Consider the following 56,974-nt stretch of genomic DNA (forward strand, 5'->3'; position numbering starts at 1 on the left):
TTCTCAAGCGGCGTCGGTGCGTGTGCCCTGCTCCCGGTGTATGATGGGATGATATATTGGTGCCAGATGGCAAGATTGATATATAGAGACCCAAGGGGAACCCCAATATGAAGTAATGAATATGAAATTATAAATTACATTCCTACCTACTTGTTCGAAAAGAGTGGTTTACGTTACAAGTTCACATCAGCCTTCCTCAACGTCCGCCATCCCAGTCATGTATTGAGAATATTATTTCTTATATTAGGGTTGGGAGATGTTTTCAATACTCAGTTAGGATGTATTGTGAAACGTTGTGGGGTGGGGGCGCCTCCTTGTGGGGGGCTGATGTGAACTCTCACGTTACAACTAACCCATCCTTCATCTCAGTTTATTTATCATTGATGTTTAAATTTTGTGAACCGATTCAAGCCGTATTAGCTATTAAATGTAATTATTTAAATAAGTTTTAGTAATCAATTTTCAAAGTATTTTATAGAAAATTTTGTTTGACAAAATCATCTACACAACAGTTAATGATGCAAATGGTCTTCACGGTGTGGTGTGGTGTGGTTCCAACCACTCCATGGCGAAACTCAAACTCCATTAGGAAGAAGTATAAATACAAATATGTATAATATAAAATCTTATATTATATATATGTATACATTTATATTTGTACTCTTCTAAACTGACCTAACATTTTTGGGTGTCACGCAAATACAATGGTGATTTTGTCTTTAGACTCCCAGGTAAAAGAAAACCATGTCCCGATTCTGTGTTGCTTCAAAAAAAAAAGTTTATATTTACTTGCCACAATAAGAAACATTTCGACCAAGAATTTGTTGTGCCCACACCAGTCTCAATACACGTGCATATTTTGGCTCGTTTCAAAATTAATATTATTTTATCTTCTTTGTGGTAGGTGAGATCTATTTACTATTTATAGTTTATACCGTTCTTTATATATTATATAGTTTATATACTTTTATTTGGTATTTTTATGAATAAAATAACTCTTTATATTATGGGACTAAAGAAATGGAATCGCTCGACAAATGTTCCTCTAATTTTATTTATTTTTTTACGAGACCACCCGCAGTGGTAAGATTAACAGCTGGGTTAGATTTGGCTACAACACCATATGAATCAATGACAATTAATTTTAATAATGTCTCCACTAGGAGGGGACCATTTCTAAACCCTATTACACAAATCACTCCATTTAAAGAGCTTTTGCGTAAGTTGTCCGTCAAAAATTTATTTCAGTCACAATCTTGTTGATAAATTTAGATCAGATTTTCTACTTTGCTGAAGTTTATATTCATTCTGAATTTTCAAATATGATACAAAGAAAACTGATAACCATGCCAAGAAGGGAAGTTATAATTTGTAAATCATATCTGGTTTGCTTTAGCCATTAAGGCTCAGTTTGGAAATAATATAAATAGAAATATGTACGGTGCAAATATATATAAAATATAAAGTTTTGTACCCTATAAATTTGTATTTGTACTTCTTCCGAGCTGAGCCTAAAGGGGTGAAGTGTTGTGCACATTGCATCAGATGAATTGGGGATGGGGCAAAGAGCAGGGTGCATGTGAAGCTCACTAGCTATATCACAGAGAATCTGTGTTTCTCTGTATTTGACGACATAGGTTAGTGTTAATGTGTTATTAATGCATTTGTGAGATTTATATGGATTTTATTTTTTTAATATATTTATATTAATCCTAATTATTCCATTATATCTAGATATTATAAACAACATATAATATGTATTTCTGAAATTGTCTTCCTGATACTTTTTGTTGATTTTTCATGAAAACACAGAGAACATATGGAATTGATCCTGCAGATCTACAAGCTCTTAGGGATATGGCTAGTCAGCTCCATGTACACCTAAAGTCTACCATTAAAACGCTAATTACAGGTTTTCAATTTTATTATATTATTTTGTTTTATTATTGCATATATAAATAATTGTATACATCAAAATTCATATAAAATGAAAATTTAAGATTTTTTTTTTTTATTTTTTGTCTATTTTTTAATTTATGTTAAATTTTTAAAAAACATGGCTTGACCCGTTTGTGGCCTGGTCTGACCCAAAATTTGGCCCACGGCATGGCACAAACTGACCCCTCGAAATATCTTAGGGAGGGAAGCACAACCCGCACTTTGCCCAGGCCGTGCCATGCCGATCCAACACGACCCGATGCACTTTGTTACTTTTAGGATTTAATGTTTAAGGTTTAGATATGAAAAGACTTTTTTGGCTCACGGGAATGAAGGTTTGGAATTAGAATCTGAATAACCCTTTGGTTGGGTGAAATGGCATTTCCCCATTTAAGTGTAGCGATTCTAGTCTCTCCCGTCAGGAATGAGAATCTCATTCCAACTGCCCCTCCCCCCTAAAAAATGCAAATTACTTAAAAGCTTATTTTCCTATATCTAATGCGAACCATCTTTGGGAATTGTGTATATCTTATGGATTATTTCCATCTGAATTAACAGAATAAACGAATTGGTGATTCTAATTCCGTTTCCATTTCAAATTCTAACTGCGAACGAAACTGACCCGAATAAATAACATTTTCATTTGTAAAACTGAAAGTGATGGGATGCAACCACTTTTTGGTAAATAGGTAATTCCAATAAATCATTCACAAAAAAAAAAAATCCAACAAATTAAATGTCACGATACTTTGCAAAAGGAAGCATTCATAAATCATAATTTCTGATATCTGATTGGGAGAGATGGGGCGAATGGAGTCTATGGCATCTCATTTGAAGGAGTTGTTTTCTGGGTTATTTTCTACTATATGGCAAAAAAAATTTTTCAAGAATTGGAAATTCCTACCAAACCAAACGCATATAAAATAAAAAAATGTTTTCTATTTTCTCTTATAAAAGAAAAGAAAACCAGGCGGTGTTTGGTTTGTTAGAAAATGTGATCTCAAACTTTCTATTTTCTTGTTACCTTCTATCAAACCAAATGCGATATTTATTTCTAATTGGCCTTAGTAGAATTGTTTGTTACTAACAAATGGGTGGGCGTGCTGTACTCCCTGCACCCTAATGCTTCCTATTTTTTTATTTTATATAGCTGGATTACACAAAATGAGAGGTAGCATGTCCCCACAAATCACCAAGAAAAATAGATCTGCCACTAAGGGAGCTCCCTACACCTGCAATTTAATTTGTCACTTGATTAGCCTCTTTGATAATATGTCTGTATTGAACGCTTCTCTCCAATTAGTCCTTCGGCTCAGTTTGGAAGGAGTATATATATAAATTTGTAGAGTGCAAAATTTTTTATTTTATATATATTTATATTTGTACTTCTTCCAAACTGAGCTTTCATCTCCAAACAATCTTTGATGATGTTCCTTAGACGCAAAGAGGAAAGAGGGGAGGGGGAACTGGATCATTAAGAAATAAGATAATTAATTTTGAACCACCCTCAATAATATTTGAATATTCTAAAAAATTAACTACCAAATTATAGGCCTCCTAAGCTGTCAACACCTTGCAAGTCAATGAACATGATGCATCAAAATTAATTTTAGTGGTGCTCAGGTCGGGGTGCAGGGTGCCATACAATAAACTTCCAGGCTTTATCATCCCTTGAGCAATTAGGGATTTCTTTTAGTTTGCCATACTCCAACTAAGAATTTACAGCTCTATCCAAAAATGGAGACCTTTTTTGGTTTCTAATTTTTTTTATTGTATTGTACACAGATATTAGCAAATTATCTTGGTTCCCTAAAATTTCTAAGCACAAGACACAGACATTAATTCTGGTTTGCATCAAGACGACGAGAGTAGTATCTATCCTCCTCTGTCGTCGTGCATTAAACTAGAAATATACGAACCTGAACTGAAACACCCCTAGCCACGACCCACGAGGTGAAGGGTGGTGAATCCCGCCCGGCCTTTGGTGATTGGATCAGCTTCAATCGTGGGCAATGGGGCACTTTTGTCCTTTCAACGTCTACTACCAAGGAATATACGGTACCTTCTTCAACTCGCTTTTCACCAACTCAACTCGGTAACTCGGTTTTTGGTAGGCCCCGTTTTCCAAACCCTGCCGACTGCTTCTAAATTCTAGTAATAAATTTTCCAAGATTCCCACTTTGCATGCAACAACATTCAAATCAAAACTTATTCACCTTCTTTTTTGCTTTGGCAGGTAAAGTTGCAACTTTCTTTAATTTAATTAATTAATTATTAAACAAATTAGAATAATTCATAGTTTTGTGGGTCCCTCGGGTTCGCAGCATCACAGAGGCGGAAGTGGAAGGATCACTTAATTTCGAACCTGCTTCTCCCGTCCCGTTTCCCTGATATTTTAGTTGGAGCAACTGAAACCCAAGTGCCCGACACCGGCACAAACACGATGACCTGCCAACGAGAAAAATTCTGAACACAGAAACCTCGATCTTTTTTGCTTTGAAGCATCTGTGAATTCTGAACACAGAAAAAAAAAAAAAAAAAAAAACAAGTAGATTAATTTGTGAGGTAGGAGAAAACGATAAGTAGGAAGTGAAAGAGAGACCTGCCAACGAGGAATCTCAGATTCTTCTCAAGCCAAAACTAGAAAAGAAAAGAACGGATTTTTCTTGTATATATTTATTTCAACCCAATAGAACAAAAATCAAAGAAATGGGAGCGATAGTAAATAGTAGATAGAGATGAAAGCAAATTTGGGCCACTGAAACTCAATCCTCAGCGAGGCTACGCCTTCCATTCGTTTTGGGTTCCAAGAATTTGAAGCTCAGATTTATCTTCAGAGGCAGAGGTTGAACACAGGACATCTTCCCACACTTGCCACGTTGGTCATGATATCTTCTCTCCTGTCTCTCTTGGTGCATTTCTAGTGCGCATTCCCTTAACCTACGCACCCTTCAACCACCACCGTCACCAAATCTTGGATTGGTGAACTGTAATTTTCTTCATTTTCTTATTTATATATATTTATATATTCGTATATTTACACACTCTCCCCTGCTCTCTCTCTACATACACACACAATAGTCCTCAACCACCTCCCGGGGGATCCCTCAGCCTTGCGAATCATGGAGCGCGCTCGCCGACTCGCCAACCGGGCGATTCTCCGACGCCTGGTTCATGAGTCCAGGCAGCAGCAGCGCCATGCAACTTCTTCCTATTCTTCGCCGGCGTCATTCATTCCTGCAAGGTATTTCTCCTCTCTATCTCCTTCCGTATTCCCAAGCACGGCTTCTCGATCTGCCGATATTGGGTTCGGTCTTGGGTACCAGACTCGATCGATTTCTGTCGAAGCCTTGAAGCCCAGTGATACTTTCCCTCGTCGACACAACTCTGCCACCCCGGATGAACAAAGTCGAATGGCTGAGTCGTGTGGCTACTCCACCCTGGATTCCCTTATCGATGCCACCGTCCCCAAATCTATCCGGATTCAACCCATGAAGCTCCCCAAGTTCGACGAGGGCTTGACGGAGAGCCAAATGATCGAACACATGAAGAAATTGGCTTCCAAGAACAAAATTCTCAAATCCTTCATTGGGATGGGCTATTATAACACCTACGTCCCCAGTGTCATTCTGAGAAACATCATGGAGAATCCCGGTTGGTATACCCAGTACACTCCTTACCAGGCCGAGATATCCCAGGGGCGTCTTGAATCCTTGCTCAACTTCCAGACCATGATCACGGATCTTACCGGCCTACCCATGTCCAATGCTTCTCTTCTCGACGAAGGAACTGCTGCTGCAGAGGCAATGGCCATGTGTAACAACATCCAGAAGGGAAATAAGAAGACTTTCGTTATTGCCAGCAACTGTCACCCGCAAACTATTGACGTTTGCAAGACTAGAGCCGGTGGATTCGATCTCAACGTTGTCACTGCCGATCTGAAGGATTTTGATTACAAATCCGGTGATGTCTGTGGTGTTTTAGTTCAGTATCCCGGCACCGAGGGCGAGGTTTTGGATTATGGAGAGTTTGTAAAGAATGCTCACGCACATGGTGTCAAAGTTGTTGTGGCGACGGATCTGTTGTCACTGACAATGTTGAAGCCCCCTGGTGAATTCGGGGCTGATATTGTCGTTGGGTCGGCTCAGAGATTTGGTGTTCCAATGGGGTATGGAGGTCCTCATGCTGCATTCCTTGCTACATCCCAGGAATACAAGAGGATGATGCCGGGAAGAATTATTGGTGTCAGTGTCGATTCATCAGGGAAGCCTGCTTTGCGTATGGCAATGCAGACCAGGGAGCAGCATATCCGGAGAGACAAGGCCACCAGCAACATCTGCACTGCACAGGTTTGAGATTAATTCCTCCCAGTTAACATTTTGGATATGTATTATGAGTTCAGTTGTTTTCTGTGCTTGGATTGAAATAGTACTACATATTTACTTGTAGGCGTTGCTTGCAAATATGGCTGCTATGTATGCGGTCTATCATGGACCAGAAGGACTTAAAACAATTGCACAGCGAGTCCATGGACTTGCTGGGACTTTCGCACTTGGGCTGAAGAAACTTGGAACAGTGGATGTCCAAGGTCTTCCTTTCTTTGACACAGTGAAGATCAAATGTGCTGATTCAAAGGCAACCGCTGATGCTGCTTACAAGAGTGAGATAAATCTTCGGATTGTGGATGCAAACACTGTAAGCATGATTTTTTTGTGCCACTTGTTGATAAATCATGAATCTATACTATGAATCTGATTTGGATTCTGTTCTTTTGTCAGATAACTGTGTCATTTGATGAAACAACCACCTTAGAAGATGTGGATAAACTCTTCCAAGTGTTTGCTTGTGGCAAACCTGTGAGTTTCAGTATCTTAATTTTTTGGTGATGCTGATGATTCTCAATATTAATCAGTTTATTTTGTGGTGTAACTGTAACCTTCTTTTGGTATAACTTCCAGGTGACATTCACTGCAGCATCTCTTACACCAGAGGTTCAGTCTGTCATCCCACCAGGGCTCGTAAGACAGAGCCCATATCTTACCCACCCAATTTTTAACACGTACATCCCTACCCACCGGAATTCCTATTGATATTATGTTTTGTATTTTATAAACCAATCTGACTTCAATTTCCTTGAAACAGGTATCATACAGAGCACGAGCTCCTCAGGTACCTTCATCGACTGCAATCAAAGGATCTCTCGCTATGCCACAGCATGATTCCCCTGGGATCCTGTACAATGAAATTGAATGCAACGGTGGAGATGATGCCTGTGACATGGCCTAGCTTTGCAGACATTCATCCCTTTGCCCCTACTGAGCAAGCTCAGGGGTATCAGGTACTCAGAGGGCATCATCTGCCATGAATTTCTAATTTTAATATTGCATTTCTAAGTGTGAGACAATAAGCAATGGTCAACCACAACTGCTTAGATTTTATGGGTTTCTTTCTCTCTTAGGAAATGTTCAAAGATTTAGGTGAACTTTTGTGCACCATCACTGGATTTGATTCTTTTTCACTGCAACCAAATGCTGGTGCTTCTGGGGAGTATGCTGGGTTGATGGTTATTCGTGCATACCATATGGTAATGTGATGCCTTTCTGCATCTTTTTCCACTGGCGTGAGATAAAGGGTTTCTACAATTTGTACACATCAGGATAATATGCCCATTTGATAACAACTGTAGGCAAGAGGAGATCATCACCGTAATGTTTGCATTATACCTGTCTCGGCACACGGAACCAATCCTGCAAGTGCAGCTATGTGTGGAATGAAAATTGTTTCTGTTGGAACTGATGCCAAGGGAAACATCAATATTGAAGAGTTGAGGAAGGCTGCTGAGGCTAATAAAAACAACCTAGCTGCTCTTATGGTATGCATAATTTGTTCTGAAATTGGTTTTGGAATTTACCTTTAACACAAAACTTCTAAGAATATTACATGTGTAACACAAGTACCTTTTCTTTATTGAGATGCTTGATTGAATGTTACAGGTTACATATCCTTCAACTCATGGAGTGTATGAAGAAGGCATTGATGAGATATGCAAGATAATTCATGACAATGGGGGTCAAGTTTATATGGATGGGGCTAACATGAATGCACAGGTTTACTTCTCTCCATCCTATTCTCTCATGCTATATGTGAAAGTTGTAGACTTCATACATAGCAGGTTCATGTTTTTTCCCATGCGATGAATTTGATCTTTTTATCTCACTGTATCCTGACTGAATGTAGTTTCATTTGAAGAGGTTGCATGTTGGGTAAATACTATTCAGGTCATCATGCTTTTAGTCAAGTAGAATTTCGACCTGTTACAATTGTACTTGCTTAGGTCTGGATGGTAACTACCATTATTTTGGGCATCAATTGGTGCCTACTGACAATGATGAAGTATCATCCTTTCCAGTACAGTCTGTCACTTTCATTCTGTTTTGACAAAGTTCGTTCTTTCATTCCAGGTAGGACTCACAAGCCCAGGTTGGATTGGAGCAGATGTTTGCCATCTCAATCTCCACAAAACATTTTGCATTCCACATGGTGGAGGCGGTCCTGGCATGGGTCCAATTGGTGTGAAGAAACACTTGGCACCATTTTTGCCATCTCATCCTGTGGTAAGACAATTGGTTAATATCAAATGTTGTCGTGCAAGGGAGTAACCTCTAAACTTGGAACTGATTTTGGAAGGAATTTAATGTCCTGAAAAACATACTTGCTTTGGTATCCTCATGTTGTTTATCAATCATGCAATAGTTATTGAACTGATACAGAAAAAGGAAAATACAAATTATATTTCTGTTATGCGAAAGAGTAATTTCTAAACTATGAACAGATTTTTGTTGGAATTGAATGTCCTTGAAACATATTTTCCAGGGTATGCTCTTGTTATTTATCAATAATGCAATAGGTATTGTGTGTTTCTATTTTATAAGGTTGTACTTGACTACAAAGTACGCCTGAACTGTGTTCTGCTTGCCAGAACAGCAAGAATTTGAAAGAAATTTTTATTTCTAACATTCCATGCTTCCTGGATCCCTGATGTTTAAATCATTGTCAAGTGTTAGTTTTTGAAGTCAGGAAAAACTGGATCTTTTTGTCATGGTATAATGTCAGTGTGACTCCTTTCATGAGAATCTGATAATGAAGATCGGCATTGTTTATGAAAATAGGGGTAAAGAAAGAAACAATAATATCATGACATAGTTATGCACTAATTTTTCTGTTTGCAGAGCCATGTTAGAGACTGGCCTTCTGCTTTCTTAAGAACACTAATTCTTGCAGCATGAAAGCATTCCCTCAAATTTGATATGGAATCATCTAGAGAGGACTGGCTTTATAATCAGTGGATTTCCACTTTTACTGTGCAACAATACTGAAGGGGCTATTAGTATTTCTTGGCTTCTATTTTCTTTAGTGATTCCATGGTCCATCTTAATCCAATAACTGGAAGCTTTTAATTAGGATTTGGAAAGATAATTGTTGTTTGTATGAGTCTTCAATATTCTTATTTGAATAGAGGGTACTTCTTTGGATTTTGTTTTTCTTCTGTTGCCTTTTATTACATCATGATACAATGGGGGATGTTTGCTTTTACTGTCAATCAGCATGCATTTTGTAGAGATGCATTAGCATTTATCACATAGAGAGGGCATATAAATGCTGGTTAGTTCTAGGTTTGACACCAATTAATCAATTTGTACTGTTAGATATGAAGACTGATTTATAAGAGAAAAGTTAGAGAAACACAGTAGAATTTATTATCATTATTGATTAAAGTCACATATTAATTTATTAGTTACATGTCACGGAAGATATGTTTTAGAAATTATATATTCACCATGATATGTCTGTGTACCTCATCTTTAGTTAACTTTGATGAGAGAATGGAACTGAAAAGAACTATATCAAGTCTAATAATGACCTTATATGTAATTGTGTATGATCTGCTTCTTTTTCTTTTTTTTATTCATACATTTTCATTCAAGATGTCAATATGAAGGTGGAGATTTGCTTCACAAACTGTCCCTTGCATGAACTTACGAGCTGATAAAATGGAAACATTTGGTTATCAAGGGTTTGAAGTTCCTGGATTTTTTTTTTTTTAATTTCTGTAGCTAAAATGCAGAAGAGCCAATTCCAGATTCTTATTCATTTGTTAAAATGTTTTGAAGGTATCTACGGGTGGTATACCAGCTCCTGATAAATCCCAGCCACTTGGTACCATTTCTGCTGCACCTTGGGGTTCTGCACTTATTTTACCAATTTCCTATACCTACATAGCTATGATGGGGTCCGGGGGACTCACAGAAGCATCAAAGATAGCGATATTGAATGCAAACTACATGGCAAAGCGTTTGGAGGTCTGTAAATAATCCTTAAGCATTCAATTATAAAAAAAAAAAAATCCTTAAACATTCTTTCTTTTTTCTATCTCCAGTATACAATTTAAGATTTCAAAAGAGAATATGTGCTAAGAAGTGGTCTGGTTAACTGGTAATTGCTTTCTAAATAAAAAATGAGGCCAGTTTTGATTCATCTCCTTTTAGTGAAAGGCTACTTTCAAAGAAGGCCATAATAGGATTTAGGATTTTGCAATTAATTTCAAACTAGAGGTCTCAATTGTGCTTGTCACCCATCTTTACAAAATGCATGGGTGTGTATATCTTGTTGGATTAAATACTTGCAGATTTTTGCCTCCTTTGTGGAAAAAAAGTTGTAGATAACACTATTTTTATTGCAATTTCCATTCTTATGCTTTGGCATTTGCAGAACCATTACCCCATTCTTTTCCGTGGTGTAAATGGGACAGTTGCTCATGAATTCATCATTGATTTAAGAGGTTTCAAGGTACTTCATTCACCTCAAGTATTTTTCTTTTGGTGTGTGTGTTTGAGTGTGTGCCACTCATTCCTTTTCTGGTCTTTGTGTTTTCTTTTGGTTCCTGGAGTTAAAAACAAAATGATTGTGTTGTAGAATACTGCTGGAATAGAGCCTGAAGATGTTGCAAAGAGACTTATGGATTATGGATTTCATGGACCAACAATGTCATGGCCAGTGCCTGGTACTCTTATGATTGAACCAACAGAGAGTGAAAGCAAGGTACATCTATCTCGTTGTCCTTTTTCTTTCTTCTTTGTCTGCTTGAAGTAACTTTATTTTCTTTTTCAGGCTGAGTTAGACAGGTTTTGTGATGCTCTTATATCTATTAGACAAGAAATTGCTCTGATTGAGAATGGGAAGGCTGATATTAACAACAATGTCCTCAAGGTAAATAGAGTTTACGTTTGGTTACTAGTAACTAATGATTTCTATCTGAAAAGCTGTAGCATCATAATTGCATATTTGGAGACATTACTTGGACATAATATTCAGAGAGATTAACTGAGAACCACATGCAGGGAGCTCCTCATCCCCCATCCTTGCTCATGGCTGATGCATGGACAAAACCATATTCACGGGAATATGCAGCCTTTCCTGCTTCATGGCTTCGCACTGCCAAGTTCTGGCCTACAACAGGTACCAACCAATTGTTGGATCTTCATAACATATAAACCATTTTATATCAGTAATGTCAAGAGTAAAATAGTATGACCGTTGTTTTCCCATGTCTCCGTTATTTGTTGCTTGGCTTCATTATATATGAATTTGTCCAGTTTGGGTAGATTCTTAGCTCATTTTCTTGGTTTTTTTTATTTTATTTTTTCTGAACAACCTTTTAGCCTTCTACCCAGTCTATGACCAGATTTTCTTAATCTTTTGAACCTCTCTGAGGAGAAATTTTCATAACATAAAGTTAAGTTGTGTATGCTGTTTTCTCTTTTGAGAGTTTTCATGGATGCTCCTACATTGCTAAAGGTAAAGGGAGCAACATTACGGCGATGCCCATGTGGAAAATTGGTCTTGTAAGGATACAACTTGGGTAGGTTTGGCTGGCTAGATATCATCCTACAAAATGAAGCTCAATTGAAACTCCACTGGCATTTAATCTAGGGATGGTGATCCCTGATTCAAATTGCCAATCCATCCTTTGTTTTCCTACTCTTTATTCCAGGGCTGTGGAGTGAATGTATTCTGTCTATGTTTGTCTCTGTGGTTTAGTTAGTTTTTCAGTGCTTCTAATAATAGTGGGATTTGTTGGATGTGGCTTATCAGGACGTGTTGATAATGTCTATGGTGATCGCAATCTCATCTGCACGCTTCTCCCAGCATCACAAGTTGTTGAAGAACAAGCTGCAGCCACTGCATAGTCTTTGGCTTGCTACATCTGGTTGGAAGTGTTTCGACTAAATTGGAATCAACTTCATATTTCTTCCTCTTAAATGTATATAAACAGTCCATATTTGTGCCATTCATGTGCAGCTGCAGCTGCCAACTTTCCAGCTTAATATATCAGCTGCTTCAAAATTCATATACATTTGTTGCTGGTTGCAACTCAGGTGTTGTAATTACTTATCAGTGGCTCACTCTTTAGGATCTTGCATCATATCAAATTATCACTTCTAGTTTGGAAAGGGGTTTTTAAGATAATATACAACTGAAGTGTGGTCTTGTTTTAAATACGACAAAAGAAAAGAAAAATCATTTTCATCTTTGGAAGTAAAAGTTGCTTCTGTATTTACGTTGTCCATCCAAGTGTATAACATTTTCGAAGGTTTATCTTGGGCCTGGAGTTACATTCCACATACATGGTCTGGAACACCATTACTTTTGCCTTGCACATTGTTTTCTGGGTTCTATTTTAGTTGTAGATTCTTTTTTAAACTCAATATGAGTAAGGGATGGTGCTGCAAAGTGAATGAAGCTTTTATTTATTTGCCCAAAAAAAACGAGTGAGGGATGGTGCTGCAAAATGAATGGTGGGTGTTCTCCGTTCCCAATTGATTTTTGCCTGAATATTAGGTGGTCGTGGCCCTCTCTCTTAGGTAGCGGTACCACCTGTTGTTCTGTCAAATCTACTGTGTGGGATCACGACCAATTGTAGGCCCCGACGACCTCACGGTTCTGTAGCCCATAACTGTTTCTGTTTTCAAACCCGTCATTGATCTGGTGGTGGAAACGGTAACCGGGACAACCTACCAAAAGATGTTGCAGTGGGCGAACTACCTACCTTGAACTGGAAGTATCCAACTTGTAACCTAGCCAACATTGCAGTTTGATGTTGAGGTCGGATTTCAAAACACTGGGCTCCAGACTGTTGGCTACTTGGATTTGGATCTGAGATTATTGTCCGAGTTATGAGTCTATATCATCTATGAGCTATAGTGTCGCAGGGCTTGTTGAATGCTCACATTTTAAATTTTAAGAATTACTTATGAGTTGGCTCCATGTAAGAGGTTAAACCATGTCAATGTTCAATTTGAAGGATGATCTAAAAAATGATCTATTGTTAAGCTTAACTGGATAGGAAAGGGAAGCAAGTGCTAAACCGGGTCAGTGGGTCACCGACTAAGGTTCGAGGGTAAAATGAAATTGGTTGCCTGATTAGTTTCTTGGTCAAATGATTCGATCGTGATTCGAAAAACTATGATTCATACATTGAAGACTAACTAGAGAAGAAAACATATATAAAATCTTTCAGATCTGTTTCAATGATCTTAATCTATGTTTGGTTTTGACACAAAGTAAGAGAGAATAGAAAGTTGAGGGAAGTTCTCAAGGAATTTTGAACCAAACACAGCTTAAGTGTTGTCCATCCGTATTTGACATTCCTGAATGATCATGGGGTATGGGGTATGCCATCTCTCTAGATCTCACAGGTTATATAAGCTCAATAAAAGTCGTTGATCAACAAGAAAGGTTCAGTTTCAGAAGGCTTGAAGATGAATACATCCCTCTTCAGTCAAATAAGTTCTGAATATTGTTCCTAGATGTATACCTTCATGGATTTAGTGGCTTTGCAAGATGTCAAGAATAAATTCCAAACAGGGATGCCAATGGTCTGGGTCAACCCAATAGACCTCACCTCAACCTTTCCAAATTCCAACCCCATTAAATAATATTATATATATAGGATCGGTTCTGGGTTTGTGTTTGGGTTCCATTTGTAATTGGGTCAAGACTGAATTTACCTGCTCCGAATCGGTCAGGACACCAGCTGATTATGTAATCCATATATGTACACGACATAGATACCCCCAAGCAAAGTTCTAAATATTGATATGCCAGATATACTGGTAGGGGCGTATCGGTACTTTTTTTATTTTTTTCAAAACTGGTTCAGATGGTCGGTTTAAGGCTCCTCCACCTCCTGAACCGATCAGAACCCCAATACATCCTCTGTAGGGGCGTATCAAAGTGCTCCCAGTGCGATACGTGTCGATACTTTGAATCTTACTCCCTAAGTTTTATACATGTTTCTTGTGGCCTATTTGCACTAAATTCTTGGTTCTATTGGTGTAAAATTGGTTTGTCCATGTTGAAGCATTCAATTACATTAAGCTCAAGTTATTGCTCAGGTCCATTCAAATTTTAACAAATAAACAACCCAATCAAGCCAAGTTGCACCCGTAGTAGGTGGGATTTTAGATCCATTTGTTTTCTTGTTGGGTTTGGTTTATCTGACCCAGTCCATTGACAGCTCTAATAATTTCATCTAGTCTCTTCTATTGTCCTCCCAATTTTTTTTTCGTGGGGCGTTTTTGTGCTCATGGATGTTAGTTCCTTGCTTCAAAGGGATCTTAGACATTGGCGTAACACTGCAAACAAAGTTCTGTCGGGAACCATACCATAGAAATTTTCTTTTCCTAACTTAGAACCTTTGTGCAACATTGGCATTACAAGGTTGCCACTATCAAATGGACCCTAAGAAGATTATGTTTGGTTTGATATAAATAGAAGAGAAATAGAAAGTTGAGAGAAACTTCTCTATGGAATTTCAATAAAAATGTTTAGTACACCCATCCTCCCCATTCAATTGGCCCCATCTTTGTGAAAAGTAAAGCAAAAATGATAAGTAACTTGGAAGGGAACAATGGAATAAGGATATATAGACAGGAATATTCGTATGCCTTTCCCATACAGTACTACGAGTTTGGAAGTCTGGCTTTTAAATCCAAACAGGATTTCCTGCCCACTATTCTACTCACATTCTACCTGTCTTGAATTGCAGTCATACATCGCCATTTTGTACTGTGAGATATGCAGTTTTAGTGCACTGGGCACAGGGTATAGGTAGAGAAAGTAAGTAGGAAATCTAGGATTCTTTAGGCTCCATTTGGTTTGTGGGATGGAGATGAGAAAAATGAAATATTTCAAAAATATTCTTTTTTCTTTCATTTGTTTTGAGGGAAATAGAAGGATGGGATGAGAAAAATGTGGGATGTCAAATCCAAAAATTGTGGATTTGGGGTTGCACCAAAACCATGCGACCCCGGTGGAAAATTTTGAGAAACACTGTTACCATCGATGATGAATAGAGGAGGCAACCGGCGATGGCGAACAGAGGGAGAGAGCCAATGCCTTCCCCATTACCATTGGCAATCTCTTACCTCCCCTTCCCCGTTCGAACCCAAAAGTAGGAGCTGGTTCAGTGAGATTTCACCAACGACTCTGGTACTCTGGTGTACTTCTTCCCTCGCCGCTAATAGAGACGTTTGACAGAGGACTAACTAACAAAAAAGAGAATGGAGGGAGGAGAGGAATATGCGAGTAAGATTTAGAAGTGGAGAGAGATGGGGGTTCAGTCTGCTGGTACCTGTTAGTTTGAAGGTAGGAGATGATGAATAGTCATTCCTCTTCCTCCTTTTTCTTTTTCTTCCAAATAGGAAAATTAGGTTTTATTTTAGTCCGAATGGTCTGCTGCTACCTGTTAGTCTGAATTACTGTCTCTGGCGGCACTGTCTGAAGGTAAGAGATGATGAACAATGCTTTTCCCATTATTTTCCCATATATAAAACCAAACAATGAAAGTGTAAATTTGTACACTTTCCCATCCCATCCCACCCAAATCTTTCCACAAACCAAATGGAGCCTTAAATCATCTACTCCTGAGTTGGCAACAAAATCAATGGCTTTATTTGCTTCCCCAAAGACATGGATTGTTTTGGCTGGTTTCTGTCAATCTATGTATGTTTTGTATAATCTAGCTTGTGTTTTGGTACTATTGTCGTTTCTACCTTAATTTGAATTGATCAACACAAATTGGTGATAAATCTATATTGTCACATCACATATGAGAGTCATTTCAGCTCGAAGGATTAGACTTCACTTTTCTTGGCCAATTATATGAAAAAAAAAGAAATATCAAAAAAGGAAATATCAAATAGTATGCATATATCGAAATGGGATTCAATCACTGCAAGGCCCATTCGAACAACCATCACAGCCTTACATTGGGAATATCTCCCATGAAATACGGCATAGAAGTACGGAAGGCTGTTCGAACGGGCCTTGCAGTGATTGAAGCCGATTTTGCATATATCAGCTATAAACAGCCTTAAGCAAGGGTTGTTTGTCAAGTTGTTTGATCAACCCAAAATATTTCATTTCAGCTAAAAACAGCAAATGGTACAAAAGCACAACCATAATGAGGAGGAAAGGTTGGCTGTTTGGATAGAAAACGGTGTGGGCTGTTTGGAAGTTTCTGCACATGACATGTTACCCCACTCAGTTGCTTACTTGACTTTTTGGTTAAAAGAATTATAGATTGCAGATAAATCTTTTACCCCTCACCCATCAAAGCTCCCAAACAGTTCAGTCTGCTTTTTCCAAACAGCCAAGCCTTTCTTCACGGTGAATAGACCTATTCATGAACCGGGCTCAGGCATAACTTTTGCTAAAATTTTAGTGGACTCAACCCAAAGCTTTAATCCGACACAATATAAAGTCAGGCCCGAAACCTGGCCCGTGCCCAGGTCTAATGGTGAGTGGTTTGTTCACGATGGGATTCTCTATTTTATCGCTCAATTTTACTTGGTACTCTTCCTACATGCTACCATGGAATGTTACTTGTCCCCAAACATTTATTTTGAATGGAGACAGATGAGTAGAAGTGGACCCTTAATCAGCCACATTTTATCTCCTACCCATATACTACAGCCGTACATTGGAAATATATCTCCATGAATGATAATAAACAAATATGGGAGATACACAGCAGACGTGGGTAGATGTGGGTAGGAGACCCGAACTGCCATTGACAATGGACTACACAACAGAGTAGCCCTCCTAAGGCTCCCAACTAGAGACTTTACCAATAGGATAGCTGGCACATTGGAGTTTTATGTAATTGAAAATTTGAAATTTAACTCGGGTAACCTGGCTTCAACTTGCAGTCTTCTCTTCCCCTTGTGGCTGCTAATGCAATCCAGCAATCCTCTCTCTGCTTCTTACTTAACCTTCAAATCATTATGGACGGGCCTCTTAGATGCAATATTTTAAAAACCAACTTGGAACTGGAACGGCCACCGGGTTTGGGTTTTGTGTCAATGGTTTGATGGTTCGGTTTTAATAGACCGCCTATTCCAATATAGAATAAAAAATGGTCAAAACCATTGTTTAAGTCAAGCAAGTCAACGTTCTATCGCTTAGGTCAGTGGGTCGTTGATCAAGTCAATGGTTTTTGGCCAAGGAATGGGTTAAGGGTAAAATGGAACTGGTTGTTTGGACAGTTTTCAAGTTGAACGGTCTAATCATCCAAGTCAATGACTGCTCGAAAACCATGCTTAGATGCAACTACCTAATTGAAGGGGGCAAATCCACTATTGAAGTTAAAATCTGAACCGGATGCAAGGTTTGCACTCTATGTAGGGATGCCAATTTTCCCATCCCTAACGGGTAACCTCCCCAACTTGATGGGGATTGCTTTGACGGGGCAGGGACAGTGACGGGAATTAATAGGGATCCTCAACTGGGGTTTAGGGGTCGGGGATGGGCAATGAGGTCCCCACCCCGCCCCAACCTTGATTATATATATTATTTATATTATTTTTATATATCAAAATATATTTTAAAATATTTATTTATTTTAAATAAATTTATTTTTCAAAAAATACTATTAATTAAAAAATTTGAAAATCTGGGCCCTCAAGAGAAACCTGTCCCTATCAGGGATTGAAGATGGAGGACAACTTTTATCCCCGATGGGGATCAAGGTTGGGGACAGAGAATATGATCCCTGCCCCGAACCCACCCCATTGCCATTCCTAACACTGTCACATATGCACTCGTTAACGGTAAAAAAAAAGAAAAAGAATTGCATCCCAGGATTTTAATTCCTATTTTACTCTTCCCTAAAAGTCAAGGTCACATGCACTCTCTTTTACATGAATTGAGGACCACATCATTTTACTTCCTACTTTACTCACAATCTAACTCTGACATGCAATTTTCATGTTTTTCTTCAGATTCTCCTACAAAAACTGTTGTTTCTTTTCTAGCAGTTGAATCATGAAGGGAAGTTAGATTATTTAGATCAAAGTCGAAATGGTTTTCCTTTCTTTTGATCTTAATAGTCCTTGGAGGTGTTCGACAATATGGTTGATTTTGTTTTTGAAAACAAAAACAATTTTCACAACAACAAAATTATATTGTTTTTGTTAATTTTACCGATGTGGTAGTTTTTGTTAAAAAAAAAACACAAAACCAACCAACCGTATTGCTGAGCAAACCCTTAGTTTAGAGATTCATTCAAAAACCTATCTCAAATTTCAACAACCAAATGAAATGGATGACAAAACAATATAGATTTCTGTTGGTGAGCCTAAAGTTGTCTTATTTTATGCCAAAATTCATTACGGGGGTGTTTGGTATTGTAGATATTTTATAGATAAATTAGTTTTAGAAGACATGAAACTCATTAAACATTCTTTTAAAGCACAACCAAACTACCAAACGCCCATTACATGCATACTTCTTCTCGAATTAGTTAGTTACAGCACAAATGCGTAGGTAGGTAAAGTTGAACGTGAAAACAAAGTCCTTTTTGCGACTTCAAAGCCTAGAAAGTGTGTGTGGCACTAAAACTAAAAAGGCGTTTAGTGACTCTGTATGAGGTGGACATGAATGAATTTACAATCTAGACTATAATTAATTCAAAAAAGGCTACAAGCGTTGGGCTGATCGATCTAATGGGTCTTAATAGACCCAGCCAGCCTGCCTGCGTCTGGGTTCGTCATTGTCGATTTACTTCCACTAAATGAGTTTGGATCAAACTTTGCCAACCATTTCTTGTGGTTGTGGGCCTTGTGGCCGTACCCCATTTCCCCTACCTAAATATTAAACTCTCGGTCTGGGTTCAACCGTGGGCCTTAATGGATTTATGCTATAATGGGCATGCCTGGACCAAAAAGCTTAGAAGAGATTTATCCATTTACTTAATGATGAGTGATGATTCACCCAGAAATGCACAGGAATGAGGCAGCAATCCACTTAAAAAAAGAGAGAGAGAGAGAAATAAAACAGGATAGGAGGAATCATGGGGTTATAACAAACATGTTGCTAGTTTTGGTTGGTTGACAAGCCTTAATCATAGAAAGAAAGATGGAAGGAAAGAAGTGAAGTCAATTCACCTCACCATTCACAGGCTGTCTTGTTGCCATTTACCCATCACCTTCACATTCATCCTCTTCTTTCTTTATATATAGAAATACCAAATACCAAAGATGTGGATTCCACACCAATCTCATTATGGGTGGGAATGGGTAGGTCCATTTCATTCAGTAATACAAGAACCCTAGCTCATTTACTGCAACCCATTTTTACTGGGCCACCCTGAATGCTTATAATTGATGAATTTGCAAATAAACCCAACAATCAAACAAACAAGTTGGATGTGGCCCACCAAATTATCAATCCAATGCTGGTTCCATTCCCGACTCCATGGGTGAAGAAGGTCCAGTGGAAAATGGTGGAGGGTAAGCCCATGTTGCAATTTCTTTCTACAAATAAGAAGAGTTAAATTTATAAATTATTATTCTCTCTCTCTCCACTGGTAATACTTGGAGGGAAGGGGGAGCAGTTAATTAAATTCCACTGGGTGGAAGCCTGACGATGAAGGTGTGCGCATATTAAGAGAATCTGCTTTCAGGGAGTGGCAGTGGAAGTGGGTGTAGGTTAAGACTTAAGAGAGAGAGAGAGTTGGCAATTGATTTGATGCGACGTGATCAATGTCCAGGATGAAGCATCTACTGCGCAAACTCCACATCGGAGGGAGCGTCAACGAGCATCACAGGTTAGGCGGAAGCCGTGCTAACAATAGTCCTTCTCCGCCATCGTTGCCGTCTTCTGCTTCTGCATCTCATTCGTCGTCGACGGGTTCGACATTTGCGAGGAATAGAGTTGGCGATGCAGCCGACAGGACGACCGGTGCTGTTTCTGCTGCTGCGTCTGCGGAGAGTTCTGTTGATTTCAATTTCTTCGAAGAGGAGTTTCAGGTGCAGCTCGCTTTGGCAATTAGTGCATCGGATCCCGATGCGCGCGAGGACCCAGAATCGGCTCAGATCAAGGCCGCCAAGAGGATTAGTCTGGGCTGTTCTTCTGTGGCTGCTGATGAAACCCTTGTTGAGCTTCTCTCGCTCCAGTATTGGGTACGTATCTCTCTCTCGGTTTGTGGTTTTAGTGATGTGAAGTGATTATGCAGAGGAATTAGGGGTCAATTAACTGGAGTTATGACTTCTGGATCTCATTGATTCGCTTATTGGAGCTTCTTCTGTCTTGCATATTGAGTTGGCTTTAGTGTGTGTCTATGTTCGAATTGAAATTGCAGCTTGAGCATTTCTTTCCCATTGTATAAGTGGTTGATTTGGGTACAAACCAGAAGAGTTGAAATTCGGAAACTGTGTAAAAAGAATGTTTATTTGGAGTGATTTTGGTATGTTCTGGCAGATAATTTCTTTGTGTTTTCCGATCGTATGCATTGCCTATGTTTCATTATTGGGGAAAAGCAGCCTGAATTTGAAGCTTGATTATTTAAGGTTCACCTTTTCTGTTATGAAATCATCTCTTCATTATGCACTTGGGCGATTTGGTCCTTTAGTCAAATATGGTAATGGGGCAAGTGTTGTATTATACATTGACCTTTCTATAATCAAGTAATGACCAAATGAACAGGAGCAATTTTGCACAAGACTTACGTCACTTCCCCATTGTCTAGTATTAGCTTTTGTACAAAAATCATTTATTCCATCTTTCCATTCTATTCTATCTATTCCACATTCTTTGCTAATGCAATAAATACCAAATTCACATTGTTATAGGCATTTCTCTTTTCTCTTTAGGGTTTTCTGTTCTTTCAGACCAATACCCTCTATCTCTATGGCCTTTTGTTGCATATGAACAAGTTTGTCACTTCTTGGATCTCCTCTTCTTGTTCTAAAATGTTCCTCGCAAAACTTAAAAGGGAAAACACAATTTATTTACATAAGATTATAAAAAAAAATGTTTTATATAAATGATGGATATGCACATGAAATAAGCTGACCTATCCATCTCATCCAAACCTAGAACCTTTTTTTCTCTCTCCATCTTCCTTACCTGTCTCCTACTGTGTTTTCTCTCTTTCTTTATTGCCCACTTTCTCTTTTGAAGGGTGAAGATATTGTCAACTTCTATATGGGTAAACAATGTGGAAATTGCATTTTTTTTCTTCGCAGAACTACAATGTTGTAAATTATGATGATAAAGTGATGGATGGGTTTTATGATGTCTATGGCATCTCCACAAATTCAAATTTACAAGGGAAAATGCCATTGCTGGTTGATCTTCAAGCAACAGCCGTTTCAGATAGCACTGATTATGAAGTGATTCTGGTAAACCGTTCTGTTGATCCCATACTGCAACAGCTCGAGAGAAGAGCAGATTCTATAGCTTTGGAATGCCAAGCTGCAAAGCTTGGTCAAATTTTAAGCGGTCTGGTCCAGAAGATTGCTGATCTTGTTGCTAATACCATGGGTGGTCCAGTTGGTGATGCTGATGTAATGTTAAGAAGGTGGACAGCTAGAAGTAATGAGCTACGCAATTCGCTAAAAACAATCGTTCTTCCCCTTGGCTGCCTTGATGTTGGACTTTCACGTCACAGGGCTTTGCTTTTTAAGGTTGGACTCAACTTGCTTTTCTCACACACACATATGCACACCAAAATATTTTGGGTGTAATGCTGTAATCATGTTATTTACCTTCATTGAATTATTTTTTCTTGCATTGACTGCTTAGTAAATGGTAAGAGGCAATGAGTGTATTAAACCGATACCTTTTATCTCAAAGCTTGTACGAGTCATGTTCATCTATTCTAGCATTGTTGATGTAGTCATGCTGTAGATCATATCATACTTATGCTATTATCTTGGATGATTTTGGTAGAAACATTATAATGAGCTTTCTATACATTCTATAATTTGTGAAACAAATGGCCTTTTAAAGTTAATATTCAAAAGAAGCAAAATGTGAGCTGGACCGTTTTTCCATTTCTCTTGATCGCATGAATGCCCAATCTGTTTCCTTGTGTATAGGCAAAGCTGTTTAGGATATTTCTGTTAAATGTGGTTCCTTTTGTGTCTGGTTGGTGAGTTGCCATTATGTGACAATGCAAATAAGCTGGCAGAAGAAGCTTGAGTTGAAAAAATGTTGTTCAGAAGTAGTCAATGTGTCCAAGGAATCCCCATATTTCACATTAAATACACAACCTGGTCCAGCCATTTATCCACCCAGTTGCTAGACCAAATTTTATCAGTGATTTAGTCTAATTTACCTAGTCCTAACCTAAATTGGGTTGGGCCAGTTTGACTGATGTGATGCTGCATCATGCCTTTTGGGGGTCAGATTTTTATTTTCTTTTTCAATCAAGGAAGCCAAGAAAAAGAAAAATACAGCAAACCTGATACATGCCACCCACCCCAGAACTCTATTATTCAATTTTTTATAAGTAAAAATAAAAATTTTATTAAAGGGAAAAAGAAGTTACAGCAGGAGGTGACAAGTCATCACCCGAATACAAAGACCAAAATTCAGATTAAGAACATACTCCACAATGCTAGAGGAAGCTTGCAGGACAACCAGAAGTTAAGATAGATATTGTAAGACTGAGACTTCCAGTTTTCACTCAATGCTATTTCTACCCACTTGGAAGTTAAAATAATGCCCACCTTTTCTTAGTTAGAAGGGAATTTTATTGAAAACGATAAAGTGTGATACCTAAAGAACACTCCATGACAGGCCATACTTTCCCAGAACTGGAAATTGGATTGTGACTGGTGGATTTCAAAGTTGGAGAGGCTCCGGAATGCTTAAGTTCAAAAGATATGAATATATGAATATGGGTATGTTTATGCAAATGAGAAATCATGCATGTAATATTATATATGTTACTTGTATATCTTTTGGTGAACCAACTTTAGTAGGAAGGAATTTATGGTTTCCAGATTTTATCAGTTGTAATTCATTCATTTGGTTCAAAGTTGTCTAAGGCAGTTTTGACCAGAATAAGCCCCCAACTTAGACAGTTTGGGCACCAAGGGCAGGATACTAGGCCAGAGAAACCAGCGGCTATGAAAAAGACAAAAAAGCAGCCACAACCAAACTAGTTACATAGAGAAAAGGATCAAAGCTTTTTAGATCTTATTTCTCTGCTCTTTGCATGGGAATCAAATGAGGAATGGGTTATCTTAGTCATCTGTTGCAAGTAGATGTTCAACCTAGATGCCAATACCTAGTTTCTTTGATGAACTAAAAGTACTTCCATATTTCCATAAACCACGCAACAAATTTTTTATACTAAAGTAAAACTTTGTATTAAAAAGAAAAAAAATAAGAACAAAAACTGTGCAAGCTTTGTGGCCCAAGCAGAATCTACCAGAAACTGCAAGATGTAACTACAAGCGAACACCAAGAGACTACCTGCTTATTACAGTCAAAGCTAATCCCAAATTCCCACATACAATCCCACAACTGACCTGTAGACCCTGAACAAATCTATTTCTTACCTCTGCCATTTTTGCTCTGCCTCTAGTGCTTCTATTAGATCCTCTTAGGGATTTAGGTGGAAATTCCATTTCCTTTCAACATATCAACCTCTCTCTCTCTCTGCTTCTCCCTCTACTGATGCCCAGTTCCTTCCAGGTTTTCTTGTCAGTCTTGTGAATTGCATGACCAGTGCTGTCTACTTTTTTTTTTTTTTGATAAATAACAACCAGTGCTGTCTACTCCTTCACTTGCTAACCTTTTTAGCCATACAATGCCAATAGGAAAGTCAACCTCTGCTTAAATAGCCTATCCAAGTTTAGGGGGTTACAGAGACATGACCTTAAAGAAGGGCAAGGACCTGATGGAACACCAAAATATACTAGTAAGAAAGGTGGATTATTTTGTAGGTTCCATATGATTCATTGGTCCCACTTCATCAGATGCATGAAAAAGTTTCTATGTGATGCAACTGTATTAGATCCATCCAGCCCCTTTAGCTGTCAACATTTGTAAAATATTCTCTTTTGGAAATTTGGGAGAAAAAAAAAACTCTGCCTTGAAGCTGTCCATAGAATAATCTTAATTGGTTGCCAAGTTTAACTATCCTCCCTAATTATCAAAAAATAAAAGTTTAGCTGTCCTCCCTAATTATCAAAAAAAAAAAAAAGTTTAGCTATTCTCCCCCTTTGTACATTTTACAAATTTTCACCTTGGGGAATCAATCCCCAATACAATGATTTCTCTTTGCTCCCTGTTTGATTAAACTCTCAGCCACGGTGTTGGCCGATGTTGAAGTCTATCTGTAAGTTGTTTCCTGCTCCATAGTCAGCCCAAGTTTCACTCTCATTGAACAAGGAAAGAAAGAAGTGGACAATTTCCATCTAGTGAACTCTTCATTCCTTTTTGTTCCAAGATCAGCCAGCTCCATAGCAGTTAGCATAGCAAAGTGGTTGTGACAAGAATTGAGCTTTGTCAGGGAAATTCATCAGTTTAATAAGGATATTTATGTTTTCTAGAGGGGATCCAGTAGGTTTTAGAAGATGTTGTTATGATGGTTTCTCTAATTTTTCTTATTTACCTTGCATCAATGCAATATACTTATTATTTCTTATAAAACAATGCAATCAGGCAGAGCACAAATTTGCATGGTTGGAATGACGAACTTCTTTTAGTTTTCTTTATTGTCTTTTGGTTTAAATCCAGTCAAATAAACGGATTTATTCATTTATCCATCAGTAAAGAAGCATGTTGTTGTCATCTGAGAATAACTAAATTGTGGAAAAAAAGAACAATAAATGATGAATTTAATTGAACTGCCTCTTCTTTTCTTAGTGCTCATACATGAGAGATCATTCAAATTAATAGATGATGAAATGAAAGAAAGCTCTTAAGAAGAAGTAGATAATTGTTTCCTCTGGAATTCCTTGTGGTTTTTGTTATGTTTTTGGTTGGTCACGTTTGGTGCTCTGTTTTATTTTTTTTAGTTGGTAAAAGGGTCTATTTATTATTGTCTGTTTTTTTTTTTGATCTTGCATAAGTAGAAGTTTGTATGGGGAATTTATAGGTGTTTTTCTTCTCTCTCGGATGACTTCTGGTAACCTTTCCTGTAGTCTTCTTTTTTAATAAATTTTGTTTTATTGCCAAAAAAATCACTCAAATTAATAAGATTTCTGATTATTTTACATATTTATGATCCTTTTGGTGACTTTTTCAACAAAAGCATTGAATGGCTCCATACTTCTCGTGATAGGTACTAGCTGATCGGATCAATCTTCCATGTAGGCTAGTGAAAGGGAGCTACTATACGGGTACTGATGAGGGAGCTGTGAACTTGATTAAAATTGATTATGAAAGGTGATGTCTCTTTCTGTTACTAACTGGCACTTCAAACCATTCATGATAATTATCTGCCTTATCTTACCAATGTGGGATTAGTGGTGATGTCTCATCATCAACTAATGGTACCAACTAGTCATAATTATTTCTACCTTACCCCACCAATGTTGGGCCAGAAGCATGAATCCTGTCCTTCATTGTTGCATCAATATAATGTTTCTTAGTACTAATTTTTAGGAACTATTTTTGTGGTGGTAGTATAAGTGGGTTAGAAGCTGTAATGTATTCTGTTTGTTGTTTCAACTTCCTCTACTAGGGGTTGACTTCTGTACTTTAAAAGTTCTTTAATGAAGTTGGCATTTCCAATAAAAAATGGTAGTATAAGTGGGGAGATAAAAAGTTCAACAACTGTTACAACCACCTGTTATGGTGATAAAAAGTTCCTCTAGCCTATTATCAATACAAGATTACAAACTTGCCCGAAAAGATTGCTGTCTCCCCACCCCCTGTTTTGCTAGTGTATTGGCCATACTATTTGCATCTCTTTGAACCCATTGGACTCTCACTTCCATATTTCTAGTTAACCATCTGAGCTTCTTCATTTCATTTCTATAAGCCCAAAGAGCTGCACCTACCTTTTTGCAACTATCTAATCACTGTCCTTGAATCACCTTCAGTAGTTGACCTGTTTCAGCACATCACCCTTGCCCTCTGTACTCCTTCCAAGACCACTATTACTTCAGTCCTTGAGAATCGCCTAAACTAATCAGTGCTGAAAACAGTGGTAGAAATGTAGAATATTGCCTTCCTTATTTCTGAAAATCCCTCCAATGCCTAAAGGCCCTGAATTTCCCAAACTATTCCCATAAAAAATTGAGCTTTATAAACCCTCTCTTTGATGTTGTCCATTCTCTGCATGTCAAAGCCTTTCTCATTGAGTTCCTTGCCACTTCTTTCCATTTTCTTATGATATCATCTGTTGAGTAGGATGAAAAGCTCTCCAAAGTTATTTTGGTGAGGGTGGTCAAGCAGAATATGCTTTGTGCTCTTAATTGCCATCCTATTACAGTGCCTTTATCCAACCTTTTCTAGTGCTTCACTAAATAGAAGACCTTTAATGTCAAAATTCATGAGTAAAATGAATTATAATGCTAATCCTTTGTATGAATAATGCAGTGAGTACATAATTGATCTAATGGGGGCTCCAGGCACTCTAATTCCTGCTGAGGTACCTAGTGGCCATATTCAAAACTCTGGGTTGAATGTAGTGAGCTCTGTAAGCACTTCAGACAGTATAAATGATTCATATTTCACGCGTGACAAGATCAACTGTCAGTCTGAAAATGGCAACCAGGTGTCAGGAGGAATTCCATTTGATCCTGGTTGTAGTTCACAAACTGGTATTTTAGGTTCTAATGAAGCATCTAGTGTCATTCAAGTGAAGGGGGACAATGACAGTTCTATTGAAGAAAGTCAAACTGAGAGATTTGAATATGAATTTGGGAAGCTCCTTCCTTCTTTATATGGATCACACAAAAGCCCATCAGGAACAGGTGAAAAAGCTTCATCTGCCCAAAGGATGAAAGTCAAATATGTTTCTAAATATGTAACCACTGCAGCACAAAACCCGGAGTTTGCACAGAAATTGCATGCTGTTTTGTTAGAGAGTGGTGCATCACCACCTCCAGATTTGTTTTCTGATATTTCAACCCAGGATCCAGAAGGATGTAGAGCACTTGTCAGAAGCCATTTTGTTAAGGGGGAAAAAATTCATGATGAAACTCAATGTTATCTTAATAAGCTTCCCTCAAGCACCGAGCATGCAATTGTACCCTTTGTTGAAGTGGAATCCTTAAATCATGTTGTTTATGAAAATAAGCAAAAAAGTTCTGTTTGGAATATGACAGAAGAACAAAAACAAGATGCAAATATTTCTTCAGATGTTCAACTTTGGATGCCAACTGCTAGTTCATCTACAAGTAAACCAGGTTGTGATTGCTCAGATCATCAGTCTACAAGTGAGGGTTTTATTTTGATTGACAATGAAGTTAAAGAAATGATTCACACTGATTGTATGGCTGTTAAGTCATGTGCAGTTACAAGAACTCCGTATGGAGAACAAATTCAAGAATCTTCACTGTCACACCCAGATAATTCCCACGAAAAGAAACTTCAAAATATATTAACCAGTGCCGCTCCTGAAGGCAATAAGGGAAATGTGGGAAGAATTGCAAATAATGCGGAAACTACAGGCAGTATTTCTTTGCAAGAGCATCCACAAAATGCCCAAGGATCTCTTGTGAAATTAATGGAAACGGCCATTAATGACCAATATATTGTTGACCGTGAGAGAGTTAACCTACAGCTTGATGAGGTTGCTGAATGGGAGATTCCATGGGAGGATCTTCAGATTGGTGAACGGATCGGTCTTGGTAAGGATCTAGTAACTAATTCTGTGAAGTTGTTCTAATGTAGTTGAATCATGAAGTATCATGCATACACTTTCTTCCTTATCACTTCATTGGTTTTTGAAAATTAACTAGACTGCATTTCATTTCTCAGTTAAATGCTTAATCCTAAAGAGTTTGACTACAAAAAAAAATCCTCAAAGAGTTAAGCAAGTTAACTACCCAACTAAAATAAAATTATTCTCATGTTACTAAACAATGAGTAGTGTTTTACCAAACCCCACCCTCCATCTATGAAGTTGTTCTGATGAAGTTTAATCATGTATATGCTTTCTTCCTTACCAATTTATTGGTTTTCCAAAATTACCTAATCTGCATTTCGTTTACTGGTTAAATGCTTAATCCTAAAGAGTTGAGCAAGTTACCCTACTAAAACAAGATTCTTCTTGTGTTACTGAACAATGCATAGTATTTTACTTACCCCCCACCCCACCCAAACAGAAAAGTGAATGTTATCAATTTTTGGTGGTGAAAATTACTTGATATTGAAAATGTATCATGATTTGGAGCAGTCATCAAGGTTTAATCAGCTGCTTGTTTAAATTATTTGGGTTCTGATCTCTCTGTTTCTCTCTCCCCCTCGCTCCCCTCCCCGGTGTGTACTATACAAACAATGAAGTAAAAGGGAAAAGATGGAAAAGGAAAAGCACAAAATTTAGGACAAAGTAAGAAATTCAAATGGCAAACTACAATGTCTGCATATTTGTCCATCTTCTATTTTTTTTTTTTTTTTTTTTTTTTTTTGAAAACGGTAAAGTTAAGCACTCATCAGGTATTATGCATTGATGTATCATGTATTCCCTAAAAGTAATTTGATTTATGAAATTATAACTTGTGTTGGTATGATTGTAGACCATGTGGGTGCACACAACACATATTAGGCTAGCTTAGCTGTTCTTAATTCTCATAGTAAGGTAAGAGACCTTGGGAGGTAGCCTCTACTTTTCCATTTGTTAGAGAGTTATTTTTATGTCATTTGGGTTAGAAGGAAAGGCAATCGCTCATTGGGTTATTTGGTTTTACCCTTGATTGTTAGAATTTCTGTCTTATATTTTGTAAGGTTGCAAGAAAGTGTTGTCACTATGTTAACTCATGAACCAAATCAACCAGGCATGTGCATGCACTCATGGGGTGATTTGATTTTTCACTTGAACCAATTGCTTAACATGTCAGGCTAGCTCGATATTACTAACTTGTCTTGGTAAGATAGTAGTCCATGTGAACACGCACAACACACATTAGGCCACCTTAGCGGATTTTGATTGTCATAGTAAGGTAGTAGACCTTGGAGGTAGCCTCTATTTTTCCATATGTTAGTGGGTTGTTTTATAGGGTTGCAATCACTCTATTTTTAAGCCAGCTTGCAGTTGTCCGTGAGTCCGTTCCACTATTGATGTCCCCAAGATCAAATGTTTTAGCTAATTTTAATCCTTGTGATGATGCTCCCTCAGTTATTTCTGAATACATTTTCTTGAGAAAAGTTACTGAATTCATTAAGAAAAGAGAGGGGTAATACTTCTGAATACTCTACCTATATGGTCTAAGGCTACCCAAACAGCACTCATCTAAGTTTAATTTAATGTGGTTAGGTGAGGGAACAATAAAAAACTCTTAGAGATGTAGCCCAGTGAGCCACCATATTTTCTATCAGCACCTCTTTAGATTGGTCTGTACTTTTGAAAAATCTGGTGTTCTTTACTTCCCAAATTATCTATAAGATGGTAACCCTTGTACACCTCCACAGGATTTTTCCTCTTTTATTTGGTGGAGGGGGGGGGGGGGAGGATGATTCTTAAAAATGACTTACTACATTTCTTGGGGGTTCCGCCTATACCCAAAAGTGAGAAGAAGAACTTCCAAATGGCAACTACAAATGGACAGGAGATTAGTAAGTGGAAGGTAGTATAGAAGAAATGAGAAGAAGAAGAGAGTAGGAAATCAACCAGGATTGTGAAATTAACCCTAGCCGCCCCCCTCTATATTTATACTTAACTTAAAAAGATGAGATATTACAAGGATGCCCTTAGTAGGGTGGCTACTAAAAGCTGAACAATCACAACTTAAAAATACATAAACTAATGGGCCTAAAGCCCAACAACTTCCTAACTAAATAAAAACAAACCAGACCAACTCAACACTCCCCCTCAAGTTGGGAGTAAATGTCACACATTCCCAACTTGCGTAGATCATGCTCCAGCTTGTTCTTTGCAATGCCTTTTGTGAGAACATCAGCGAGCTGCAGATCAGAAGTAATGTATGGAAGACAAACTTCTCCAGAAGTTACCCTTTCTTTGATAAAATGTCTATCCACTTCAATGTGCTTAGTTCGGTCATGCTGGACTAAGTTATGGGCAATGTTAATTGCTGCCTGGTTATCATAGTATAACATCATAGGTTCTTCTGCTTGTATACCAATTTCTTCTAACAGGGAACAAATCCAGAGAAGTTCTGAAACTCCATGTGCCATGACCCTGTATTCGGCTTCAGCACTTGATCTTGCCACCACTGTTTGTTTCTTACTCTTCCATGAGACAAGGTTACCCCCAACTAGGGTGCACACTCCTGAAGTTGATCTCTTGTCATCAAGACATCCTGCCCAATCTACATCTGTATAAGCCTCTAGCTTCAACTAGCCATGATTAGTAAACAATATGCCTCTGCCTGGGTGTCCCTTCAGATAAGCAAGAATCCTGTCAACTGCCTCCCAATGCTGGACTCGTGGAGCATGCATGTATTGACTTACTACACTTACTACATAGGAGATGTCTGGTCTTGTCATACACAATTATAGCAGTCGACCCATAAGTCTCTGATATCTCCCAATGTCCTTTACTGGTTCACCTTCTGATGCATTGATTTTATGGTTTTGATCAATAGGGGTGTTGATTGCCTTTGTTCCAAGCTTCCCTGTCTCTTGAAGAAGATCCAAGACATACTTTCTTTGTGAGATAAAAATTCCATGTTTTGATCTTGCAACTTCAATGCCTAAGAAGTATCTCAATTCTCCAAGATCCTTAATTTCAAATTCTTTATGTAGGTTCCTTTTCAGACCATCAATCTCACTCAGATCATTCCCGGTGACAACAATATCATCCACATAAACAATTAGGACTCACACCAAAGATCCCCTTCGCTTCACAAACAAGGTGTGATCGGATTGAGTCTGAGTGTAGCCAAAAGCAATCAAGGCCTGTCTGAATTTGTCAAACCATGCTCTAGGAGATTATTTCAAGCCATAAAGTAACTTCTTAAGCCTGCATACCTTTCCCTTTTCAGTATCATTGTAAAAACCAGTAAGAAGATCCATATACACTTCTTCTTGCAGATCCCCATTTAGGAAAACATTCTTCACATCAAGTTGAAACAAGGGCCAAGAGTATGAGGCAACAAGAGAAAGAAGTATCCGAACAGAGGTCATCTTTGCAACTGACGCAAAGGTCTCTAAGTAATCAATGCCATAGGTCTGTGTGTACCCTTTTGCAACAAGTCTTGCCTTGTACCTTTCTATACTTCCATCTGCCTTATATTTTACTGTGTAAACCCATTTGCATCCAACTGTCTCCTTGCCTTCTGGTAAATCCACAATTTTCCATGTCTGATTCTTAATTAAAGCTGCCATCTCTTCCTGCATAGCTATCTTCCACCTAGGTTTGGAGATAGCCTCACTAACACCCTTGGGTATAGACATTGAATCAAGAGAGGAGAGAAAAGCATGGTAGGAAGGGGAAAGTCCACTGTAGGATAAGTACTGTGGAATACAATGAGCAGTGCACTTTCTTTTCCCTTTTTTGAGAGCAATAGGGAGATCAAGGTTATCTGTAACAGAGTTAGTAGGATCAATGGGAACTGAAACAGTAGCGGGACCAAGAGGAATACCTGAATCCATGGCAGCCGAATCTGGAGTCTCCAAGGAATCGACAGGAAGTGATGTGAGTTCTGCTGTGGTGGAATCAACCTCCTTGTGAAGTCTCTGTCGTAAGTAATGCTGAGAAGTAGAACGCAAAGGAGGTGGCAAGGTAGGTGCCACAGGGTGGTGGTCAAGCACAGGAGTAGACACAGGGACTGGAACTGGGAGAGGAATAGATTGCTGACTCACTTCCCCAAAACACTCCCCCTGAAAAGGATTCTTTGAGAAGAAGTACATGGATTCAAAAAACGTGACATCTATGGTAACATATCGGCTCCCAGAGACTGGATCATAGCAGCAGTACCCTTTCTGATTCTCTGCATATCCAAGGAAGACACACTTCTTTGCCTTGGGATCAAGCTTCGAGCGGTGAGCACCAAGGATATGTGCAAAGCAAACACACCTAAACACCCTGAGAGGAATATGAAACATCTCCCCCTGAGGAAAAAGAAGACTGAATGGGGTGCTGAATCCAAGTATACGAGAGGGCACCCTGTTAATCAGATATACTGCTGTGGGAACTGCATCACCCCAAAACCGAACTGGAATTGTAGATGTGATCATCATGCTTCTTGCAGTCTCAACAATGTGTCTGTTCTTCCTTTTTGCAACACCATTCTGCTGTGGACTGTAGGGGCAACTGCTCTGATGGACAACACCATATTCTAACAGATATGAGGCAAGATGTCTTTCAAAATACTCCCTGGCATTGTCAGATCTGAACACCTGTATTCTTGTTCCAAACTGTGTTAGTACCATCTGATGAAATTGCCTCATCAAGGATGGTACCTCATCGTGGGATCTCATCAGGTAAATCCAAGAGTATCGTGAGAAATCATCCACAAATAAGAGAAAATAGCGATAGCCTCCTATAGAAGGAACATGGTAAGGGCCCCACACATCTGATTGAATAACATCAAAAGAAGAAGAACATCTTTTATTACTAGGTTTAAACGAATGTCTACAATGCTTTCCAAGTTGACAACCTTCACACTCCAAACTTGACAAACTAACAGACTCAAAAAGTTTTGGAAACACAAAACTCAAAGAAGAAAACGGTAAATGACCCAAACGATTATGCCAAAGCATAATTTGACTCACAAACCCTGACTCACTATCCCTACTGACATGATGACTCTGATGAGAAGGAAGTACATCCAGGAGATAGATTCCATTCACTTCACAACCACTCCCAATCGTCCTCTTTGAATACAGATCCTGCAAAATACAACGACCAGGAGAAAAAATTACTGAGCAGTTCAGGTTTTTAGTCAAACTACTAGCATATAACAAATTCGTGCTCAATCTGGGAACATGAAGGACAAAGGGTAGAGAAATAGAATCACTAATCTTGACAGATCCCTTCCCAGCAATAGGAACATGGGATCCATCAGCTATGGAGACCCTACCTCTGCCAGAACAGAGCTGGTAAGTTGAAAAAAAATAGAGCTCTGGGTCATGTGCTCTGAGGCTCCATAATCTATAATCCAAGGAGGTTTCTCCTTACCTGAATTGGAAACATAATTTGCAGTGACGTGTGAACTACCTGTGTGATCAAAGGAAGTAGAGTGGACTCCACCAGTGCCACCTGTACCTTGTTGTCCGCTTGCGGCTGAACTGGAATTGGCTGTATCCCGCTAGTTTAGAAGTAACCCATACCTCTCAAGTTCGGCCCTTATTGCAACAGCTGCAATAGACTCCAGAGCAGCTATAGTAGGAGGGGTCGAAATGTCACCAGTAACTACCATGTGCGCATTTCCCTTCTTATTTTTCAATCTAGTCGGCACAAGATGTGGGTGAAGCTTCCAGCAAGTATCTCTTGTATGTTTAGGCTTCTTACAGTAGTCACAGATCAGATCTCTTTTATCTTCATTCTTGATGTCACTGCCACTTTGTTTAGGTCTCACAACACTTACCATGGCAGACTGATCAGAAATAAGGTTTTTCATCATCACATCTCTCCTGCACTCCTCCCCTGACACAAAGGCATATGCTTGGGAAAGAGTAACACTATCCCTGGAAAGAAGGTGTTGTCGTGCAATATCATACCCAGGATTAAGGCCAGCAAGGAGTTCAAACACCCTATACTTCTCTAAGTGTTTTTGATAGGTAGTTGCATCCTTAGTGGTTTCCCAAGCAAATGCCTCTAAATGGTCAATCTCCTGCCACAGGGTTTTAAGGACTGAAAAATAGGCTGCAACAGATCTATCTCCCTGCCTTGTAGCAATAATCTGATTTCTCAATTGATAAGCCCTAGCAACATTTTCCCTCTGTGAATAGGTTTCTGCAATCCCATCTCATATTTCCTTAGCTGTATTTGCCCATAAAAAATTTTTACTTATATGTGGCAACATGGAATTACACAACCAAGTCATCACCATATAATTCTCCTGTACCCACCGGGAGTTACTAGTTTCGGGTTTCACCTCTTCACCAGTGATATACCCTAATTTCCCACGAGCACCAATGGCCATCTTTGCAGATTGTGACCATTCTAAGTAATTTGCACCATCCAACCTAACTGTAGTAATGGTCGCAGCCCCGAAAGGGTCTCCAACACCTTCTCTCACTGGTCCCATTTCACTCCCGGGCTTATTTTCAACTCCGTGGCCCTCCATGCTTCTCAAAAAATGTAAAGAAAATAACTGAAATTTGCAACAAGATCAAACAAAACACCTTTTGGAACCAACAACACCTTTCTGGTGTCCTAGACTTTCTTCCTACAAAAGATTCATTTTCTGTAGGACGGGAGAAGAGAGAAAAGAGGCAGCCGCCCTCTCTAGAAGCCTCCAAATCAGGCAGGACTTGAATCGCCCCTTACAAAAACTCCAAGGAACCCTAAAAAATTAAGGCGCCACTTCCTAGGTCAAAATTGAAGAGTCCAACAGAAACATGACTCTTCCCCTTTCTCCAGTTTTTCCTAATTTTGATGAGAAACCCTAGACCAGCTACAGGGCACACATCCACCAAAAAAATCCAAAAACTGGGCTTACCTGAGAGCTTCGATCAGCCTCTTAAATCCCCATGCAATCGGCCGATCTAGGGCTGCATGAGAGAACAACTTCAAGGAACCTTCAGCCTACTCTGATACCAAGTAGAGATCACTAATTGCAGATTTAGTTGAGTTTCTTGTGAAGGAAAGAGGGGGAAGATGAAGATTTCAGCAGTAGAGAAGAAAGGAGAAGAAGAAGAGAGTAGGAAATCAACCAGGATTGTGAAGTTAACCCTAGCTGCCCCCCTCTCATTATATTTATACTTAACTTAAAAAGATGAGATATTACAAGGATGCCCTTAGTAGGGTGGCTACTAAAAGCTGAACAGTCACAACTTAAAAAAACATAAACTAATGGGCCTAAAGCCCAACAACTTCCTAACTAAATAAAAACAAACCAGACCAACTCAACAATATATACGAGGAGACAAATGCCATTAAGGTATTCTTTTGTGCAAAAATATCACAATTATTGATTTCCATATATGCCATTTTTTTATTTTTAATTTAGGGCTTGCAAATAGATGGTGTTTCTACCCCTCCCAGAGGCTTTCATTTGCCCCATGCTGTCAACAGAGTTAATGCACAACATTTGTGTTGAGGGCCCGGGAATAGGATCTCGTCACGGGTCGGTCCACGGGGAAAACCTCCTGTTTTCCCTTGTTCCTTCCTGCTCTTGATGAACCTATCTTGGCGCCTCTGGTGATTTGTTCAAGAGATCACCAACTCTCCTAACTCACTTCTTCAACTGAATATTCGATATCTCATTCAATAATGGGGTCTCCTTAAATAGGAGATTACAAGAATCCTAATCAAAGGGAGTCTCCTTGCTGAGTAGGGAGACTTCCAGTTCTATCTTGCTAAGGATAAGATAAGCTAATCCTAATCTGATAAGCTACTAACAAGATAAGATAAGAGATAAGAACAATAAGATAAGAACAAGCAAAATGAGCTAATCTAATCTAGATAAGGCTGTTGTTGCCGAACTGGGTAGGATGAGCATCACTGAATCACTGCTGCTGCTGGCGGTGGGTCAGGTGCCTGTTGCTGCCGGCGGCGATGGTACGTCTTCCCGAGGAAGGCGTCCATAACAATTTGTTTGATGCTAATGGAATTGTGATGTTTATATTTTTTTATTGGAAGTTTGCAAATAATTATAGCATCTTCCCCTTTATTGTAGGCAAGGGAATAGCTATGTGTTTTCTTGACTAATTTATGTAGCTCCTTTTGTGGACTTATTTGGTGCAATGCATGCACAAAGAACTCTTTAGTTTTTTTAGCAAGTTGAAGCAGAAAAAGATAGCTGTCTTCTTGATGATGTTGCATGGTCAATCATTTATATTTGTTTGTGATTTCTTATATTCCAGGTTCATATGGAGAAGTTTACCGTGCTGATTGGAATGGAACTGTAAGTTGTACTGTACTTTCTTATACACTTGGGAATTTTGATGGTGATATGCTATTTTCTACTTCATTTTGTTGGGCCATTAATTTTGGTCAGTAGGACTACTTTTGACAGAATGTAAAGCAAACATATATTTTAATCAAATGGAAAGATACAAGAGGTGTACAAAAAAAGGACACTGCCCCCTATTCAGTGAGAGACTATAGTGAAAGCTACTAACTTGTGTGCAGAACCATTTAGGTATATCCAACTTTCATGCTTGATTTGCGATTCAAGCAATTCAGAAGTGGAGTCTCTTGGATTGCATTTCATTCCATATTCTGAATTATTGTTCTCAAGGAATTTCAGCAATCAAATAAATCATAAGAAGGAATTTTGACAATCTAATAATAACAAGTCATAAACAATCTGATCTAGTCAGCTATGATGAGACCGTAAGCAAGATCATCATCATCATCATCCAGGCCTTATCCCAACTATATGGGGTTGGCTAAACAGGATTTATGTGGTACCCCCCCTCCCAAAACATATAATTGGGATAAGGCTTGGATGATGATGATGATCTTGCTTGGGGCATCATAGCTGACTAGCTCAAAAGAAAATTAAATCCAAGGCGTTGTTGAGGATTCACTGAGTGAACCAATTTGGTGGATTATTCATGAATTTTGCTTGGAAATAATCTGTACTTTTTAAGAGTATGGATTAATACTTGTTATTTTATATGCTGCTTTCATAACTTTGGCAATTTGTTAACTATTAAAGCAGTTTCTGGATATACTGCATAATCTTGTGTTAATTTTTGCTTATTCAGCATTTGCCAAGTGTATGCTTGATTAGCTTCCCTAAATGGTTGGGTCATAGTACAAGGAACCTGGATCCGCTGCAAACAAAAAGCATGCCAATATGCTGACAGCATGGCATCCAGCCAGACATTGGAAACATCCAGCCACTTTAATGGGGAGATGTTCCCAATGTTTGGCTGGATGCTGTGCTGTCATCATGTTAGAACTCCTTTTGCTTGAAGCAGACCCTTCTCTGGTTTTAGTGTGAATGCATCATTATTAGAATTGCAACTGCAATTCCCAAAAGTGATCTCTTCTCTGATCTAGTTATGCTGATGTAAGATTGTTTGGTTTCTGTTAATATGGCATGGCAGGAGGTTGCTGTAAAGAAGTTTTTAGACCAAGATTTCTCTGGTGATGCATTACAGCAGTTTAGATGTGAAGTAAGAATCATATTTATTTTTTTGGATTGAGCAACAAGCTTAAAAATTTAATTAATGAGATAAATAGTTGTGTACATAATGGCTGCATTCCTGAGATTGAGATGGCCATTTTCAAAGTCTGTATGCATCAGATGTTTCTGAGTTTCTCCCCACACTCCAAAACAGATTTTCCCTCTCCACCCCTTGTTTTTTCAAGACGTCAGCCATCTCTTTTGAGGTTCTTTATCTCTTTGATAATATTTCTATACTGCCAGGGGGTCCAATCCTCATTCTGAATCCATCCCACTGGTACTTTGAAGCAAAAATCATAAAATTTTCAAACCATGTATTGTCAAAGTATCATGAACCCTATTCTTAATTTTAATTTTTCCTTCATAGAACACTTGAATCTGTTTATTTGTATTCTTCTGCAGGTTATGATCATGCTAAGGCTAAGACATCCAAATGTTGTTCTTTTTATGGGAGCAGTTACTTGGCCACCCAATCTCTCAATACTAACAGAATTTCTTCCAAGGTTGGTTATATTTGTCAGTTCTTTTCTGTGTATTCATGGTTTGTTATTTTTGACTTGCGTTTGTTGACAATCATGAACATATTGAATATACAAAGGAAATAAACTACTAAAGATGCCACCTGAAGCCAGGGGCAACCCAAATAGCTAAATGGTTACTTACAAGTTACATATAGAAAGAATATACAAAGGTTGGAATATAGTTACAAATTTAAACCTATAAAAATGTTGCAGAAGTACATATTTGGTACTGAAGTCTGAATTTGAATACCAGGTTTTGATCAAATGTCGTTATTTGCATTTTCTATTCTCTTATAAATATTAGTTTTTTTTTGGAAGGCATTAGCCACAACAGCAACAATAAAATATAGAGATAAAAGATGGAAAATAGAAAGCTATGTAATTTTGGTTTCTATGATCTGTGACCAAGGTTCAAAATATCGATACGCCAGTAGGGGCGTATCGGGCGAATCGATATTGCATTTTGTGTCTTTTTTTATTTTTTTCGCAACCGGTTCAGGGGGGTTGGTTTAGGGCTCCTCCACCCCCTGACCCCTGATACACCCACTGTAGGGGTGTATCGGAGGGGTCCCGGAACGATACGTATGGCCGATACGTGTCAATACTTTGAACCTTGTCTGTGACCAATGTCTAGTCTTTATTTTCTCATGTTTTGTTCTTTAAGGCAAGTGAAGCTATATGAAGAGTTTATTCTATTTTTGACTCAGTTGTTTGATGAGGATGATCATAAAAGTCCAAGAAAAGGGATGATGATATGTCTGTAATGAATGTGGTGAATGTTGAATATAGCAGTCTATGTTGATAAATTTTGTGAGACAATTCCAAATAAATGAGTTGAAACTTTTATTTTTCCCCCTACTTACCGGTAAAAACCCTCTCTGTTAATTTGCTTAATGAAGAAGAAGAACAAACATGGAAAGAAGGAAACATCAAATTTCTATATTTTCCCAAGAAAGCAACAATGCCAACTTTCGGAGATGTATGGCCTTAGCCAGGGGTCCTGAGTTTTTTTTTTTTTTTTTTCTTCAGTTAACAGGATTTTAAATTGAATTTTTGTTAAGTTATTTTATTCATTCAATGTAAAAATTCTTTGCAAGGAAAACAGTTGGATGTTGTCGAGCTAGAGCAATCCATTCTCATATTCTGTCTTCTTGTGAAGCTTATACTTGACTACAGATAGGCAGATAATAATCACCAATTTTCTGAGCTATACTTACTTTTCCTGAAATCTTGAAGTAATTCCATTGTATAAATACATGTTATTGGTGAACCTATCTCAATCCTATTTATTTTCTTACAGGGGGAGTTTATATAGGCTAATGCATCGTCCCAATGTTCAACTTGATGAAAAGCGACGATTGCGAATGGCCCTGGATGTGGTATATATTAGCAAGCCTTTTTTATCAGTAACTGAAACTTTATGGCTTGAAATAAAAATGAGTGTGAAATGGCAATTCCTAAGCAATCCAGTTTGGCCTAGCTCCTTCTAGCCACCCCTCTAGGGGTCATTACTCTGTGTAATTGTAAAATCTTGGGCTGGCAAGTGTGAGAGTACAGGTTTAAGCCTGAGAGCGGCCACTTTGTGTGAAAGAATTGCCAAAAGGTAGGACTGTACCTAGTCTACCCTTCCCATGACTCCAGATAGCTGGGACCAACATTTAGTAATGGCCTGACCTGCTAGCCACCCTTCTGCTTTTTCAAGTTACAACTTCTCACTTCAGGGAATCAATCCCCAAAAATAGTTTGAGTTCTGAGTGTTCCTTTGTTTTGCTAAGCTATTTGTTGAACTGCTGGCAGATTATATATTGGCAAGCAATTATTGTTTGGGGAACTGTTTGAGTTTACTTATTGAAGTAATATGATTGTTTGCAGGCCAAGGGAATGAATTACTTGCACACAAGTCATCCCACCATTGTACATCGAGATTTGAAGTCACCGAATCTCCTTGTTGATAAAAATTGGGTTGTGAAGGTTTGGTCTAAACCAAAATTTTCTTAGTTATTCAATTATCAAAAAAAAATTCTTAGTTATTCAGACACTTCCCTGATTCTAGATGATGTTTAGAACTTAACTACCTAAGAGTAATTGATTTTTTCTGCTTTGAATCTAATGTCTTTTAGTTAATGCACCTGTCGTGGCCTTCACTGATACATTTGGCATATTTGAAAGCTGTTATTTCTGTGTTGAAATTGTAAGATGAATAAAAAATATATAATTTACTCTGCCAGGCAAAAATTTGACATGACTTCCTTACACTTCAAAAATGTTTCTTCTATCATTTCCTCACTCTAGTCTCTAGTTCTTGCATGTATGTTGATTAATGTTCTATACTTTTTTTGATAAGTAAAAGTTCATTAAAATTTCATTCAAAACAATAAGGATATACAACCATTACAAGCATCCCATTGGGAGGCGCAAGGTGTGGACTCACTATTTAAAGAAAAAACAGCACAAAAGTTACAAACGGGCCCAATACAACTGATCCCTAGTTACCCCTTGCTTAGCTAAAGAAACAGCAAATGCATTAGCCTCCCTCCCCACCCATTGTATAACTAAATTCGTATGTTGTGTTAACCATTTGAACTTCTTCATTTCATCTCTATAACACCATATCAGTGAATCTGGATCTTTTAGCCAGCCCACCACCACCTTGGAGTTCCCTTCTTTCACCAGGTTCTCCAAGATTATCTCTTTTGCAATCCGAACACCTTGTAGGACAGCATACAGTTCAGCCTTAATAGTTTCTGTTAGAGCTAGCCGAATAAGGGTAGATTAGTCAATTTATTTCTGTTAAGTTATGTGCTTATGTGGCAGTCTTAATAGAGACTTCCTGTCCCATACTTAAGTGGGGGCAGTTTAGTCTTTGTACCACTAATTAGAGACTAATCCATATTAAGGGTCGACTAATAGGGTTTAACCTATCAAGTTCGATTGTTCTCTTCATCTTCATCTTCTTCTTCTTCTTCTCTTCTCCTGGTTCAAACTACTGTAGCTACAGAAATAACATGGTATGAAAGCTGGATGCACGCTCTATTAAGTGTGTCTTTCTTGGCTACTCTCGGACTCAAAAATGGTACAAGTGTTACAATCCCATTACTCGGAAGTGTTATGTCTGTCCTGATGTCACATTTTTTGAGTTTGTCCCCTTCTTCTCGGGACCTGAAGTATCCGTATCATCACCTTTGCTTCCTCTTCCTCTTCTAGTCAGTGGTCCTGTTCCGGGTGCTCTAGTTGGGGTTGACCCTTCACCTCCTCCAGTGCAGATCCCTATTGAACGACCACCGATCCGGCTCGTGTATACTCATCGAAAGACACCGGCTCCTTCTCCAGCTTCTACCTTGTCTGCGGATCCTGTTGTCCCTAAGCCTTCAGGACTTGATCTTCCCATTGCTTTACGAAAAGGTAAACGTAGTTGTACCCTCCATCCCATTTCCAATTTTGTTTCAGTATCTCGCATTTCCGCTTCACATCGCCAGTTTGTTTCACTATTGTCATCTATTTCGATACCTAAGAATGTTCGAGAGGCTCTTAGCTCACCTGGGTGGCGACAGGCAATGGAGGAGGAATTCTCTGCCCTTCAGCATACTCACATGTGGGAGTTCACTACTCTTCCACCTGGTAAGCATGTTGTGGGTTGTAAATGGGTGTATACTATTAAATACTTGCCAAATGGTAGTGTGGAGCATCTGAAGGCTAGACTTGTTGCTAAAGGCTATTCACAGTTGTATGGGGTGGACTATATGGAGACCTTCTCTCCAGTGGCTAAGATTGGCTATGTCCGTGTCTTAATTTCCCTGGCAGTTATGTATGATTGGCCCTTGTTTCAACTTGACATTAAAAATGCCTTCCTTCATGGTGACTTTATGGAGGAGGTATATATAGAGCAACCACCGGGGTTTGTTGCTCGGGGGGAGGATGGTATGGTGTGCAGACTGAAAAAGGCAATTTATGGGTTGAAACTATCGCCTCATGCCTGGTTTGGAAAGTTTAGTGAAGTGGTGAAGAATTTTGGAATGAAACAATGCCAAGTTGACCACTCAGTGTTCAACTATGATTCAGAAGCCGGAAAGATTTTATTAGTGGTCTATGTGGATGATATCGTCATAACTGGTAGTGACAAATTGGGGATCGATAAACTAAAGGTCTTTCTGCAAAATCACTTTCAAACAAAAGACCTTGGAACATTGAAGTATCTCTTGGGTATAGAAGTTGCTAGATCAAGACAAGGTGTAAACCTGTGCCAAAGAAAATATGTTCTTGATCTACTGGATGAAATAGGACTGTTAGGTGCAAAACCGACTGAAACTCCCATGGAACCAAATGCTAAGTTGAGTAGTGATACAGGGGAAATATTTGATGATCCTAGAAGGTATAGACGGCTAGTGGGGAAGCTGAACTATTTGACTATCACGAGACCAGACATCTCCTTTGTAGTCAGTGTGGTGTGCCAATTTATGCAGAACCCTCGGATACCTCACTGGGATGCAGTTCTTAGAATTGTAAGGTACCTGAAGGGAGCTCCAGGTTGTAGGATATTGTACAAACCAGGAGGAAAACTTGAAGTAATTGGGTATACAGATGCAGATTGGGCAGGTTTTGTGTCTGATAGAAGATCTACTACAGGTTACTGCACATTTCTTGGAGGAAATCTTGTGACATGGAGGAGTAAGAAGCAAACGGTTGTGGCAAGGAGTAGTGCTGAAACCGAATACAGGGCCATGGCACACACTACATGTGAATTAGTATGGCTGAGGAATCTCCTACAAGAAATCGGGTTCTCCATGTTTGTGAGGGAGAATGTCCTTACTGGAGAGATAAGCATAGAACATGTGGGCTCAGGTGATCAGTGGGCAGATTTGTTTACAAAAGACTTAAGCTTAGGGAGAGTGAACTATATATGTAACAAGCTGGGATTATATGACATATTCTCCAGCTTGAGGGGGAGTGTTAGAGCTAGCCGAATAAGGGTAGATTAGTCAATTTATTTCTGTTAAGTTATGTGCTTATGTGACAGTCTTAATAGAGACTTCCTATCACATACTTAAGTGGGGGCAGTTTAGTCTTTGTACCACTAATTAGAGACTAATCCATATTAAGGGTCGACTGATAGGGTTTAACCTATCAAGTTCGACTGTTCTCTTCTTCTTCTTCTTCTCTTCTCCTGGTTCGGACTACTGTAGCTACAGAAGTAACAGTTTCCATTCCCCACCGGTCCTGAATAGAGTGCTCTTATATTCTCTTGTCTTTTATGGCCCCTCCAATTCCAGAAGGACCTGAGTTGCCTTGACTACACTCAACAAAGTTTAATTTCAGCTTCAATGGGAGGTTTTCCAAATCAACCTTGTTTTAGCCTTCTACACTAAACTAGAAGCTACTGAAAACCAATTCCTCCAAATATCACCAAAGGAGAATTGTCTAAACAAATCCAAAGTTTGTAGCCAGTGTATAACTTTGGTCATTATACAATCCATAATTTGTTGTTTGCTTCTCTCTTTCTCTTGGAAGATTCTAACATTTCTTTCTGTAAAAGGTCTCCAAACCAGGGTTTTTGGAGCCCATCTGAGTTCTAGAAGCCTTCTTGAGTTGTAATGTAATCTGGGCCTCGAGTTTAGCTTTGGCTCTTGGGTGGGGTCTTTTTGTATCCTAATTTTATGATTTAATAAATTTGCCCTACCTTTCTCAAAAAAAAAAAAAAAAATCCAGCATTTCTTTCTTCCCATAAGGTCTAAATCACTGCTGCTCTAGTGTACCTCCACATTATTCTTCCCCTTCTCTTTGGCCAAGCAAAAGTAGATGGATCAAATAGCATCTTAATCTCTTTTACTGATAACAAAAAGCATCTTAATCTCCATTGACATATTCTACCTGCACCCAAATAAAGAGAAAAACCAATACCAAATATCTACAGCAAATGAACAGGAAATTAGTAAGTGGTAACAAGATTCACCATCAGATTTACAAAGAGTGCCTCTTCTTTGTTATGTAACAAAAACTATTTTTGCAGTTTTGCTGTTTTTAAGTACCATGGATTGGATATGTTAAGTATGGCAATTTACTACATAGGTTTATTTATTTATTTTTGCAAGTTGACACTATTAGTTTATTAGTATATAACAAAAGAAGACTGGCTTTGTAAACCTAATTGAGGCTATTTTTTTAACAGTTTTTGTTTTCTCTCTTCTTTTTTTCTTTCTGCCTCTTCCTCTTTTCTAACCTTGCATACATAACACAATCATTCAAGTGGATGCAATTGGCTAAAAAGGTAATAGTTTGTAACATTGGAGACCAAGGTTCAAAACGTCAATATATCGGTGTATCAAACCCATGAAAATGTCATATACAGGGATTTAGGGGGTTCTTTATGTTTAACATTATAACCCCTCCCAACATGTTTAGCATTGAAACCTTGGACAGAAAATAATAAAAAAAACGAGTATTGGCCCTTTGAGTCGTCTGATATGCAATTATTGCATATCGCGCATGTCAATACTTTGAACCATGTTGGAGACTAAACATGGGTTTTCTTTTGAATGGTGGAAATTTGCTGATATCTTGGTTGCATATTTTTGTAGGTTTGTGATTTTGGCTTGTCACGTTTGAAGCACCACACTTACCTGTCTTCAAAATCTACAGCTGGGTTTGAATGGTGGAAATTTGCTGATATCTTGGTTGCATATTTTTGTAGGTTTGTGATTTTGGCTTGTCACGTTTGAAGCACCACACTTTCCTGTCTTCAAAATCTACAGCTGGGACGGTAATACCCCACACCAAAATGTAATCTGGTCATAGTTTTCAAGGCACCTAGGAGGCGACCACAGGGCACCTAGGCGCTGGAGTTTTAAAATGTTTGTTTTATTGAGTTTTTACTTTGTATATGCTTTTCTAAGTCATTTTATTGGTTTTGAGCGCTAACTAGCAATCATGTACACTAACTATTAACACTATAAATTATTAAAATGAGTATAAATTTCATATAAAAAGCTAAAAATATAAAATATTATCAATAAAAAGGAGTCTAAACCAACTATTATCAGACATGTAATTCAGCCATAAAAAAACATTTGAAGAAGAGAATCCAATTCAGCCATACAATCACTGAATCAAGTTTCAGCCATGTAGTTCATCCATATAAAAAAATCAGCTATATAATCATATATATTAATGATATAAAAAAAAATTGAATTAGAAGAAGAAGAATTAAAGAAGAGACTAGAAAAGAATTGAAGAAGAGAAGAAGAGTAGGTTTGGCAGCTTAGGCTGTTAAAAACTGAGATGATTCAAGTGTGAATCATGACTGAAATACTGATTGAGAGCGGAGCCCCTGTTTTTTTCAAAACAAAAAAATGGACTCATCGGGCGGACTGACGACTGAGAGAGTGAGAGTGACTGACTGAGAACAATTGGACTCATAGGGTGGAAGAAGTGGAGAAAGGGAGGACTGAGGAGTATAGGGGCTCAGCCCCTGTTTTTTCGAAAAAAAGAAAAGGACTGGCGAGCCCCTGTTTTTTCGACTGAAATCTGAGATGAAGAAGAAGAAAGGGAGGACTGGCGGAGCCTCTTTTTTTACGAAAAAAAAAGGAAAAAAAGTCTGAAACTCTGAAATCTGGAAAAGAAGAACTGAAGTTATCAACTTACCTGCTCGAACTAAGGTGAAATGGAGCTGGGCTACTCGAGCTTGCAGTGTTCACCTGTTCAGTTCTCCTCCCTCTCCAGTCGAACCAAAACCCTTGTGATACAAGGGTTTAGAAAAGAAAATAGAGATACTAAAATGATACAACGTATAGTTCTCTTAATACTAAAATGATACAATGTAACAGGTTTATTTTAAAAGAATACAACAACTACTGAAATATCAAATTTAATAAATTTAAAACAAAATATTTTTTTTAGATGCATGTAGGCGCCCGCCCAGGCACCTAGGCACCCGCTTAAGTCTCTGGGCGGGCGCCTAGTGCGCAAAACATGTGGTGTTTGGGTGGGGCGCTCTTTGAAAAGCGCCTAGTCGCCTTGACAACTATGCTCTGGTATAGCTCTTTTATTATCTGGGTTGCAAGAAAACTTTGGCTGTTCGGAAAAACAGCCTGGGTTGTTTTAAATCTTCATTGTGCATGACATGTTAACACGAGTCTGGAGTAAAAATGATAATTGCAATCAATATTATCTTAATTAAAAAGACAAACAAGGGGCGGAGTGGGGTAATATGTCATGTTCAGGAAGCCCCCAAAGGCCCAAATATCCAAAGTTTTTCCCTGCAAGAGTGATGTGTCTGTTTGTGTTGCTTTCAACTAACACATATTCACATTCTCAATTATAGTTTCTCTACTTTTTTTCCCTCACTCCATGATCTGTGTGCTGAAAAAGTGCCATGTTTTCAAACTGACACTCTTCAAACATGCATGTAATATGTATTTGTATATGTAAGCTTGGTCGGGTAATCATCTTTATGAACACTCGAGAAGCAACTGTCCATATATCTTCTATCTTACATTCAACATTTTAGACTATATGAAGTGTGTTGATTTTTGGATATTGTGGCCGCCCTCAGAACCATATCCATGTCCAGGCCATTACCTAATGTTGGTTGCAGCTCTGGAGTCTCAGGAAGGGTATACTGTATATGCTTTTGACATTTGGCATTTTTCTGCACAAAGTGGCCACCCTCAGAACCATATCCATGTTGATTTTAGGAAATGGAGAGTTGTATCCTTCTTTTCTTTATCAGTGTCCGTATCTGTATCGGTATCTGGGCATTATAGGTTAATGGAAATTTCACATCTTGCTCTAGAAATGGATGTTTTCTTTGTACAATTAGATGCTACATACATTTCATAATGTGTTGGTTGGAAAAGTTTTCAGTGTCTCTTTATTGTATCAATTATTTTGACAGTTGATTATTGTGTTGCAGCCAGAATGGATGGCACCAGAAGTTCTGAGGAATGAAAGATCCAATGAGAAGTGAGTTGAATCTTAACTTTTTTCCTTTTTATCCTTTGCAAACACCAGAGGTGTAAATCCCTACGTTTCTTTAATAAAAAAAACTCATTTGATACTTTGGTAGCGGTGCTCTACATTAAAATATTTTTTGCATTTACCAACGGAATTAGCCGACCCCATATAGTTGGGATAAGGCATAGATGATGATGATGATGATGATGATGATTTTCTAACAGAATTGGATTGACCTGCTTGCAGATGTGATGTATATAGCTTTGGTGTTATATTGTGGGAATTGGCTACTTTGCGTATGCCATGGAGTGGGATGAACCCTATGCAGGTGGTTGGAGCTGTAGGGTTCCAGAATAGACGCCTTGATATACCAGAAGAAGTGGACCCAGCGGTCAGGCAGATAATATGTGATTGTTGGCAGAGGTATGTCGCCAACATTAGGAATGTTTTATTTCCAGATAGTTATGTTAGGTATTAAGTTTTAGAAGTACTCACTTGTCAAAAAAGTTTTAGAAGTACTCATAGGCTTCATGCTCAACAATCGTATTCATGGATATCCGTTTGCTAGTTTTCATCGGTATTAAAATTCTGTTGTTGTGCAGTGAAGCAGAATTGCGGCCTTCTTTCTCACAGCTTTTGACTCCTCTTAAGCGTCTACAGCGTTTAGTTGTTGAGAAACCATAAGATCTAAATCCAAATGGAAGAGGAAGCGGCTCGAGATTGGCACTATTTGTAGGACTTGTACCCAGGCTCAAAGAGCATGTGCAGCATAAACACTTGTTGCAGAATCCATTTGACAAACAGAAACACCAAAAAAAAAAAAGTAAAGGGAAATAAAAAGAAAAAGGAAAAAGCAGAAGACTGAATATGGAGTTGTTGGTTCATTCGAAGTGGGGACCACAATACAGAAACAAGAATGGGCGGTCTGATGCTGTGGACTTCCTCCGTTCCAGCAACTGCGCGAAGTGCAGTGGGGGGTTCAATGCCACAGGAATGTTGTGTCTGTATCCACTATTAGGTAGAAAACTAGGGAATAATAGATTAGTTGTTACAAAATTTAGGGAGGAAAAAAAGAAGGAACAGTATATAATTTATTATTTCTGTTCTGGGGTGGGGTGGGGGGATATAATTCATGGAAGCTTGGCAGCTTTTGAAATTGTACACATCTGACCTCTGTCGATAATTGTTGTGAATGAAGAAAAAGGAAATGGAGGAAGAATATGGGAATGCAAAAGACGTTTTCCCTTACTCTCCAAGTGATATTTTTAAGTTTCCCTCATGTTTTGTTGTGTTAAAAACCTGCGTGCGTGCGTGTGTATGTGTAGTAAATCTGTTGATCTTCAAATAAAAATGCTTTCATCCACATTATCATCTTGTAATATTAAAGCAAGGTATTTTTTCTTAGCTACTTGAATTTCCACCATTTACCATTAAATTGATAAGCTAGAAGCTAAATTTTATATTACTATTTTGCTTTGAATTTTCAACTGAGCAATTATTTACAAGAAAGAAAGAAAAGATAAAAAAGAAACCAAGAAGGTGACAGCAGCAGAGGGAATCTGGAGATGAAAAGAGAAAGAAGAGAAATCCAGCAACTAAAAAATATGAAAAGAAAACCAAAGTTGACTGTTCCTGACCTTCTCCAGATGAGATGAGACTGTTGAGGTGCTCCTCGGTTCTTGTCAAAAGAAGCAACTTATTCCCTAGTGCCGTGATGAAATGGCCAAATTGGATAATACATCTCATTTGTAGGAAGAGTGATCGTACCTTTATTTGTGCTATTTTTGGGAATTCGGACTTGAACCAGTTGTTGCTCAGTGCTGAGGTTTGTCCTACACTCCTACTTGCTATTCCTAGAAGGAATGGGTTGCTTGCAATTAGAACCAATCTACGTTATTATTCTCATCTCATATCTCAGTCAGTTTGTTTGTCAAGACATCTTTTACATCACACTTTGTTGAGACTAGATGGACGGCCAGGTCAGAATCAAGAACTTGTTTCTCCTACGGTCCTACTCTTACATCTACAACCAACCAAACCAATCCTTTCTTGAACATCAACGACACGTATCCTACCTTGATTTGCGTGTTTTGCAAAGAGAGACGGCTTCTAAAGCGAGACCGGATCTGCTCCTGACACCTGGCGCCTCACACACATCATATCATACATTTACTTATTTATTATTATTCACGCAAGATGTTCCCAATGCACGGTGGATGTGCATGTGAAGCGCCCATTCGTGAAAAGCAGATCCCGTCACCTCTAAAGCTCTGCTGGTCTACTCATTACTCAATCAATCAAAGCATCTAAGGACCCACGCGACCCCACCCTACCCAATTATAAGAGGAGGAATTGACGACTTGGGTGTTTTGAGAAGAATATAATATTCGGCGTTTACTTTATTTGGTAGTGCAGAGTGCAGACGAACGGAGTTCAGTACAATAGCAGAATCCTGCCAGTGCCGGTCCATGGCTACTGTGGTGGTTCATCATCAACTGTCTGCAAAACCTCCAGCAAGGGTTCCCCTTTGTTCCCCATCGCCTATTCCAACCACCTCTTACTTTTCATCAAACACAAAATCCTCCACCAGGAACCCTAGAAGAACAAGTCGGCACCGGAATTCCAGTTCCTTAACAATAGTAGCCTTTTCTTCCTCCTCCAGGAACGGGGGGAGCACACCTCCGGAAACGGAGTGCCCCGTGCCACTCGATCAACAGCCTATTAACGAGTACCAGAGCCTCGCCACCTCCTTCCCTTTCTCTTGGGCTGCCGGCGACCTACCTGGCTATTGCATTCGTCTCATCCTCACCGGCGGCTCCTTCTCTCTCTTCGTCGGCCTCCCCGTTTCCTGGTTCGGTGTGGTCAACCCAGAATCAGAGCCCCTCAAGTGTGTCTTCGGAGCAGTGTCCAGTGGGCTCTTCGTTGTTACCTTGGCCGTCCTCCGTATGTACCTCGGTTGGGCCTACGTTGGAAACCGTCTTCTTAGCGCCACCGTCGAATGTAAGCCAATATTTCTCTCCCCTTTGATCTTCAATTGCCTTACAACTTGTCTTTTCTTCTTTTTAATTTGAATTTGCAAAATTTTGAGTTGGATGCTATCGGTGTTGCTTCAGATGAGGAAACTGGGTGGTACGATGGCCAGGTAGCTTCGACTCTGTTTCTTTCATCCTTTCTTTACTGTGTGTGAAATGGACTAGCTTTCTGGTTTCTGCTAAAAAAAGGATTTCTGAATAGAGTGTAACGAAGAATTAAGCTGCAATTGAAGGACTAATGAGTAAACATATTGGTCTGCTGATTGCCCATCAACTGAACCTGGTATACGAATTGTGATGCTTCTTGCATCAGCCTGTATCAAAGCTGTTTGATCCTGAAATTGCTTGCCCTTCTCTTTCCTTGTTGATATATTCAGTTACAGTTGGAACAAATGGAGAGAGAAGGAGCTAACCCACGTTTAACTTCCTTGGCAGATATGGGTAAAGACTGCTGAAGTTCTTGCTCGTGATCGTCTTCTGGGTTCATATTCGGTAAGTCACTTCTTATTATGTTAATTGAATTATTGGACCCATAATTCAACAGATGTATCTCGTAAAGAATCATTGGCTTTTTTTCTCATGTAGTCTCCTTTGAAGTATGAATGAAGCCATTGTATCACCAACCTCATGGTCATGGGTTATGATGCTTTAATGTTTCTTCAATTCAGGTCAAGCCTGTGCTGAGCAGATTGAAATTCACACTGATAGGGCTGGCGGCATCCTTGGTGCTATGTTTTCTAGTGTTCAATGTAGAGAGTGGCCAGAGGAATCCTTACAACCCATCAGAGGAAGCTGGGGGCAGGGCCATAGCTGGGGTTTACAATGATGAATCTGCCAGATCATTTGAGCCAGACGCATTCTGTGGTGAACTCGCTTTGCCAGATTCTTGAATGCTCATCTGTGTTTACATTATTGTCTGATTTTGAAGTTTGTAACACTTCCTACCTACCTGCGCAAATCTTATATACCAATTCTGTAAATCTGTACAGGTATTTCCTTGTCCTGGCCGTGCCCACATTGGTCACCTACTCATATTGTAAATTGAACACTGATTGATCAAAGTAAAGAAAGAAAAAGATAGGATGATTTTAGTTTTAGTTGGTCAAGTTAAAGATTTTGGGCAGTGTTTGGCAGTTTGGGGTACTTTACCTTCCTAAATAGGCTTATAAGTAAGCTTTGTTTGTTTGTTTTTTGAATAAATGCTTATTTAGATAAGCACTTTTTTTAGCTTTTGGTGCGAAACTTCCTAAATGCGTTTTTTCTTTATAAAAAGGGCTTCTCCCAAATGCAAGAAGATAACCCCGTTTGGGAGTGCTTATTTTTAAGCACTTTTATTTGTGTTTGGGAAATAAACCTTTATAAGTGCTTTTTCATGTAATAAGCCCGTTTAGAATAAACTAAAAAACTAGGCTTGTTTTCTTCAAGCACTTTATTGAAAAAGTGCTTATTATATTTCCGGCCTGTCGTAATTTTCAAAATACTTGTACCACCCCTTTTCACTGAACACTTATGACTTATCCAATAAACAGTTAAACACTCCAAATGGGATGTAGAAGTCTTTTTTTTTTTCTTCTTCTTCTAAAGGTGGGCTTTTTGAAGGTGAAAAGCACTTTTCACCTATTTTTCTAGCTTTTGAGGGCACTTTTAGCTAAAATGTAAAACCGTAGAAGCATTTAGAAGCCCTCCCAACCTTATCCTTAATATTGAAAAGCAAATTCACCCAAACTGAATAACTGAAGAAGTGATTAGTATGTTGTATGATTTTAGAAGCTTGTAGATTGTTGTGATTTGTGAAAGCTATGAGACAACTTTTGAAATGAAGCGAACCCCCAAGTCCAAACTTGAATTGTCACGGTATCACACGAGTTAGGCAAAAAAAAGGGATGATGATCGGTGGCGTACCAACAAAACAGAGAAACCGTTGCGTGTCACGTCTGCTAAGTGCTAAAAGTAATCCGTGAACTCGTACTACCACAAGACGGGTGGCCACGAGCATAGCTTCTCACATAAGCGGGATCTGCTTCTCCCAAGTTATTCTAGTTCCGTTTTTTAAATTGAGCTTCCTAATATATAGGCTTATTTGTTAATCGAGCCGACGTCAAGTCCAATAAAATTCGGTTTATAAGGTTCGTGAGTCTAATCGAATTTATCATAATAAATAAATAATTTTTTAATATATACATAAATATCTATGTATATACATGTATATATATAATAAATAATTGTTATTATATATAATATTTTTATTTTTTATGTATAATAATAAATAATTTTTATAATTCTTAATTTTTTGTATGTAAAATAAACAATACTTTTATATGTATAATTTTTATTTAAAAAAAAACTTGGATTGCAGTCGAGCTTGAACTTGCGAGTTTTGAACCGAGCCGAATTTGAGCTCAAGTCTCTAGCTCGAGCCTAACACAATTTCAATGAGACGAGCTCGAATAGCCAAGTATTCAGCTCAGCTCGGCTCGAATCCATTTACCACCCAAGGGGAGTTTTGTTCCCCCCAATGTAGATTCACGGAGTCATCTGGTTTTAAGTTTAAACCAAAATTTGACCACAAACAAGAACGTTGATAGCCCATATAAGTCGATCAATGGAGTTAATAGTGGATTTTAAGTGCACCCAGGTCATCCAGGTTGTTGCCCCTTTGATCATGTGAGACTAAATTTGTTCCTCATGCCCACTGAACTGTTGACCCGGATAACTATTCATGGTTTAATAAGGAGGTAAACGAGATTGACGATCTGAGATCATTCCAAAGAGAGAGAGAGATATCACATCATAAATCTCAATTCTCATATCTCATATATGAGATCTAAGAGAGATTCAATGCTCGAAGCCTCGGATGCTACATTGTTGTTGTCACTGTCGTTAGGGGTGGATTCAAGCCGAGCCAAGCCAAATACTTGGCTAATTGAGCTCAACTCGCTGAAACTGTATTAGGCTCAAGCTCGATTTGAGCTAGAAACTTGAGTTCAAGCTCGGCTCGGTTCAAAGCTCACAAGTTCGAGCTCGGCTTGACTCAAGCTTGATTGCAAGCCAATTTGTTTTTTAAAGTAAAAATATATACATATAAAAATTATTTATTATACATACAAAAAATTAAGAATTATAAAAATTATTTACTATTATACATAAAAAATAAAAATATTATATATAAAATAAAATGTATTTATTTATATATTTATATGTATATGTAATAAAAAAAATATTTATTTATTGTACTAGGCTTGCGAGCCTCATGAGACGAGCTTCACTGGGCTCGAGCTCAGCTCGATTAGCGAACGAGCCTATATATCAGGCTTGAGCTCGGATCGAAGCTCAGTTTAAACTAAGTCAAGCCGAGCATTTCATGAGCCGAGCTTGAATAGCTCATGAGAAGTACGGCTTGTGGCCACCCCTAGTTGTCGTCGTCACTGCCGCCGCCAGTGGACATTGGGTGATCCTCCTCCTTCCCTCCTCCTCTCTCCCTCCTCCTTCCTTCCTTCCTTTCTTTCTTTTCTCTCATTCCTTCCTTTTTCCCCCTTTCTCTCTTCCCTTCTTTTTCTCTTTCCTTTCTTTGTTTCTTTCTCAACTGAATGCCAACAGCTAGATATGGTTCTTTCTCTTAATAAATGACTAAATTGCCTAAACCATTCAACCCGGACGATCGAAACACTAACTCAGAAACTGGTGGTCAGAACAACTTCATTTTCTGGTTGTTTTTTAAAACCTTGGTGAATATCTTTTATACATGTACTTTATCATTCATCGAGATATTCCCATTATACAATTGGGATGTGGTGTGAGGAATGTTCTCTGAAGAGAAAATCTGAATTCTGGTCATGATCAAGGTTCAAAGTATTGATACATCTCAATATGGTGAATGGGGTTTATAAGTACTTCGAATCACATGTTTTTATTTTCTTTATTTAAAAAGTAGGTATTATGAATAGATTCAAACATGATTTTGACCACCGGTTCCTGGGCCAAATGGTATGTCCATCTTGTCCAAATCTCGATTAGATGTTTTTGGGTCTAAAACCAAACCCAATAGTCATGATGAATGTTTGGATGAAATGGTGTGACCATCCAATCTGGTATGGTTTTCAAAACCATGGATTTAAACATATATTAACATATAAAATAAGAAGGCCCCATTTTCTTTTTTATAAATTATTTATCGGAGTAAATGCACTTACCGAGGTAAATGTTTCCGAGTAAATGCATTTACCTATATTCTTTTATTTCCCAAGTAAATATGTAATGACCATTTTAGTCATAAAAATTTATTATTAAAAGTGGCATTTTTGTGTCATTCAAGTGTTACCAACTTTCCTCCTAGATGAAAAAGTTATTTAGGAGATAGGTATCACTTATTTGAGAAAATAAATTTTTCACTATCCATCCACTAACTCTCTCCTTACTATTTATATATTATCTTAAAATATCTCAAATTTTCTGACAATTGTTTATAACCTCCCCTTCTGTTAACTTTCCATTCAGGCATTCACATGTGATATCATTTTTTTTTTAATTTTAAAAATACCCATTTATGGTAAAAAATGCCATTTCAGTTTGGGCTCATTCTTGAATAGACGGGCAGGTTAGGGTGGAATGGACGTGGATTCTAGCATTGGATTTCGGTTCCGCAATAGCATCTCTATTCCGTAGTTCCACATGTCTTCGAATGCGCCTTACTTAATCGCTGCCTGAACTTGAAAGGAAGATTGTATCCGCGGCAGTAAAGTTGCAAGTTTTGATCTCGTTGAAACCCGTTATTGCAGACAACAAAAGGGTTCATTGAGTTGCAGACTGAAGTATCGAAGATCAGCTATTGTGAATTCGACGAATAGGTTAGCTCATGTAAATATCGGAGATGACAAAAACAATGAAAGGCCATGGAGAGGTTAACGAACAGCAAATACAAAAATAAAAAATTTCAAACGAGAAACAATAGAAAAATCACCGCGCTGAACCGATGATTCCTCGATCTAGGCATTCAAGATTTCGGCTCAAAAGGGGGTGAGGAGTTGAGAGAGCGTTCCCCAAGATTAGCTCTTGTAAATATCGAGGATGATGAAAACAATGAAAGGCCATGGGCAGATTTCGGTCCCGTCCACGGGATTTGGTTTTGGCTGGGTGTGGACGGGACCGGTCAACGCCATATCCCAATATAGCGTGAATAGGTTCTGTTAACATTTCAATATATTGTTAACGTTAACCAGAAAAATTTGTGGATATATTTTGTCCATGGTTTATTTTTAATCTCATGCTTTAAAAGATAAGGATCAAAGGCTGTGTTATCTAAGATAGACCGTAGATACACAGAGATATACTTTTAATTTTTTCTCTGAAATTCATGTAGTTGTATTTGGGTTGTATGATCTAAAATATTAATTATTTTACTAAACTTTTTAATTGTTATAAAATGTTAATGTTTTTATTAATAAAATAATATTTTTAAAATATTTACAATATATTTTTTATTTTTTTAATCATTTTACTATTGTTTTATAAAAAAAAATAATATTTATTGTAAGGTTTTTAAAATCAACCTAGAGAACAAACTGGTCAGAGGTCCGGTTCCCGAGTCGAACGGTCCGACCATTCAAACTGAACAGTTGGCCCGTTCTGACAAAAAAATTAAAAGAAATTAAAAAAATAAAAAACAATCAAATGGTTCAACCGCTCGGGTAAACGGTTTGTTGACCAAATCAACATTTTTTTCTTTTTCTTTTTTTGCAAATTTCTAGTTTTGGAGAAAAACAAAACTAGTCACCTAACCGGTTCCCGGTTTTTCTGGTCCAGTCCGGTTTTGAAAACCATGATTTATTGGTTAATATTAATTCATTGATGCATTTTTTCAAAAATATTTATCATATAAAATACAAAAATTAGATATTTTATGATTAATTGTGTATATCATTCATAAAATGTATGAGATACATGGAATAAAAAAGTGTGATGTGGACCACGCTACGGAATGCCACTATGTCACGGGGGTAGTCGTTGGGACCCCATGCGGCACTCGAATGCGACGAGTAAGCCTAAGAAACAAGCAACAACACAAGAAAATGCAACAAAGATGGCACACGAATTAGAAAAAATGCTACTTGTATTGCATTAATGGATGGCAAGCATAAGCACACAATTCAGTGTCGAGGGGATCTCATGCTTAACCTTTACATGCTCATGACTCACTTGACTACCTACCTCTCCTCAAAAGAGTACGTTAAGCTTTTGGGGGAGTGACAATAAGAAACATAAAAAAGGTGAAAAAGCATACTACAGTATTACAATAATGCCATTGGCAATCCCCCATACAAAAGTACATGCATAGCCCACCCATGACATACACTTGGACGCTGGAGTGGCGGCTGTAGGCACGGTGGTTGGCACTTGGGTGGCACTCGCTCTCCCCGGTGGTTGCGGTAGTAAATGTGGGCAAGGTTTGACATGGCCTTGGGTCTTCTTCTATTGGGCCCACCAATTGCGAGCGCTTGCGGCTTCTGCTGCGAAGTCGACTTCTGCTGATGTGGTTGGTGTTGAAGCTGATGCTGATGCTGATGTTGACTTGGGCATTGGCGTTGGAAATGGAACTGTCTTGGGGGTGACTTCTTCCTGGTGACGACTTCCCAACCAGCTCCAGTGTCGATGTGAGGTACTTGACAAGGGTTCTTCCTTATTGACACAGTGTTGTCTTCCCGGTTGCTGGTTTCTTGGTACAACTGCAAGGCTGAAAAGCTGCTTCCCAAGTATCTGCAAAGTTGATGAGACAAGAACTATGCAAGGGGAGTGTTCGTCCAGG

At 38.5% G+C, this 56,974-nt stretch overlaps 3 protein-coding genes across 4 annotated transcripts; all 3 read left to right on the forward strand.

The window, feature by feature from the left end:
- Positions 1–4,289: 4,289 nt before the first annotated feature.
- On the forward strand, positions 4,290–12,346 carry LOC104600737 (glycine dehydrogenase (decarboxylating), mitochondrial). The gene is made up of 15 exons (XM_010263849.3): positions 4,290–6,287; positions 6,388–6,633; positions 6,717–6,794; positions 6,897–6,997; positions 7,081–7,276; positions 7,397–7,522; positions 7,625–7,810; positions 7,932–8,045; positions 8,400–8,552; positions 10,110–10,298; positions 10,708–10,785; positions 10,912–11,037; positions 11,107–11,205; positions 11,337–11,454; positions 12,091–12,346. Exons 1-15 carry the CDS (start codon positions 5,061–5,063, stop codon positions 12,183–12,185), a joined length of 3,132 nt encoding a protein of 1,043 aa, XP_010262151.1. The 5' UTR covers positions 4,290–5,060; the 3' UTR covers positions 12,186–12,346.
- A 7,475-nt stretch (positions 12,347–19,821) lies between these two features.
- LOC104600738 (Protein kinase superfamily protein) lies at positions 19,822–48,508 on the forward strand. Of its 2 annotated transcripts, XM_010263852.3 has the most exons (14): positions 19,822–20,462; positions 21,528–21,968; positions 25,583–25,686; positions 26,845–27,656; positions 27,765–28,100; positions 36,403–36,443; positions 37,597–37,665; positions 38,079–38,179; positions 39,498–39,576; positions 40,070–40,168; positions 44,883–44,951; positions 47,103–47,152; positions 47,390–47,566; positions 47,746–48,508. In XM_010263852.3, exons 1-14 carry the CDS (start codon positions 20,043–20,045, stop codon positions 47,825–47,827), a joined length of 2,880 nt encoding a protein of 959 aa, XP_010262154.1. In that variant the 5' UTR covers positions 19,822–20,042; the 3' UTR covers positions 47,828–48,508. The 2 variants fall into 2 exon arrangements, with proteins under 2 accessions (XP_010262154.1, XP_010262153.1); XM_010263851.3 differs by having other exon boundaries at positions 19,827–20,462; positions 26,845–28,100.
- A 196-nt stretch (positions 48,509–48,704) lies between these two features.
- On the forward strand, positions 48,705–51,272 carry LOC104600739 (YCF36, putative (DUF1230)). The gene is made up of 5 exons (XM_010263853.3): positions 48,705–50,143; positions 50,257–50,285; positions 50,611–50,667; positions 50,844–51,039; positions 51,165–51,272. The coding sequence occupies exons 1-5, from the start codon at positions 49,612–49,614 to the stop codon at positions 51,218–51,220; spliced, it is 870 nt and encodes a 289-aa protein (XP_010262155.1). The 5' UTR covers positions 48,705–49,611; the 3' UTR covers positions 51,221–51,272.
- The last annotated feature ends 5,702 nt before the right edge of the window (positions 51,273–56,974 follow it).

This window comes from Nelumbo nucifera, chromosome 8 (assembly GCF_055504915.1).
Source record: "Nelumbo nucifera cultivar China Antique chromosome 8, China Antique-T2T, whole genome shotgun sequence".
NCBI classification, from domain to species: domain Eukaryota; kingdom Viridiplantae; phylum Streptophyta; class Magnoliopsida; order Proteales; family Nelumbonaceae; genus Nelumbo; species Nelumbo nucifera.

Bases quoted from the DNA above. Each gene is read 5' to 3' on its own strand.
- LOC104600738 (XM_010263851.3), top strand. From the start codon at position 20,043: ATGTCCAGGATGAAGCATCTACTGCGCAAACTCCACATCGGAGGGAGC. The intron at 20,463-21,527 runs GTACGTATCTCT...TTTTCTTCGCAG, and splicing joins TTCTCTCGCTCCAGTATTGG to AACTACAATGTTGTAAATTA. The intron at 25,687-26,844 runs GTGATGTCTCTT...TGAATAATGCAG, and splicing joins ATTAAAATTGATTATGAAAG to TGAGTACATAATTGATCTAA.
- LOC104600739 (XM_010263853.3), top strand. From the start codon at position 49,612: ATGGCTACTGTGGTGGTTCATCATCAACTGTCTGCAAAACCTCCAGCA. The intron at 50,286-50,610 runs GTAGCTTCGACT...CTTCCTTGGCAG, and splicing joins CTGGGTGGTACGATGGCCAG to ATATGGGTAAAGACTGCTGA. The intron at 50,668-50,843 runs GTAAGTCACTTC...TCTTCAATTCAG, and splicing joins GTCTTCTGGGTTCATATTCG to GTCAAGCCTGTGCTGAGCAG.
- LOC104600737 (XM_010263849.3), top strand. From the start codon at position 5,061: ATGGAGCGCGCTCGCCGACTCGCCAACCGGGCGATTCTCCGACGCCTG. The intron at 6,998-7,080 runs GTACATCCCTAC...TCCTTGAAACAG, and splicing joins ACCCACCCAATTTTTAACAC to GTATCATACAGAGCACGAGC. The intron at 10,299-10,707 runs GTCTGTAAATAA...TGGCATTTGCAG, and splicing joins ACATGGCAAAGCGTTTGGAG to AACCATTACCCCATTCTTTT.